Here is a 60,948-nt window from a genome sequence, read left to right on the forward strand (position 1 = left end):
TTTGAGAATCGTGATCTCTAGTGTCCTGGAGTGTAATTCTATAGCTGTCTTTGAGCAATTTCACTTCGAACTTGGATTTGCACTTGAGTTCGATAGATGGCGCCAGATGAAACCAGCTGCCCTCAATTCGAAGTTCTATGGAAAATTTTTTGCCTTGGCCGTCGGTGTCCTCGGCTCGGTCAGGAATCCCATCGGGGCGCGCAGGTCGCGGGAGGTCGGTTGGAAGCCTCGGTGGTCCAGCTTGGCTTTCCTGGGTTTCCCCGTACTCGCTTTGCGTCCTCCGACGTTCTTTCCCGTCCTCCGATCGTCCCGGCATCCGCTTGATTCCGACGCAAGCTTCGGTGGTAGGCGGGGCCTCTGTGTTGCTGCCGTTATGCGATTGGCCGCTCTTGTGCGATGCTGTGTGGGGTGCATTGCTTTGACGAGATGTGGCTTCGTCTCCGGCTTTTTCCCGTTTTTTAAGCGGCTTCCTGCCTGTTTGATTCGCCTGGAGTTCCAGGAAATCTTGAAGTTCCAGAGCGTCAGTATGACCTATCTGGGCTTTCACAGTAGCAAGTCCGCATCTGTGCACGTCAAGAAGTTCACTAAAAGTGGCCCAGTGGATTTCATCTGGATTTATCGTTCCATTTCCCATGGGTTTCATCCTGCTGTATTCCAGGACCTTGCGAAGGACCGCATCACCTTTACAAGTTTGTTGGAGATTTGCATGCCTTTTCATTCTCTGGAAAGCTGAGAATTTCCTCTCAGTGAACCTGAGGAGTTCTTTGGCAGCTTTGGCTCGAGCTTTGACCTCGACTTCTGGATCCTCGGATAGTTGGATCACGTCAGACCATCTCCAGTTTTGCGAGTCCATCACAATGTCGTGAAAGAAACAGCGAATTTTAATCTTGCTAGACATTTTAGTTGTTATTATGTTAAGACAGTTTAAATTAATTTAGGTTTGAGTATTAAGAAAGTATTAAGGCTCCGACTGAGTACGGGCCGTAGATGATAATTTAAGCTATCATTTCAGGAGCAGAAAGTTATGCGTCCGTCCCCAGCGGTGTCCGGGGTCGTTGTGCGGAATGCGGAATGCAAGAATTTTGTGCCGAGTCCTGCCCTCAGGGCTTGTGTTGTGAAAGTTCAAAGTTCAAAGTTAAAAAGATTTCTGGCGGGGCCTATCTGTTTTCAGACATCTGCCGCCTTCAAAACAGGCCCGCGGGGGGCCATTGTGAAGGGAAAGGCAAGAGAGCAAATGTATGTGGATTGTGAAGTGCGTGTGGTATGTCAGAATTAGGGAGCGAGTCTAAGTCAATTAATTAAAATTAATTGACCAGGAAAAACATGTCTGGACGAGCGTGTTAGTGATATTACTTATTAATATTTTCGGCAGGAAAAGTAAACTGCTTCTGCGGCGCCATCTTGGTTTCGCCGTGCCTCATCCTCATTGGTCGGATTGAGTTGCAAGTCAGGGATTGGCTGAAATGAAAGAATACACAAAAATACATTTTATTAATTCAAAATTAGTTAGAAGGTGAAGAAAACAGAGGAATAGAGTTAGTATTATTAAAAAGTAGCGAAATGGATAGATGAAGAAGATATTTTTTACATTTTTGCGAAATCCAATATTTCTATTGAAAATCAATTTTTAAGTTTTTCTGGGATTTTTTAGGAAATATTCTCGAAAAGATGGGGAAAGGAAATGGAGAGAAAGATAGAGTTGCAAACTCTTAAGTTTGCTAAAATAAGTTGGAGCTGATCACTGCTCCTGGGCTTTTACGGCCTATTTTGCAATCATGTTGCCAGCTTCCTTCAAAAAGCGCTGAAGCATCTCTCTTCTTTCTTTTTTAGAGTTACGCTGGATAATGTCTTGCATGCATGTTGTTGCAAAATTTAGTAAGTCCTGAGCTGAGGAAGCACTAGCCGAGGATTCAGAGTCAGAGTCAGAAGTGGTCGATCGAGATTTCGACGACGTCGACGTGTCTTCTTCCGTCGTGTGACCGGAACTCTGGTGCTCGCTGTTCTCCTCGTCGGCAGCGGTGGTGGCATTTGCGACGCCGGTCTTGCCGACGGTAGGCTTCGGGGAGCTGCTTTGCCTTGGCCTATCGCTTCCGGGACGGGGCTGAGTCGGTTGCTTCAACCGTTGGCTTGCCAGATTGACTAGCCGCTTGGCTAGTTTGCCCGTAGGTTGGGACTTATCTTTTTTCGGCTGCCACTGCTCTGTTGCCAGGTCCGTCGGCGGCTGTGCCACGACTTCTTCTGCTGCGTTTGTAGGCGGGTTTGTTACAATTTCTTGGTTTTTTAGTCTCTGGTAGTCCCGGAACTGATTCCAGACTTTTTTCGGTATGTGCTTGGCGTATTCAAAATTTTTCCCGGATTTTTTGAAAGTTGCGGGTAATATGGTCACCTCGTCAACGCGAGTATTTTCTTTCAGATCGCGAGTTTTTCGGAGTTCCGCGAGGTGTGACTTGTACACCGAGCAGCCACGATGGACACTAGGGTGCCCTTCCCCACAGTTGCTGCATACAGGGGTGTCGATTCCGCGTTTTTTGGTGCACATTTTCACGTCGTGTAATTCCGCACAGAACCTACACTTTTGTGGTAGATCGCACGTTTTGCCGATGTGACCCCACTTGAGGCAGCGGAAGCAGATGCTCGGGGTTTTCCGGTTTGGGTTACGGCGATGTCTTTCCACCGTTATTGCAACGAAGAGCAGTTGCTTAAGCCCAAAGATGGCTCTGGACTTCTCACCGCTTGGGAGATCTACCTTCCATAGTGGGAGAATTTTCGAGCGGAGCCGCCGCCGCCGTGACCGAATGTGTGTTACCCGGATCGGTTCAAATCCTTGATCGACCAGTTCCTGGTGAATGTCCCCAGCTGGCATCGCTGGGTCGAGACCGCGTACTATTACGCTGAATATCTCGGCGTCCGGTGCAGACTGCCTCAGGATTTGAATTTTCTCTTCATTGAGAAAGTCGATTATTTTGTCCCGATCCAGGGTGTCGGTGAATGTGATTCTGTAGTCACCGCGTGTAAATTTCACTTCACACGCGTCTGGAAGTTCTTTCAATTTCTGGGCTACCGAACGCCATCTTCGGTCGCATCGGATTACCAGCGAGTATTTCCCTCGCTTGGGACCTTCTCCAGTCGGCTGACCGTGGACATCTGGCTCAACGCTTCTGGTGGGCGGAGCTAACTCGCTGCAGGCGGAGCGCGATTGGTCCATCGGTGGTGGGGAATCCGACGAATCGGACGATGACGTAGGAGGTTCGCCTTCGTCTCCGGTCTTTTTTTCCGGCTTTTCCGCAGGCCGTTCCGGGATTTTACCTGGTTTTGCGGTAAATGCGGGGACGTTCTGTCCTTGAGGCGTGTTTATGTCTTTTGCAGTTTGTTCACCACTACTGCTTTTTGGGGGGATCACCAACGCCGGTAGCAGAAACTCCGGGATTTTGTCCCGCTTCCGGACAATCTGGTAGATGGCTTCGTTGATCCTCGTGGAGTAGTTTTCTGCAACTACCTTGAGCGACGGCTGGTTGAAAAAGCAGCTGCTGTCGGCTCGGAGGAGTTGGACGAAGTTCTGCCTGATTGCAAGCTCTAGCTGGAGCGTGCTGCCATCTTTCGGCTGTTTCCGGAGTTCCAGGTATACCAGGAAGGCTTTCTCAAGTATATCATCTGCCGGGCACGAGTGCGTCTTGAAATGACCCGACGTGTTCCGAGGATGGACTCGTCTCCAAAGGGTGTAATGCTCAGCAATTCTGGCGAGGTATTTGACAGCAGCTTGGCTCTGTACCGCTGCTTGAACCTTCTGGTTGCTGAAGGTTTCTGCCATGGTGGACCATGCCTTGTTGCCCGGGGATAACGAGTGTCCATGAACGAAACATGTCGGTTGCTTTTTCAGATCGAGTGCCATTATGGGAATTTTCAGAGTCGTTTGAGGGTAGAATTACAAATAAATTTTGAAGTTATTTAAACCCTAAAGGATATTTCAGTGTGGTTAGAAGTGTCCGACTGAGTACGGAACGATGTTTGGCTCTAGCTTCATGCCGCTAGCTCGGTTAGATCGGGCTCTACTGTTCGATCATCAGAGCACTGAAAGAGACGTGCTTCTCCTCTCGTGTCTCGACGGAGAGTGAATCGCGCTTTTGTGTTGTGAAAAGTAAGAAAAATTTTGACAAAATCGGGAAAAATGGTCCAAAATTGGCCTGCAGGGCCACCAATCACACCTCAGGAATTGCGACTCCTTGGCAGGAACACCCTGATTGGCCGAACAACAGATTGCTGCTATCTGATTGGTTGATAGCTGTTGAGCTTGAACAGACATGATGCAAGCCGAAAATTCTTTCGTTCAGGATGGAAGAAGGGGAAAAAACACCAGCCCTTGCGGGCTGTAACGCAAAAAACCCCTAGTTTTCTTGAATCTCAGTCCCTCTGGATGACCGGAAGCGACTTCATAATGATAGAAGCCGATTTCTTGACGCTATCTTGAAGCTGACGAATAAGCCTATTTAGGCTTAGTTCGCTGTTTTCGCCGATGAATTTGAGAATAAACGGCTGGATTTCCACAGCTAGTTCATCAACTGGATTAACACAACTGTCGACACTTGTTCCAGGAGAATAATCTGGAGATAGAAGCTCCAACCTATCTTTTTTCCCCTCTCTGGACGGGGTTTTCGGGAGAATTTCCTTGATACTCACCTTGGGCTTGATCTTAACAGCCTGGCTCAGCTTGACTTCTTTTCTGGCCTGCTTGTATTGCTTGCTATACGGTGAGAACCTACAATTACGGTAATTTGCCGTGTGAGACTGCAAGCAATTACAACACTGAGGCGTATCCACTCCACGTACATTGGGACACAGTCGAGACGGGTGTGGAAGTATGCACTTGACGCATCTTTCACCAGCCTTGCATCCCGAGCTGTGATGGCCCCAGTTTTGACAGCGATAGCAGATAATGTTCCTCTGACCATTGATGTTCTTGAACTTTTCAACCTTGATCTTTAGGTGGTCGATGACTCTGAGGTTCAGGATCGTTGAAGACTCCGGGGCTTGCGGGAGATCGACTCTCCAGATAGGAAGCTTTCTACCATCCCGACGTCTTCTCAGCTGCTGAACCTTGGTTGCCTGGAAACCTAAGTCCTGTAAAGAGAGTAAAATATCCTCACTTGAGGAATCAATTTCCAGACCCTTGATGACATAAGAGTCGGGTTTGTCACAGTCCAAAAGATATGTGTGAAAGACAATATTATTTGCCTCACAATATCTTGATATGAGGCGGTGATCATTAGCACATTCTGGAGTTATCATGACTTTATCATTCACGATCTTAGCTTGAAATCCAGAAGGGCATAAGGCATCCAGTTCTTTGGATATCTTTCTCCAATTCCCCGAACTGGAGATATGGATGGGCGGAATTTTTCTTTTTTGGCCTCGATTCACCATCATCGAGGATAGCGGTTTGTCGATGTCCCCTTCACTCTTCTTTATGTCATGATCCGGAACCATAGTAGTCGGCTCCAATGGTTGAAGAGGAATGGTTAGATCGCTTTCGCTAGTCTCAATTATTCCTGGCGAGGGAAAAGGTACAGGAGAGAAAATCGGCGCCATCGATTTTACTGTATGCTCCATCCTCTGCTTGAACTTCTTTCTTCGGGCAATGTTGCATGAGTCATCCGGGCAGACCGTTGTAAGCGTAAGGAAGTCCTCAAACACTTGGTTGGACCTTTGCTTGCTCACAGGTGATCCCAGCTTTTCCAACAGCATCGCACTCTTGAATGTCTGTCTAAACAGCAGGTCATCCTTGCATATGCGTCTTGATTGAGGTATGTCCGCAATGACTTTTGCGTCAGTGACTAACGACTTAACAAGTCTAGTCACCAGGGCCATGATACCCGCTTTGTCATCCTCGGCCTCCTTTGTATCTGCATCACGATTTGAGAAAAGTTTATATCTCTTGGACAAAATAATCCAATCCTTCGTATGACTTGGAATTAGTGACTTATGGAGGTAGCAACAGTTTAAAATATTGCCAGTCATAATCACAGCAAAATTTTCCAGGAATTACCTTTTTTATTGCCGGTTCCGCGGCACAAATTCTATGGCCGTTCTACCGGTCTTATTAGGGGGTCACTATGGAAGTGACCTATCATGTATCGTGTATGTGCATGAGGTGTATAATGTGTGTTTTGTTGTGTAAAAGTTGGACAAAATCGGGATTCAAAGCTCATAACAACACAATTTTCGCAGGTAAAACGCCGCCGCCTTCTGAAAACAAGAAAGAGTAAGTCATGAGATTAATACGCTATGACAATGGTCAGTTCCGGTTAGTTCGTTCTGAAGCTTAGTTGTTATTTCGAGGAAAAACGATACTCGATCTTTTTGAGCATGAAAAAACCTCAAGACTTCTTTTGAGGGCCGTTAAAAATAGATTAAAGATAAGATAACAATAAATAATAATAAAATCGACCATGCCGATTTGAAGTGACATCATAGAGGTGAACTCTAATTTTTAACTGTTTTGCCTTCTCACAAGTATCAATGTCCATGAATGTTAGAGCGCCATCTATTATCAATATTTAAAGTGACTATTTCTGATATGGGGGAGCAAATCCTCTACAAGGCTTATACACATGTTTCAAATTTATAAAATACAATTAGGTAAAATACAATCAATGAAAAATTAAGGAGAAAAAATATCTACAGTGTATTTACAAATTTCCTATATACAAATTTACACTTGCCAAGTTCTATATAGAAGATTCTGCGGCCTTCCATACCTGAAAATTAGCGCTGGATCATAGTCAACTAGTTCAGCAAGCTGAGCATTCTCTGAATTTCTCAGAGTTTCATACTGGGTCTCCGCAAGTCTCTTTATATACTCAAAAAATGAATCCATATGAATGTCTCTCCGTATGTCTATGTTCCTCATGTACCAACTGGCACCCGTAAATTTTCTGAAATTTTTATTTTCAAAAATCTGAAGTGTCTGAATATTTTTCTTTGTAGCAAAAACCCATACAGGCGACGCATAAGAAATAATAGGACGAATAACTGTTCTATATAGATGTAGCTTATTTCTAAGAGAAAGACCACTCTTTGGGAAAAATATTTTGTTTAGCATCCCTAGGTTCTTTGTAGCTTTCATTCTCACTTGCTCAGTGTGAGCTTTGAAGTTAATTTTTCTGTCCATTACCACTCCTAGATATTTGATATGTGGCTTCGGGGCAAGTGTGACATTTCCTAGCTCTATATGGTAATTAGGGCCCATAGGAGGATTGTGTCTTTTATGAAACCAGATAAAGCTACATTTCGAGTGATTCAACGCTATATCCGAGTCTCTGCAGTAATCGTCTATTTCGTCCACAGTTTCTTGTAAGTTATCAAATGCTTTGCGTGCATCTCTGCAGTTCGTACTGATTAAAACATCATCAGCATATTGGCTTAGCAAACCTCTTTGAGGACCAGGAAAATCATTCACATACAGTGGCGGATCATGATTTTGGGAGGCCCCAGGCACAACCTAATCTGGAGGCCCCCCTATCAGGGGCGGATTAAAGGTACGGGCTGTCACCCCCCCCCCCCCCCCCCGAGAGCAGAAAAATTAAATGGAAAAAAAATATATTTTCTACGTTTTCGACTGAATAACAAACCAAGAAAATAAATTTGCTTAAAAAAGGGGGAAAATTCAGAATTTTTTCCAAAAAAAATCAGAACCGTCCTGAAAAATTGAACACATGGTCACAACCACCGCCCCCACCCACAAATTTGCGTTTATCCACCACTGCACCCTTTTGGCCCTAATAAGAACGAGGTGGTTCACTAAAATGAACAATATTATGAAAATCATAACTTTTTTTTATTTTTGCATCACCAAAACCATAAACACAAAAATAAGATAAGGAAATATAATGATATTCTCTGGTACTAGATGAAAAATAATCACACTCCCATTAAAAAAAAAAAAATCGCAGTAAAATTCTGCATCATATTTTTAGTAATCTAAAATGTCCGTCCTGGTGCCTTCAGCCACACGGCAAAAATGGAGATCCGTCATAGTTTTAGTAATTTAATATTACTGATTAATAAAGATTTGATAATATCTCAAATATAATATATTTGATTTGATATAAAGATACTGATAATATTTAATAGAAAAACATTTCTTCAATAGAGGGAAGAAATTATATCAGAGTAAATATAAGAATTATATTTTTAATGGAAGAAATTAGGTCAGAATGAATAAAATTTAATGAAAGAAATTAGGTCAGAATGAATAAAATTTAATGAAAGAAATTATTTCAGAATGAATAAAATTTAATGAAAGAAATTATTTCAGAATGAATAAAATTTAATGAAAGAAATTATTTCAGAATGAATAAAATTTAATGAAAGAAATTATTTCAGAATGAATAAAATTTAATGAAAGAAATTATTTCATAATGAATTAAAATTATTGTCAATGAAAGAAATTATTTAAAAAAAATTTTTTAAAAATTATTATTTTTTATTTGTTTATTCTATTTTATTTTTACTATTATTATATGAATTATTATTATTATTTCTTTCAGCCACCTCGTTGGGCACTCTGCCTGTTGTGGCCTTTGCCTTTGTATTATTTGTATTCAGAGTGAATAAAAATCTTCTATATTATGCCCCCCCCCCCCGTTTCGTTTAATAACGAAAAATGCCACAGTATAACATTGTGGCCCGCGTACTTTATAAAATGTTTCAATATGGCCTGCTATGCCTCAAAGGTTGAAGACCACTGCAGTAGACTCTCGCTAATCCGGTACGTATTAGACCACGGTGTGCCAGATTTTACCGAAATTGCTGGATATACTTTGAAGAAACCCATTGAAATAATATATGAAATTTCGTGCAAAGACATAGTCAGGACTTGATCAGCAATTAAGAAATATTAGAACGTGTTAAGGGGTTAGGGCATCAGGAGAAAAGTGACACCACACCACCTAAATATCCTGGACTACTGGGCGTGCTGGATTAGAGCACGCCCGAATTCTCGAGAGACTACTGTAGTTGAATTGAAATGCTCAAATAAAAATTTATCAGATAATTTATATATTTTTAGTTTTGCTTACCGTTATTTTTGGAGATTCTGCAATCTAAATCCTAAAGGAAATCTTGAGGATCGGCATGAAATTTTTTTTCATTACAATAACACACATTACAATTACATTAACAATAAACACTTTTCGGTCTGACACAAAGATGTTGTCTACCCAAGCCTCCTTGACCAATTCAAAAATGTAGTTTTTTTTTTTAGAAAGAAGGAAAAGAAACCCCCTTGATTTTTTTCAGCCGGGGAGGGAGTGTTAAAAGAGAAACAGAAAAATCACGTGATTCAGAATGCATGTCATTCAGCATTCATTTCAAACCCCACTTTTTTTTTGTCATATGGTCTTATGGTTCCAGTCATAGATTGCAAATGTATATGTGGTTTGAACCAGCTTATAGTATTTCATTCAAACAAGTGGGAGACAAAATCACAATAAGAGCTCTACTACATTCATTTTAATTAGTACGAGTGTCTCTTCCTGTCGATGTCGCCGCTTGCCGATAGCCATCTTGCCATCCATTATACTGTATACAAAAGCTTACACCAAAGCTGTCATATTATCGGCGCCCATAAAAGCATTTAATACTGTGGAATGAGACATCTGTTTATGCCTTCACTCCAATTTGCATTTCGGACAGACATTAGGACCTGCTGTTCTCACCCCTCCTCCTGCTTGTGCCCTTAGGGAAATACTGTTTGAAAATGACCCTCCCTGAATGATCGCTTTACAATGTCTCTTCTTTCTTTGTCGGGGAAGAACTGGCCCTTGAGAGCTGCGTCTTGTAAATTGTTCTTTTCTTTCAGTTCCCGTTTTTCTTCCATAACTCTTATACGTACAGTATACATAAAAAAAAAAAATTGCGGTTAAAAAAAAAATAGGGAGAGCAGATACTGTACTTAGTTCAAGAGATTTGTTGATGCGCATGTAAATTCATATGTAGGAAGAAGCACACAACTATTTTGAGGCCCCCCCGCTCTGCCGAGGCCCCAGGCGCGCGCCTCATGCGCCTGTGCGGTAATCCGCCACTGTTCACATATAGTGAAAACAGTTGAGGGCCTAGGACACTTCCTTGAGGGACGGAAGCCCTGACTGGTCTAATGGTCGAGTGTGCGTCCCCTATTCGTACTTGGAACTGCCTCCCACTCAAGTAGTTTCGTATAAAGTAAACAAACTTTGTAGGAAAATTCATCCTTATCAGTTTATAGATAAGCGTATCATGGTTTGTTCTGTCAAAAGCCTTTGCAAAGTCCAGAGCCAAAGAACACACATACTCTTTGTGATTCACAGCATCCATTATAAACTCAGTGGTTCTAAGGAGTTGTGTGACACACGAGTGCGCCCCCCTGAATCCATGTTGTTCCGGTCGAATTATTGCATTGTTACTACAGAATTTATTAAACCTCTTGATGTAAATTCTTTCAAACAATTTCCCTACATTAGACAATAAACTGATGGGGCGATAATTTTGTGGGAAGAGCGGATCAGTGCCCGGTTTGTGAATAGCCTTAATAACGGCCATCTTCCAAATCTCAGGAAAATGATTAATCTGCAACATGTTGTTAAAAAGATTGACCAGAGACCTTATGATGTTCGTGGGCAATGCCTTAAGGGCAAGGTTCGAGATCTTATCACGCCCTGGAGCCTTTCTATTCTTGAGCTTTCTGATAAGCTCATTGACTTCCTCCATGTTAGTAAGCGGTACTTCTGCCGATTCCAAAACCGGGGGTGTGTGTGACTCAGTGTATTCTCTGATACATTCTTGTATCTGTTCCCTCGTCGTTGAGGGTTGCAAGTTATTCGGCGCAAATTGCTCTTCAAATGTGTCAGCAAAAGCTTCCGCAATATCAGGGGGGTTAAAAACAACGCCACCCCTTTACCCGTGAATTCTGCTAATAATTGTGGCTTTCGGCTTGCAAATCTTAAGGGCCCTCCAGAGAGAGCCGTCAGCAATGTTGACTTCCTGCATAAAAAAGTTAAATCTCTCATGAGTGTATGCTCTGATCTCAGCCCTAATTTCCCTCTCCATGCTATTGAGAAGCAATTTGTCACTTCTGATTCTAAACCTTTGCCACCTCTTCCGAACTTTGTTCTTTGCCCTGATTTTGTTCAATAGCTCCCTTGAGAGCCCAAACTGATGCTCACTAGTTTTAACTTTGATAGTACAACGACAGATGGCGCCATTAATCTCGTCAGTAAGGGAAGCAACACTGTCATCTATTGCTTGCTCCGTGGGATTTTGAAGACTAATTACTGGAACAGCCAAGAGTTCATTAGTGAATTTTTCCCAGTCAGTCTTAAGAATGTAAGGAATCTTCCTTGAGATTAGAAAATCAAGTTGCAGTACAATCGGATTGTGATTTGAATCAACAAGCTCTGGGGATGTGATCGAAATTGCCGATTCAATGTTTTTCGCTAGCGCAAAATCAATGACCGAAGCACGTTGCAGAGAGCATGATGGGAAGTGTGTGGGGTCCTTGGTCGCAATAATATCAATAACATTGTTTTGACAATAATGAAATAATTTAGTGCCTGCCCTTTGATCGTAGTCACAGTTCCAGGCAGTATGATGTAGATTCCAGTCTCCTGCTATAATAGTGGGGGTGTCTTTGTTAAACAAATGTGTAAGCAAGTTATAATCCAGGTTATTGTTGGGGGGTTTATACAGGGAAACAATATTAATGTTGGTGTTGTTAACACAAATGGTTACTCCCACCGCCTCAGTAGTATTAGAGTTCGGTAATTCAAGTACATCATAGGGAATGTTGTTACGAATGTAAGCAGCGACTCCTCCCCCCCTATTATGAAGTCGATCGCGTCTGACGCACTGGTATCTAGGAATTTTAACAGTGACGCTTGGTATGAGCCATGTCTCCTGACAGAGAAAAACATCCACATTATATTCTACAAGTGCCTCTGTTAATTCTTTAATGCTGGGTTTGAGACTCGTGGCATTCCACGAGAAAATCGTAAGTGGCCTCGGAGGGCCACAGGTAGGCATTGTTGTTGTTGTACTAATTTTTGGTGCCTTTTGATAGGAAGTTAAGAACTTCAGTGAGACTACGAAGGATTTCAGAGAGAGTCCTTTCGACCTCTTTGGGCGGTTTACAACAATTTGTTATTTTCTGCATGGATAACATAATAGATTTAATTTCATAATTAACATTAGTCTCTGAGGGAGAGAATTCCATAGAATTAATAGGTTCCTCCTCTCCCCTTTCTAATAAAGTGGGCGTGTCTTGTTTGTTTACATCAAATGTGTTTACCACTACAGCGGGTCTCTCCACTACCTCCTTGACCATTTCTGTCACAATTTCTTGCACGTCGCTAGCCATCTTTCTATCCAATGCCTTCTCAAGTTCAATGGCATAATCATGTTGCTTCAAGGAGAAGCCCTTGTAGAGAGGGTGTGCCCCCTTTTTGTTATAGTAGTGAGAAATTTTAGTGAAAGCCAAGGAGTTGGGTTTCTCAGTGAGAGGCGTAAACGAATTTCGTCTTACAAGTGGAACGTGTGATGATATCTCCATGGGAGCATCTCCCTCTTCTTCTTCTGCTAGTACGCAGTCCCCAATGGGCGTTCCCCTGATCACTTCAGCAAAAGAGCGGGTTTTATTACTCCGATTTATAAGTGGGTCATCTCTAATAATTGCTGGGAGGGAGGGAATAACTAGCCTACCTGATCCCTGCTGCTGTCTTTGCAGTTTCACAGGGCATCCCCCATAAGTAGAACAGTGCTTACCATTACACAAGAAACACTTCTTTAAATTGATGTTGCCTTTATTAGGGCAGTCCCGCCCACTATGCAGTTGCGCACAAAAGGCGCAACGTGATCTTTCTTTACAAGACACCGATGTGTGCCCTAGGATAAGACAATTTCTACATTGCAGGGTATTCCTGTTTCCTTTATACCTTTCAATTTGTACAGGTATCCCAGCAATCTCTGTAATATTAAATATCTCTTTATCCTTGATTGAGAATTCAACAAGGTATAGTGGGTAGTCATAACCCGTCCTGTAGTTTTTCATTTTTGCTACTTTAATAACCTCATGCCCTTGTGACATGATATCCTCCGCTATATCATCAGGGGGCACATTCACAGGGAGTCCTCTAATCACTATTTTGAGGTTCCTCTCACTTTCCATTTGGAAAGTATGAAATTTGAAATTTTTCTCATTACAGTATCTAGTAACTTTCCTATAGTCATTTTCACAAAATACTTTGATGGACACCGTTGTCGGAGTTGACTTAGACTCCGGCGGGAAATCACACATTCTCCTAATCTCCGCATAATTTTTTAACCATTTGGGGCCCCATTCAGAAAGAACTATTGGTGGGATATTGCTTTTTCTCTTCTTATAACTAACTTGGGTGAAACCATCATTATCATCTGTGTCGAATACCTCTGAGGGCATGTCTCCACTATTTATGTTTATATTCTCTTCCGGGAGAGTCTGGGAGCAACTCCTTCGCTGTGATTGATCAACACTATTTATGCCACTGGATATTATGGGAGGAGTTGGTGCCTCCTCATTAGTCTCTTCACTAAGTCTCTTGGGATTGTTAATTTCAGAATCCAGTACCTCACTAGACATCTTTCGAGGGGACGGGATAATTGGAGAAGTACCCACTCTAGGAATTATGGGAGGGCTATCCTCCTGCGATATTATGTGATTGTCCTCCTGCGAACCTTTTTCACCACCCATATTAGCGGTCCCCACGCTAGAATTAGGGCTAGCAGTAATATCTCCTTCATAGCATATAATAGAATCTTGCGTATCATCAGAATCTATAGCAAAAGCTAAAGTCTTCTTTTCTGGGGAAGGGCTGATTACATGCAGCCTTTTCCTCTTACGAGAGGTATCCAATTTTCGAGCAATGCTTTCTGGGGACTTGTCTATTTTGGGTCTCTTGCGAAATTCAAGAGCAAGAATATGACAACATGGTTTGAGGGCAATAAATTCAAAGAACTCGCAAAGGCCTGTCACTAGAGCCGCAGAGGGGTCCTGCTGGAAACTTTCATCACTGTTTAGATAATCAGAGAACAGAGACAAAATGTTATCAAACTTCTCGACGGTTTCACAATCAGCATCCTCAATTGGATATAGATTAAGTTGAGCATCATGAAAAAATCCCAACCAGGGTTCAATAATACTAATCAATTCCTCTAGATTTTCATTAAACAACCGGGCAAAATTATCTCTAATATAACAAAACTTATCATCTATATTGCCGCCATCAACGGGACGGATTGCCGGACAAAATCTGACCATCATGAAAAATAGCGCATAATCCCAATTGACTTACCCGGGATGACAAACGCTGGGGATTCGTGGCTTCTCCGCAGATCCTCGATAGAACGTTATGAAACTGACGTCGTCGAAGAGCTCCAAATAGTGCGACTGTCCCTTACGTGTGTTGATGTCCTTTTTTTGTGCGGGATACCATGCGTGAGGTTAATCGTCCCATAGGCCCAGTTCGATTACATCGCAGGGATGAGCAGAGATTGGCAGAAACAGCGCCAAATGGTCGTCGACATAACATCAGAGTTGGCCAGGCTGTATCGTCGCAGATACGTGTAGTGCCAGCTCTTCGTAAAAGGCGATTATTGGTGAATAGGTTTGATGTGGAGACTTCAGTATCGAACGTACGCGGGCTATTCCAGAATACTCAATTCGGGTTTGAGTGCGTGAAGTTGAACACGAAGAACGTTATGCATTACGCTTCTTTTGTCTTGACTAGTGCTGAAGAGAACTATAATATCTTAAGTGATCCATCTCATTGGCCAGTTGGAATTCATATAAGAGATTTTTTTGGAATTCCGAGATTTATTCTAGAGGATTCGTCTGGACAACAAGCTACAAATGAAGACTCTTCTACTAGAGAGGTCTCTAACGGCCCAGAGTGACTAGGAAGATCACTGGGATATCCAGATCCACCTAAAGGACCATGTGATGTGTTTGGAATCTTTTTGAATCCCCGCAGTCTCTGCAATAAACTGTATACTTTGCATTCATTTTTCGAAACTTATGATCCCTCTCTTGTATGCGTATCCGAATCATGGCTGTCCCCAAGTCTACCCGATTCCCTGCTATGCCCGCGGGGATACGACGTGTTTAGATCTGATAGATTGTTCGCTCCTGGAGGTGGTGTCTGCATATTCGCAAAAAAATAATTTGAACCCGTCTGCTGTTATGGCGAGAACTGATACAAATAATGCTGAAATCGAAATAATAGCTGTGGACATTAAAGTCGGTATTCAGTGTGTGCGCGTGATCTGTGCTTATATTCCTCCGGACAAATCTTCCGATGCCGGACATTTACATTGTTTTTTCGATGCTCTCAGACTATATTGTACAGTTAGATATCCCATCGCATTGGCCGGCGACCTGAATATGAGAAACATAAAATGGGATTCATACCACCTCATATCTACACATGCAACTGACAGATTCTTTCTTGCCTCTATTGCAGACTTGGGATTCAATCAACTTGTTGACTTTCCCACTAAGGGAGAGAATTTCTTGGATCTTCTTTTGTGCACTGTTCCCGAATTTATAATCGACATACGATCATTGCCACCCTTCTGCAATAGTGACAACCCACCGCATATACCATTTCTCTTTCGACTGCCTAATTTAATAGGCAATAATTATTCAGGCTTGGCTAAACATGACTTTAGGAGTGCGGATTATGACGCTCTTTCTCTATTACTACATGATCTCTTTGGTTCTATCAAGGAAAAGCGCATGTCTCCCCTCGATGCATTTCAAACTTTCTTTTTGAATTGTTGGAGGTATATTCCTCGTATGTCATTAAAACTTAGCAACGTGGCAAATAAAAGACTGCGACTAATCGGTAAGAGGAAACTGATTGCTTGGCGCAATTTGAGGAGGTATCCGAGTGTTCTAAACAAACGAATATATTGTGCCATGGCTCAGGAATACAATGCGTACGTTGCATCAAGCGAGAGTGCACACCTCCGTTCGATTTGTTTCAATAATAATCGTACTGCCTTCTACAAAGACGCTCGACGGAAACTACGTTCGGCTGCATCTATATCATCCCTTGTTGTAGATGGAGCTATAATTACTGACAGTCAATCTAAGGCTGATATATTTGCGGACATATTTTCAGACGCTTACTTGTTACCGTTCGCGACAGAAGTTCATTTTGATGGCGGCCTTATGCAAGACCATTCCCAATTAATCGATATGTTTGATGCTAGAGGTATCGCTTCTTTAATAGATGCACTGCCTTCTCGCTCTTCTACTGGGCCTGATGGTATCCCCGGTAGCTTCTACAGGGCCTTACGAGACGAGGCATCTTATTTCTTGAGTGCAGTGTTCCAGTATTTTTATGACTTTGGTATGATACCCAATTCCTGGAGGAATGCCATAGTTCGTCCTATTTTCAAAAATAAAGGCAAATGTTCTGATCCTCAAAACTATTGCCCGGTATCATTGACTGATATTTCTTCTAAAATATTCGAAAGATGTCTGGTCCAAAAACTTCTTACATTTGCTATCAATTCAGGGTTTATACCATCTAATCAATTTGGTTTTGTTCCTGGTCGATCACTATTAATCCAACAACTAATTTGCCACGACTATTGGACAAATACCGTTGAAGAAAAAAACCGAAATTGATGTATTGTTTATTGATTTTCACAAAGCATTCGATAAAATAGACCGCTTTCTTCTAATCACAAAGCTATTGAACTTGGGTGTGCCAGAAAAGATGTGCCGAATACTGCAGTCATATCTGGGCTCTAGAACTTTTCAGGTTCGTGTTGAAGATTGCCTCTCTGGGAAAAAATGCGTATCTAGCGGTGTAGTTCAGGGCTCTGTGTTGGGTCCACTGTTGTTTGTACTATTCACGTATGACATTGCTTTTTACACTCATCCAATTCCACTAGTATAATTTGCTGATGATGTTAAACTGTTTTTTCCCACGTCTGAACACACAGAGCTTAATTCTGCCTGCCAACGTCTCCACAACTGGACTGTGGTCAATCGTCTTCCAATTTCCGTTAACAAAAGTGGTGTCATGCACATAGGGGGATACAGAATGAGTCCAAGCTACTCGATGGGTGGCGAAGGGCTCCAGAGGTTCACTTCCTACACTGACTTGGGGATCACCATTTGCAATACCAGAAATTTCGACTTACATTATTCGAATATAGTGTGTAAAGCGAGACGCGCTTCTTATGTCCTACGGAAGGCGTATGGAAAATGTGATACCGCTACACTCATGCACGCATTTACCGTTTTTATATGCCCAATCCTGGAGTATTGTTCGCAAATATGGTCTCCGTACAAAGTGAAAGATATAAAATTCATCGAAAAGGTCCAGAAGTCATTTACCAAACAGTTTTGCAGTCTGCGTCATCGCCCATACGAGGAAAGGCTGAGATGTCTCGGCGTCCACTCTTTAGAATGGCGTCGCCTTGAAGCCGACTTAAAGCTGTGCTTCAAACTTGTACACAACTTAGTATATACGGGTCAGTCAACTCCATTTTTTTAAATCAATCCCAGACCATCACTGAGAAGACATTCATTACAAATAAAAATTCCAACTGCCAGGAACAATGCTAAATTTTATAACTTCCGATGCCGAGTTGGAAGAGTATGGAACAAATTACCACCAGATCTCGTATGTTCATCTACATATCACAGATTCTGTCACTCTCTCAACGCTTCTGATCTTTCAACATTTTTAATGTGCTATGCATTTTAGTTCATGTCGGGTTTTATTGGTGCATATATGCTTGTTTTATTTATATAACTTTTTTTTTTCCATCAGTTCTATTGATTATTTCACTTTGGAATTACATGTGATGATTTTTTATTTACTTTTCTTTGTTTTTTTTAAATATATATATATATACATGTATTTTATTCTGATTTATATATTGAATTTTATTGTGTAAACATGTTTATTTTATTGTTGTTTTGTGTTCGGGGATTTTTTATTTTTTTATTTTTTTATTGGCGTCATCTTTTATGCATTTTTCTCTTTGTATATATTCGTGTGTATGAATGTGTACTGATGTTCCCTGCCGTCTCTTTCCAATTTTATTGATTGTTTGAATAGTGCACCTGTGGAGTTAGAGCCTACTGGCCTTGCACAGGTTTGTATATAATAAATAAATAAATAAAAAAAATAAGCTTTAAAGTCTAGGAGGCACGATGATGTCAGTTCATATATGCCCACATAGATCAAATCAGTTGGCTCCGTCTTTGATGCTGCCCCCCCCCCGCTTATGCCCCCACGTATCTCCGCTCACGCGTTGCGTAAGCACATGCAGATAAGCTGACATCATGTAGATAGTGAAACAGGTTCTCGCGTGTTTATTTACATTGTGTGGTAGTGCCAAAATGGTGTGAGAGCGTGTTTAATATTCGAAAGTTGACATTATAACACATAGGATATTTTGTTATGCAAAGAAAAAAAACATTTTGCAATGTTACATTTTGGCAAATTATCCATTTGTGTGTCAATTTCCCCATTCCATTCTGTCTCGGTGGTCAGGAAAATGCGAATTGTTATATTGACAATGATATGAAAGATACACACAGAATGAAGAAAAAAAAAATTTATAATGTCAGTGTTTATGGGATGCTGTGAATCGGTGAACTGCTAGGAATCCATTGAGTTGTAAACCGGGATTTGGGTGGGTTGCAATAGCCCGACCTCTGGTTCCCAATTCTTGTTCCACAGTCAAAGACCCTACCTTCAACTGTAGAACTAAGTGGATTATTGCTGAACAAAAACGAACATTGCCGAATTTGCCCAAACAAACTGGCGCAAACCGGATTGCTAGGGGTTTACTTCGGGTGGTTTCCGGTAACTGCAAACCCTAGTGTCTAAAGAAATTTGCGGAGTTACAGTGAGAAGAACATGGTATAAGGGAATAGAAATGAAATACCTTTTGGGTTTGATAATACGATTGAATAATCGACGTTTGTGTGTACCCAAAATTCCAAAACGAACACGGCTATACGCGTTTCGGAACTATATGAAGTTCCTTCATCAGTAGCAGAAACAAAGAAGAAAGAAAAATATTGAATCTCCTTATAGCGGGAGTTTCAATATTTTTCTTTCTTTGTTCGTTTTGGAATTTTGGGTACACGAAAACGTCGATTATTCAATCGTATCAGGGGCGTCGGAAGTATTTTCGACCAGTGGGTGCTCACACAGGCGTTCGCCGGAGGAGGGCACCCCCCCCCCCTTGAAGGATATCAAAAATTGAGAACGTATTTGTAAAAATAAATATTTAAAAAAAACAAATATATTTTTGTATAAATTCTGTATATCATGGGTGACTTGAGCCTCGGGGCAAAAGTCTCACCATGCGAGACAACATTGGTTACGCGTCACTTTGGCGTATAAGCAGCATCAGTGAAGCGATCCCGATAATTTGCAACTGTGTTCCTATAGCTAGATAAAATGCATGAAGAAATTAGTTTTCTCCGAGATATTAATGCACTATAGTTCGAGTGTTTTTACAGACACGAGAGAAACACATTCTTTCTTTCTCTAAACTTTTCTGTAATTATATTTTTCTTTACTCCTGATTTAATACTTTTCCTTATAGCAGTACTCTGTGCGGGTGGCACAGCCCAAGAGACATATATTGTAGCAGCATATAAACAGGGATATCTCTCATCATCTATTTACTCTTCTGCTCCAGTACTTAACCCTTTGCACTCGAGGCCGTTTCCGCGCGGACTAATCAGCAACTCGAAGCGTTTCGTAGCGCTTTTGGTGAATTTTTTACCTCTAACTTAAAATGATTACACACACAAATTAACACATAAAACTTTTATATTTTAATATTTAATGTATCTTTACATCCTTACGAAGATAATTTCTTAAACATTAGTCTTTGTACTTTTGCTTAGTATGATATTTCATGTAACAATTGCCGAGATGCATGCCCGGCTTTTCGGGAGGAGGCTCTGTGATGGTATGGGGCGTGTGCAGTTAGCGTAATATGGGACCTCTGATACGACTCTGACAGGTACGTAAGCATCCTGTCTGATCACCTGCACCCATTCATGTCCATTGTGCATTCCGACGGACTTGGACAATTTCAGCAGGACAATGCGACACCCCACACGTCCAGAATTGCTACAAAGTGGCTCCAGGAACACTGTTCTGACTTTAGACACTTCCGCTGGCCACCAAGATCCCCAGACATGAACATTATTGAACATATCTGGGATGCCTTGCAACGTGCCGTTCAGAAGAGATCTCCACCCCCTCTTACTCCTACGGATTTATGGACAGCCCTGCAGGATTCATGGTGTCAATTACCTCCAGCATTACTTCAGACATTAGTCGAGTCCATGCCACGTCGTGTTGCGGCACTTCTGCGGGCTCGCGGGGGGCCCTACACGATATTAGGGAGGTTCACCAATTTTTTTGGCTCTTCAGTGTAGTTATCACCGCGCATCGAATTTTCGCACCAAACAAAGTGGTGAGCGAGAGTCACCTCTCGAGTTGCGGCATTAAATCATGTGGTGAGCGAGTGCAAAGGGTTAATAAATTATTTTATTTTTTTTATTTCCCGTGATATACTTTAATAATAATTTCTAATAATTCATTATTGGATTCTTATATAAACAAGTCATGGTTTTTTCTTTATAATTATTTTTGCTACGAGCCTAATCTATGAAAATATTTTATTACGTAAATCTTTGAATTTATACAAAATATTTTCAATGCATGCTTACTTATGGCCCCCACATCCTGAAGCAGGGCCCCTAGACTGGGATCTTTTACGGGGCCTCTTTATGATGAATTTATAGCGTGAAAAAACAAAAAAAATTGATTAAAATCACACGTTAGGGTAAGGTAATTTAGGTAGATAGATACTTTCGGAATAACATACAATAATTAAAACCTGAACGTGTTGACTGTGAAGAGGTCAACTAAAAATAGGGTCTTTAAGTAGACTGTCGAGCCATCGAGAGTAAATTAAATTTCAAATAATTTGGCAAGTACCAACCAAATTTATTGTGACACTAATCATAACCAATTGAATTAGTATTTAGTCATGCCAGAGCACTGGTTATAAATTTTTTCTACAATCCTATGAGGGAGGGGGGAAACAACAATTACCGCTTATTTTTCGAATAATAGGATTAATAATGAAAATTAGAATACACAAACTCACCCTGATGTATTTTCATCGAAGAAAAACTTTTCTTACACACTCGAGCACGACAGTTTCAATTGTAAATCTATCGATTCAAGTCCGGTAATTAAGAGAAATAACACTCTGCCGTTAAGTTTCGAAACAAAATCCTATGAGAAACAATTTCTGTACGAAAAATCTACAAAGATATCGCTGATAAGTTTCGTTTAACAACGAATTATATGAAGTGTGCGTCGCGGCTACTAGGGGCACCGCGCTGAGCCGTCGATATTGATGTGTGGCAATCATTGTTGCCAGCAGTAAACATAGGTGGTATTGTACTTTTACTCGCTATCTGACATGCAAAAAAAGAAGACGACGACTAAGGCAATTAGTGCAATGCCGTTGCTGTAGGCACAACCATGCTAATAACATCCTAATAACATAAAGAATTGGCCATTGGCAAAATCGGACAACCAAAAAAATCTCACAAGCTTCTACAGCTGGTTGTCGGCAAACTTCACTGATCGTTTAATAGCATTTTTAGCGTTGGGGAAAATAAAAGAACTTCGGAAAAAAAAGAAAGAGGAATATATCAATGGTTTCAAAATCTTCTTTCCTTCCTTGGAGTTACATCCACCTCACACAAATATATCCGCTGCTCCTTCTGCTTTCTGGCACCCAAGGGGATGTCGGCCAAACTGAAAGACCCCGTCTTTGCATATAGTCTTTGGAATTCCTTCACTAATTGTAATAGGGACGAGCACTTTTTCATGTTATCAGGGTTTGAAACTAGAAGCTGTTTCTTCCCAAACGAAATGTAAGTTTCAGAAAGGAAAAAAAAAAATCATGTTTCCCATTTCAGAAGAAAAGGATTTCTTTTACGAAAATTGCGGCCCCCCCCCCCTTCCCTAACCAGGTGCGACCGAACCTTTCGCAACTGCCTAGGTCCTGGTCTGCTTCAACAAAATGGAAAGTGAAAAAACAGCGAGATTTCTATCGGTTTGAGAAAGGGGTCTTCCTTTTGTCACACGGAACCCATGTGATAGTCACAGATGCATACCCCTTCAAAGAATAATATTCGGTATATAATAAAAGAATAAAAAGTGAATCGTTTCCTCATCCAAGATCACTGACCCCCCTGAAATCCTTCGGAAGAACCGAAGTAAAAAATGTTCGAGCCCACGTGATCATGCGCAGGGCTACCTTTAAACATAGATCTAAAAATCATACCCCCAACTGATGGGGGGCTAACCGGGCTCCTACCAAGAATGAAAATTTGTTTTGGCACATCCCCCCAAATTTCCCACCACGAGCCGCCAATTCTACTTTGGAAATACTGTACACAGCGGCACCCTGTCTTGACCGATCTCGTGGCACACCTCTTTGAGGTAAGAACCGTGGCTGTACTCGGCACTGTTTGATTTCCAAACAAAAATATTGCTCCAAATGGAACCATTGCTCCAGAAGTGTGCGCAGGAAGGAACGAAGACTGGGCCTCCATGTGATCAGAAATAGATAACTGAAAAAAATTGAAAATATTTAAGGAAATTTAATTAAAATATCATATTGGTATATAGAGAAAATACCCATATATGATATTTTAATTAAATTCTTTCATCTTAAAATGCTAATTTTCAAGGTTAGTACCGCAAGATTTTTCGGAAGATATTCTCTGTATCCTTCCTCCCTATCGACTCCCGCAGCAGAGCCTCAGACTAAACTTTTCATGTGCCCTTCTATAGTTAATTTGCAATGTGCAAAACAAAAAATGATAAGAGAATTGTCCCGGGCCCCCGGACTGAAACCCTGTTAGCGAGCTGCTCCTGCCCAATATAGACTCTTTTGCTATACATTAATGTAACGAATTTTTTTTTATATAAACAAATTTAGATATCAGTGGTTCTAAAAAGTGTACGTTGCGGTTCCTAGTGGGTTCACTGTGACTTTGCAACATTGATGCGTGCCTGTTTCGTGCTCTAAATTGATTTCTTTCATCACTTCTAAAAGGCGGAGGAGAAACGATGGCTAGGACCAGGGCCCCCACAAGGGTGAGGCTGATAGGACTCCAGCCCTGGACCCGGGACGATTCTCGTCATTTTTTGTTTTTCCCGCTATAAATTCATTATAAAGGGGCCCGTGAATGTCAGGTTGCGGCCCCCAGCAAAAGATGACAGAGCTCCGTAGATTCGTCTCTTTTATTTATTTATCAAATTTGCTGATTTATTTTATTTTCTTCGAGTGACTGCGGAGCCCTTTCCGAAGTGTACATGGAGTCCCAAGGACTCCGCGGAGCACCAATTGAGAACCGCTGGTCTAAGGAAATAAATGCACGCACAATTGCACCACTGTCAAGACTTGTAAGCAAATTATCCCATAGCTGCCGGCATAGGTGTACGCTGAATTTTCTCGAGGTGGGGGGGGGGGGGGGGGTTCAGATTTTTTTCCCTTCGGGGGGGGGGTTAGAACCCCAAACCTACCCCCCCTCCGCCGTTACGTACGCCAATGTCTGCCGGTATGTCATAAACAAGGAAACAAATTTTGCTTAAAAAATCTTTGCATGCATTCATTTTTTCGAGTGAAACGCGTGTCTGCATCACCCCATCAATGCAGAATTTCATTTATTGTAAAATAAATTACCCTGAGGTAAAGGAAGGACGCTTGCGTCCAGGGTCGCAACTAGAAGCCGGAATTTTGGCGCCCCTTGCATGAGGAGGAGGCAGTTAAAGAATGAATTCGGCGCCCTTCCTGGTTCAGCATTCAGGGCACTAGACCCGCCTGCTTCCCCCTGGTTGCGCTCCTGCCTGCGTGGACAGAATCGTAAAAAAAAGCGGGTGTGGGCTCCAAAAATATCCATCGTAGGTGCCTGAAGCTGTAGGAATAACCACTGGGGATAAGTAGAGCAACAGACTGAACAAGAGGTATAGGATGAAGAAAAAAGTATTTTTCATTTTTTGTTAAACTTTTGTTTACTGCAAAACACTGTGGGTGCTCAAGCAGCAGCAGCCCCCCCCCCACCCGGTTCTGACGCCACACCAAAACATGGTCTGGATACCCTCCATCCCTTAGGCAAAACAGGGAATACGGACACAAGCAGAAATGTGAGAAAGCGGGGTGGGGGGAAACTCTACAGTAAAATGTTTGCTGTATCGGCGCCTAAAGGCCCTATCAATTGTGATGGCAGCGGGGACTCCAGCAAGATTCAAGACTCATGTTCGATATTTACGGAAAAAAAAAAATCAGAAATCTATATAGGAGGTTTTTATTCCTGAATCAATTCTGTGGGTGCTCTGCCCCATTCTACAAGAGAGTGTGGGTGCTCGAGCACCCCCAGCTCCGACGCCACTGAATCGTATTATAGTATAAGGGATTCCTGTTCACCAAAATCACAACATCAGCTTACAACATAACAAAGCAAATCTTTAAGAGTTGTAACAAACATTTCAAAGAGGCTTGTAACAAAATTTCAATGATTTTCATTGTCATACGACATTTCATTGTCTAGACATATCGTTTCATGATATACAAATGATCAATGAATGTTAAAGTTTCATGAAAGTTTGCCTGGACTTCAGCTTGGCCTTCCAAGTAGCGATGATCTCCTTGTCTGTCGTGATGACGTAGGCGGCTCCCGTCCATAGGCGGAGATTGACTTGGAAGTCTGGGGGAGGGGGGCACGATGATGATGTCAATTCATCTATACATATATACATTAGATGAGTCGATTCCACGTTTGACTCTGGGGGGAGCCCCCCCCCCCCCGTATCTCCGCCCATGCTCCCGTCTCCTCCTTTTATCTAGACCCGTCCGTGTAGTAAATTCTGCTTTGAGTTATGTGAGCGAGTTGTTCCCCTGCTGATTTGAGCTTGCGTGAAGCAAAAGCAAGACTGGATGACGAATACCTTTTTCATCATCCTGCATCAGGACTGCACCCACTGCTTCTAATGAGGCGTCTGTGTAAAGGAACCATGGTTTGTTATGGTCTGGGAGTTTGAGACATGGTGACGAAATTATTTACTTTTTCAATGTGTCAAAAGAATTTTGAGCTTTTTCAGTCCAAATGAATTGAGTGTCGCGTTTCGTTAGCTCAATAAGTGGCATTGCAACATTTGTGTAATTAGGAATGAAACGACGGTAAAAAGAGGTTAAACCCAGAAAGGCTCTGACCTTCTTTTTGTTTACATAGGCCTGGCCAAACTACTCACCAGTGGTAAAACTTTTTTAGGATCGGGTGTGACATATCCACCCTTAACAACAAAACCAAGGTAAGTGATCGAATCCTGGAGGAACTGACATGTCTTAGGTTTAAGTTGTGGTCTCTGAGTCTCGAGAAAATTAGCCGTAGCCTATCCAAGTTTCCCTCTACCGTTTTACTTGCGACAATGATATCAACATATGTTGCTATGTTAAGTGGTTTTAAGCCAGACAGAACTATCTCCATGAGACGTTGAAAACTGTTTGGGGAATTTCTCAACCCAAAAGAAACACGCTTCCATTCATACAAGCCTTGGTCTGTGATGAAAGCCGACTTATGCATGCCATCAGGGTGTATTTACATTTGGTAAAACCCTGAGCATAGGTCCAAAGAAGAAAGGACAAGTGACCCTGCGAGCATGTCAAGCAATTCTGTCATGTTTGGAAGAGGATATGAGTCTGGAATCGTTTTTGTGTTTAGCTTCCTCATATCACAACACAATCTATAAGATCCATCTGATTTTCGAACCAAAACTACAGGAGCTGCGTATGGTGAAGCACTAGGCTGAATTATGTCAGCTTCGAGTAGTTCATTTATTTGAGACTGAAGCTCATTTTTAAACTTGTATGGGACCTTATATGGACATTGTCTGACTAGAATGTCATCTTCAAGAAAGATGCGGTGTAGCAGTGTGTCACAAGAGCCTAGCTCTGATACTGAACTAGCAAAAACGTCCTTGTATTCAACAACCAAATTTTCAAGTTTTGTTTTGTTTACATGTGACAAGTGGGACAAGTCAATGTCAGAAAAAGAAGAGAAAGTGTTACAAAAATTTTCTTCAACAGAGGAGCATATGTCAAGGCGCTTATACACTAGCGCGCGGATCGTGCAATGCAAGCGTTCGTAATCGGTTGTTCAGTAATTTGTACGGTGTTGCGAACGATTAACGAATCATTCTTGATCTGTTTGAACCGATTCAATAGGAGTCGGTTTTTTCGACGAACACAAAGGAATTCTTCCTTCTATAGTCCGTTTCAGGTTAACTTTGCAGTGAAGAGGAAGCTACGAGGGAACCGCATCACTCGTTGCTATGACAACGAAAGCCTCTTAACCTATGTATCGATGCGCGGCCTCGGTAAGGTATGGCTGATTCTCGCCAATCACGCAGAAAAAAATATTTTTTACGTGTAACGTAATGCTTGTAGAAAAAATTGCAGTCAGTTAGTAACAAAAAATTAGCTAATGGAAAAAAAAATCATTGTCGATACTTTCAGAAATTAAAGTGCGGTTTTTGAAATCATTTTTTTTTATTGAAAAGTATCTTAGTAACTCCTATTAACCCGATTTTCACGTTTGAATTTGGTAATAGCCCCAATAATAATAAAAATGATACGGAAAAATTTAGAATTCTTTTACTCACTTTTCTTGCCGAAATTTCCGTCGCTCACCCACCCAAACGCACGGTATACGTCGATGCCACTTATTATCACTACAGTTTTGGTCATTTTTCACGGATTCCCATTCTATGGAATCCTCACTTGACGTTGTAGAACTATCTGATTCTCTATTACTTATTAATTGTTGTTGCTCCATCAAGCCACCTGCAATCCAAAATTCCTCTTCTTTTTCAATAACGTGCTTTATGCATTATTGCCAAAAAGAACGGAGAACGTTCTAGCGTGTCTATCTCTGGTGAAAAGAAAGATACACTGCAAGCCTAAACCATTGTGGGTCTCTCTCTCTCTTGCTTATTTATATTTATCTGGAGATACACTGAAAGGGCATCTGGAGGAACAGCCTCTGCTGTGGGGGAGGAAGTTGGTGTGGGTGAAAAAAGAGACATTACTTATGTCAACACCCTCCGCTATCGGCTATTGGAATTCAGAAACCACCCCTATCCTACGAACACGGCAAGAAATAGATATAGAAAAAAGGGGGGGGGGTCTGGAACCGTAACCTACCCCCATAAAGAGAGCCTCTCACAACGGTATCGGCGCTGTCGTGAAAGAGGGACACTTCCTGTAATCTATGAGTGAATATCTGAATTCGTTGGAGGTTATTTTCGCTAGAAAAAAAAACCTGATTGAATATTCGTCTGGGTGTGTAGGCCTATAACTACATGCAAAACTGAATGAAAAATTGTATCGGAAAAAATTCAACAAAATGACGATATAATATATATATAACTGTACAATCAAAAAAAAAGCACGATAGTAATATTGGCGGAGAAAATTTCTTGGAAATCGCGCCAAAATGTTCTTGAGCTTGCCATGGATTTTTGATAATGGTAACCAATATTTTTCTAATTCAAAAATTTTAAACGAATATACATTGCTTCAAAACGGTATTTTTTCAGTATCTTTTTCAAAATCATAAAAAAATTTGAAATATTCTGTATAAATGATCATCAGAAACCTCCGATGTATGGGAACTATATTTTGCGGCGAAGGAATACACTCTCTACCTTTCTCTCCACTGCAAAGTTAACCTGAAACAAACTACTAGTTTGGACGGCGTCGTTATCGGTTTGCGTGTTTGTACGTGCTTCTGAGCCTATCTAGAACCTTCATTTTCTTCCCTCGTCTTATTTCGCGAAAGTCATTTAATTTAATAGTCATAATAATTGAAATTCGTCATTTTTGAGTCATTTAAATTCGTTTATCATATTATGTTCCTCAATAGTTGTTACTGCCACTCAAAACCTACAGATGGCGTTGAAACAGCTTTCGGATGGAGCCATTGTTGATGATGGTGATTCGTTTCGGAAATCGTACCCACTGAATGCATTGCGAACGCTTGGGAATGCTTGCATTGCACGATCTGCGCGCTAGTGTATACGCGCCTTCATGTGTGACTGAGTGTGCAAGTGAAAGTGGTTCCACTTTGGGAATTTTTGTGCCTCGTTCAACCAAAGCTCAATATTTCAAAAATCGTAAATTCAGTTCAAATTTGAAAATTATTGATGCGATGGAAAACCCCACTAAATTTCCGCATTTCTATGCTGAAATCGGCAATTTTAACATTGATCTCCATGGGGATCATCCAGTGTATGTCCCTCAGGAGTGCTGCTAATGATGATTATGACGTCCATTTGAAAAAAGCCTCATTCAACAACCACTACGAAGTTCATCTTTTGTTTATCTCGTGAGTTCAGTGCAGTCAAAGTCGACATTATGCACTGTTTTCTCCTTCGCTGTTGTAAATGCATTAAATAGTTTCACACCTGCGTGAGTTTAACATGTATATAGAATGTATGAACGTGTATATTTATATGATAGTAAGTATCTCATATATATTTCAAATATCTTCCAATTAAGTGGTGATTTTTATCTTTTCTGATGCATCGAAGTCGTTCTTACTCCAAAAAAACTAACAATCTTAATATACTAACTTCGTGTTTTTTTTCTTTCTTTTCGTCCTCCAGCGCTAAGTTGGCACAAAAAGACGTGAAACAAGTCAAGTCGTAGATGCTCTCGTCGATCTTGAAAAGTCAAATCATTATTTAAATGAGGGTGACCAATTAGGATTCCATCTTGCAAGCATTCGCACCAATTGCGATGGATTCCTCGGACCTAATTCATTCATTGTCAACTCTTCAACTGCAGGTCAGTAGATGTATGTGGATTCTGAGACCCCCCCCCCCCACAATATTTTTTAGTATCTTAAGCTAATTAAGTCATTAAATTAGATGGTAGTAACGATAATTCTTTTTTTTTTTTGGGGGGGGGTGTTTCATTTGGCTCAAAACTTAAGGTCTTTTTGGCCAACCATGGTTGACTATATTTATCATTATCTCGTTGATGTTGATCGGCTTTTTAAATGCTGCTTGTTAAATAGTTTCACGCACTTGTGTGTTTAATATACAGGGTGTTTTGTTAATGAACAGCTGTCGTATGGTCCGTCACTTGGCGATTTTTGTGCCAAACATGTCTGATGGCCCGACGAAGAGTCGCCAAGGCCGTCAGACACTACGGACACCAAAAAAAAAAAAAAAAAAATACTCAGCGTGCAAAACATAATAGAAACCACCAAGCATAAAAATAGAAAAAAATTACACCTGGACCATTTTTTTAAATAATAAACAGCTCGGGGCATATTGAATAAATAAATAATCTATGCATTAAAACTAAAACCCGGACCTTTTTTTTAATAAACGATTCGGGCGTGAAAAATTCTGTTGGTTCATTTCAAATAAACTAATATAAGACAGAAGGCATGGCAATGGATGAATAAGTAATAAATACAACTTAATAATAAAATGGTATGATACAACCAGACCAGATAACAATCCAAATGACGCGAGCTACAGAAGGGAGGAATAATAATCCAAGGAAATGGAACAACGGCAGTTTTGAATTTTCGAAAAAACGCGGTGAACAAAAGAAAAATCCTGTTTGGCATAGCCAGCGCCACCTGGTACTACCCAGCGAAAACTGGAAAGATGTTAAAAAATACAGCAACCCAGAGCCCCATTATGACGGTCTTGGCGACTTATCGTGATGAAAAAGTAGCCAAAGTCGTGGTGGCAGACCATACTGCATCTGTTCCGTAGATGTATGTGGATTCGGAGACCTTCCCCTCCCCCCACAATATTTTTTAGTATCTCTTAAGCTAATTAAGTCATTAAATTAGATGGGTATTAACAATAATTCTTTTTTTTTTGGGGTGGGGGAGGGGGGGTTTCATTTGGCTCAAAGCTTAAGGTCTTTTTGGCCAACCACAGTTGACTATATTTATCATTTTAAATGTTTCTTGTTAAATAGTTTCACACACTTGTGTGTTTAATATATGGGGTAAAATTTTGTTAATGGACTGACACACTCTCATAGGGTTGCTAGTCAAAACAAAAATTTCAATGGAACATGGTGTTGCAAACTATGTTGAGAGGGTGAAAAAAAACGCATGCAAGTTTCGATGTCACGCTGGGATGGCAAATAGGCCACTACAACTACAATAATTGCAAAGAGATTTATTTAATTAATTATTATTACAAGAGTTATTGGAAGTGACATCATTGCACAGTCCACAATGCCGTAAAAATGATTCCCGGACGTGCTAGAAGATACCGGGTATGTTTTTGATGTCTGCCATAGTGACGACAATCCCACACTATGGTGTGTCCATAGGCGTCACATAAACGAGTGATTTAAGGTGCCCCCATAGGAAAAGGTCACACGGATTGAGATCTTGTGAACGTGGAGGCCAAGCAACAGGTCCCACGCTATACTCATTGAAACAGACAACTAACTGCTACACATGCGTACTACCGCAATAGCGCTAATTTATGTCGTCCACAGCACATCATCCTACCCTATTGCGTGCGTTTCGTGACTGGGTGGGATGCAGTTTAGACCCCTTCAGAAAGTCGCCAACTGTGGCACCTCAGAAACGTTTACCTTCTGCTTCAACTGGATTATACTGCCTTCTCGGTCTGTTAGGGCTTTAATCCTGCTTAGTGAAATAATATTGCCATGTTTCCGGTTGTGGTGAAAACAGAGTTGATCATTTCAGTCCTGGGGCAGGGGCCTCCTTTAACGGCTGGAGGAGCGAAGCGTCATCCGAGGCCAAACCAAGTTTGGCCTACAGGTGTAACCACTGATTTGCATATTCGGATGCACCTATGTTAGCGATTGGACGAAACGTTTTTTGCGCTAATGCATTGTTGAACTACGTGTCATTTCACTTCCATCGTGTGTTTTTTCAAGATATTCTGCTCACAGTTGCATTTCAGCACTGTTTTTTTTTTTTAATTCTTGACGGTGTTAAATAGGTTCTGTTGTGCCGAGGCCTAGTAAGTTCAAATACTTCGGAATGTATTTTTTCTCGTGATTTTAATTTCATATTGTTGTGACTTATTTTTTAAAATTCGGTAGTATGAGTTTACCGCCCGTTCAATTCCGTTGGATTTCAATTTATTACACACATTTTGGATTATTTGTGCCTTAAGGATTATGTGCCCCAAGGATTATTTCTAATGGATTATTGCTGTGCCGTTCAGGATGGGAAAAAAAACAGCTTAACTGTGGAAAAAAGTTTTTTTATTTCACTTTCACGGGGTTACATTACACTCAGCATTGCTTGGCGCCAAAGCAGTGTGCTTTTTACATGTGCTTATACTAGTTCTATACTAATGTGTGCATCCATATATATATATAGGGTGTCCATAATTAAAAGACGTTATTTTAAAGTAGCCTATAGGTGAAACCAGTTATCAGAAAATTTTGAAATTTTGTAGAGGAATTCTTGAAATGATGGGAATTTGCTTCGGGGGGAAAATTAGTTTCACATGTTGCCACCAGAGGGCATTTCATTAAGAAATGACACACATTTAGGCAAATGTTTACAATTTAAATAATTTTGAAACTCTTTTACAATTTAAATAATTTTTAAACACTTTTACAATTGTTACTACAACAAAACATGTTCTATGTGATGACCATCATTTTCAGATACCTTGGAGATATGCTATTGACACGCTATAACGCGACAAATACCCGGAATTTCGGGAAAGGACGCATAAAAATGTTGTTCATGCGCCCTCTGGGATGCATTCTTTTCTAGTTTTAAGAAGAAGAAAAAAAAGAGAAACCTCCCTAACTTCCCCCCCCCCTTCTTTTTACCATGTTTTATGATTGTGCGACCTTGAAAAAGTGGTTTTACTGCTTTGTACACTTTACTGTGTTGATATGCATGCGGGTTGTTGAAGAATAAAATAGGGATATTTCTAGTTGCTTCCCTGAATGAGGGGCCATGTAATTGTCAAATTTCGGAGTTTTTATTCCTCTACGAATTTTCTTCCTTCTGTTTACATATTGGAAATTATGGTACTTTCACGGCTATCTGCCAGCATCCAAAGACAGCATCTATACTCCATAAATTTGCCTTGTTCCTACAATATTGCAAAAGTGCATTTTTTTTTAAAATCATAAAGGATTGGAATGCCTTTCAAGTTGTAAAACTTTCCCAAGATAGTGGAAAAAAAACCGAACCTGTAAAAACTCCTCTACCTTGAATATCCACAGTTTTGTCATCTAGCTGCTATGTGGTAGTCACCATTTGTGGTAATCGACTAAAAATGTGATTTTCTAATGTTTTTAAATTTTGAGTTGTCTATTCCTTTGAAAAAAAAAACCTTCTGGTTGCCACTGTGATCACAGACCTACAACACATATATGTAGGCTACACATTAAATTTCAAATGCACGCATTACCAGTTTGGACGATAGATGCAGGGCCGTAACTGGGAGGGGGGAGGGACAGGCGGGTCTTGTGTCCCAGGCTCTGGACTTGAGGGGGCATCAAATTCACCCTTTATAACTGCTTCTTTTACATTAATTGGGTATACTAAAATGTGTGTTTGCCCCATTTGAGAAAGTATCTAGTTGCGGTGCTAGATAGATGGCACCACCTACTGAACACAAAACACGCCAAATGTTGGGCGCACACACATATGTACACTGTTAAGTTTCTCCAACACAAATCTGACATAGCTCCCATATTCAGGTGTTAAAATATGTGGCAGTTAAATGGCAACAGATCAGAATGGTGGACCTTCATTGAGGGAAAATAAAATCATTTTCCCAGGAAAACCAAAGGGAATCAGAAAATAAGTGTCTGAGAGAGGAGAGAGAAAGAGAGAGAATCTAATTTGCGTTAAATTTGATCAGAAGATATTGAAAGTGCTACGATTTTTTTAACGAAATGTAAAATCAATCAGAAGGGAATTTATACATTGATTATTAGTAAATATATAAATGTGTGCCTCCAACTGTTAATTAAAGTTGATCCTGCTTATAACATTTTTGAAAAAACCATCATAAAAACATTTTAAACAGGAAATCGTAACGAGAATTACTTATTTTTAGGACCAAGAAAATAAGTTGTACCAAGTGAGAAAACATTCTAAATGGGAGGAACTTTATAAGCGGTATCAACTGTATATTTGCTTTAGATTTATTACATGTGCAGAATTCCATACGTTAAATTCTTAGTGCTAATGAGCTTCTTTGCAAGCTTTTTCTACTAGTAGACGATGAAAGTAAATGAACCTTTGGATAGAACATGTTTTTAAAAATGAATTATACTTCATTCGCAGATAGCCTACCTTCTTTTACCCAGAACATGACTCACCGCTCAGTCTCAACAAAGAAATATAAGCAGTTGATCAAAGACCTGGGGCATGCTGTAAGAAAATTAATAGAGATACGAGTGAATTATGGGGGGGACATAATTTTTTTTTTGAGAGAGACCCACTTTCACTGAAAAAAGACCCAGATTTTTGGAATAGAACCCAGGTAAATCAGAGTACAGCAGCATCTCTGCCATGTGAAATTGCAAGATGGCATGTTCCGCAACTGACCAAAGTGTGTGCAGGGAAATGTTCAGCACATGTCATGAAATGCTGCCTTTAAGGTCAGGTAAAGTTCTTGGATTGTCACAACTTACCAGGTCTGGGGATCAAGGAGGCCATAGATTAGGGGAGTGCATGATTTTGATGACATGTTTTTCTGTAAAATGTGTTTTAAGAACATTCTTAACACATGCTGAAATATGTGGAGGAGCTCCGTTTTGCATAAAGATTGTGGCTGCAAGGCAGTGACATGTTTTCATTCTGTAACAGCTATGCATATCACTTCCCAGTGATCGAACATGTCACTGGACCTGTAAAACGTAACTCTGTGTAAAAGTAGGGACTGAGAATAAATGATGCAGTAAATGCACACCATACCATCACTTTTGGTGAATGCAACAGAACCTCTGAGATGGTGTGCGTATTTTCTGGTTCCCAAATTTGGCAGTTGTGAGTATTGACTGCACCCTCCAAGTGAAAATGCACTTTGTCTGTCCAGAGGATATTCTGAGGCCATTCTGAATCGACCTCAAAGTGAGCTAGAAACTGCTGTGAGAACCAGAATCGAGCATCATAATCATGTGAAACCAACTGCTGCACAAGTGAAAGTTTGTACAGATAATATCAGAGGATATTCCGCATGATCTTATGAATAGTTGAATGTGGCCTATCCAATGCCTGTGCTACACGCCTGACACTAGTGTACATACCACACACATACCACGAGAATTTGAAGCTCTGCGTCTATAGAGAAACAGGTTTTCTTCCTCTTCCAGGATGAACAGCCAATGATCCTGTGGTTTCAAATTTCATTATCATGCTCCGAAGGTTTTTAACATTTATTGGACCTTTTCAAATCCTTGTCCAAGTCTGATATTTCCATAGAACTGTGGAATTGCAGTTTTGGTAAAACAAAGCGCAATCTCATAAACTTATCACCATTGTGAGCAGCAAAAACATTGAGAATCAAGATGTCCGCAAATGTTTCTGGGTTTTAAAACAGCTGCTGCGTGACATCACATAAATTTACATGCATGTTTATTACAGGTATTCAAAGTGAAATGCCCTCTGGTGGTGACATGTGCAACTAATTTTTCTTCCCTTTCCCCCCCCCCCCCGAAACAAATTCCCATCACTTCATGAAATCCTCCAAAATTTCACACTTTTCTGATGACTGATTTCACCTGTAGATTACTTTAAAATAGGTTCTTTTAATTATGGACACCCTGTATATATATATATATATGATGGTGAATATCTCGTATATATTTCAAATGTTTTCGAATTCTATGGTGATTTTATCTTTTCTGATGCATCATATTCTTTCTCACTCTAAAAAACTAACAATCTAAATACATTTTCTTTGTTTCTCTCTCGTCCTAAAGCCCTAGGTTGGTACAAAAAGACGTATAACATGTCAAGTCATAAATGCTCTCGTGGATCTTGAAAAGTCAAATCACCACATCAAAATGTTGGTCACCAAATCTTCACATGGATTCCTCAGACCTGATTCATTCTTCGCCAACTCTTCAACTGCAGGTCGGTAGATTCGCACGGATTCAAGGTACACCCGTTAACTTTGCTCTGTCACTTATGGAGGTCATTCAAAAAAAAAGTTCTTGTGTTTGTCACAGGGTCGCATTTCAACTTTTTCCAGGGGAGGGGGGGGGGGCAAACAACATGTACTCAATGTATGCATATATGTATTTGTATATATATATATATATATACCATTTTTAGTGTATTTTCAAAAGCCAAAGGGGCAATGCCCCCCCCCCCGACCCCCCCAAATGACGGGCCTGGTTTGTCATTTATTATTGAAATGATGGTATGTAATTACAGTCAAATCCCGTTGTAACAAATACCCTTGTAGCGACAATTTTAACAAAGACTTTTCTGATCCCTCAGGTAAATTTTCATAGGAACAATGAAAAAAAAATCTAATTCCTTTATAACAAAACTTCATTATAAAGAAATGATTTTTATTTTCTCTTGGAGTTTGTTATAATGGGATTCGACTGTATTATCCTTTGCACAGTTCATCTTCTAGGAAATGGATAGCAGGGGTGAAATTTCTTAACTATCGCATCCTGGTACTGAAAGTATCCCAAGTCTTTTTTCTGCCATTTGACAATCCTAATGGGACCTTTGGGGGATCCTTATGTCAGGAGTTTAAACTGACTCATTTATATTAGTTTCATAGCTAATTTTTTTGTGTAGAAAATGAAATTAAAAGCTGTAGTATCATATTGTTTTGGCAATGTATTGACAATTTTTTTTCTCTGGTGAGGAAAAACATTCGAAAGCATGACAAAAAGTTGCCAGAGTGAAACACAGTTATGCTTTCTGATGTCTTTCTTGCCAAAGAAAAAAAAATCACCAATGCATTGACAGAAAGAAATAGATAATACTATGTTAAAAAAAATGAAAAATGATGATAAAAACGAAGGACAAAGCAATAAGAAAATAGCATTCTTAGACTAAGTAAGGGATAGAGATTATAAATAACATCACCATAGCCATGTAATAAATAATAGACCATCCTTCCTGATGCTCAAATAAATATTCTCTGGAATATAAAATATTCAAAATAATAATTAATTAAATAATGTATAATACATTTTTTTTATATATAAAACACTCTCTTTTAAATAATAGAACAATCAGGGCAAGAAAAGCTCTCTTGGTTTGATCAAAAACAATCTCTGGGTTCAATAGAAACATGATTGTGGGGTGTAACTGCCAGTCAGAGGAGGTCCTAGACATTTTTCAAATGTAAGCGAATAATATTTTGGCAACTCCACCCCCTTCCACCTCAATGATAATAAAAGTGCAGGTAATTGTTGTTGGACGAATATTTTGCAAAGGATCATAAAAATTCCAATTTCCTACGGTATTCATAGATTTTCCAAGAATATTAACAGCCAATGACAAAACAACAAAGTTCTAATGTTAATAATTATGAGCAATTTTTATTAAATACAAACCACTAACAAGGAAGGCTTCCTTCTTGTTCCTGTTGTTAGTCCAACATTCATGTTATAAAGAGACTTTTCTGGCATTTTTAAGTTTTGCAAAATTCCTTACTATTGCAACTGTATATATTTCGTTGAGAATGTCATTTTTAATGGATATCAGAGCTTGTGCATTTTCAATCGTTCGTGACTTATAGTTGATCTTAAATAAATCATTACTAATTTTAACTTTGAAAAAATACAGAGGTTAACACATTTGGAAATATTTGGAGTTCACAGAATCATTTCCATCAATGCAGCGTTCCTCTTCATCACTCAACACAATTTCGAAATTCGAACATGCTTTCTTCAAATCCTCTTCATCCTCTGTTCGCAGATTGTCTATTTGATGTAGAACTTTGAAGCTTTTGCTGTGATTTTCCATAAGCTGGAATCTTTCTTTCAGTGATATGATTGCTTTGTGAAGCACAACATAAAAGTTCACTTTGAGAGATCTTTTCCAACCCAGATTATGTTCGTCCTCAGTTTAATAAGAGAATTGTTTTTTATGTTCCTTGGGGTCCCTTGATGTATTCTTCCTGTGGAAGAGAAGCATCTAGCGGTCGTATCAGTCCCAAACAGCAGATCACCTGGCAGCCGAAAATCTCATCTTATGAGCATCTACACTGGTGGTTCTCTCATTGACCGTCATTCGGTAGGCTAGCAGGAAAAGCGGTAACTTTGAGTCCCAATCTTGTTGGTTTTATGACACAAAGAGCAAAAGAGGATTCTCTCTCTCATCTCTCATTGCCAGGGAGTCCCATAGTACCCAGTATCTTTTGGTCATTGGACTGGAAGAGGCAATGTCTTGCCATGTTGATTATTCATGGTTGATTCCATCAAGTCCATTATTGGTCGTTTGTCAGGATCTTCTTGTTGGACCCTTCCTATTGATGCATTATTTCCTCTCGGGCTTGGACAAGCTATTGCTGAAACAGGCAATGACATGTTCTTTGCCATCCTCTTCTTGCAACAGAACAATTCCGATTCCGTTATTACTTGGGTCTGTGTTGAGGATTAATTCTTTCTCTGTTCATAGAAATGCCAATATTGGAGCTGATGTTAGTGCTTGTTTTAGTGATACAAAAGCCCTTTTGCACTCATCAGTCCACACTTTTTTTTTTTGTGGAAGGGTCTTGCTATTTTGAAGAAGCCGTTGACAAATTTCCAGAGAGATCTCGTATTTTCTCAGAAAGTCCAATCTGATAATGCATGAATCTTGAATGGTTGCCATGAAGACGGTGTGGTAGTAGGGGACTGTTGTGAATTTCACAGAAGATTCTATCTTCCCATGTACAGTCATCTTGTCCCATTCTGCCACGAAGCTGGGCTGAAGAGATCTCGGCAACGGGATAAGTCCAGTGGCAAAGTTCTGGCATTCATTCAGTCATCTTGTCCCTGGTAATGGTCTGTAGCGCCAGTGACTGTGTCACGTACAAGAGTCGGTGTCAGAATTTTTAAGTCAAATCGGTCCGGATGATGCTCACATTGGCTCCAGTGTCAACTCAATGACCATTTAATAAGGAAAGCCATCAATTTTACCTGCCACGTACATTCCATGGTCTCAGCTGTGACCTATGGTAGACACTTGATGGGAAATTTCTTTTACATAACCTCCGCCCCTGGGGTAACCACGATTCAGTTTAATAGCTCCAAGCCTCGAGGAGTGTCCCCCTCTCTTGGGAATTGTCATCAAGCAGGACCTTCCTCATGGCACCTCCAGCAGACAAGACAGGGGCTTGTCTTTTCAATTTTCACGGTCGTTCCTGGCACTTTTCAGGATTTCTTTTTGCTTGCTGCTGATGTCCGCCATAGCATCCTGCACAACAGCACCACGGACCACTAGTCGTTCTCTCCTCGAATCTTGATGGACTGCTTCAAACATCATGGTGTAGACCAGGGCACTCTTCATGTCCCTGTACTCCCCCAGATGCAATGCCTGCTCAATGTCTGGATCCTTGACAGGATTGACGAAACACTGTAGAGCCAATTCGTCCCAGATGTCCACATGCAGTCCGGGTAAACCACATGTGAGAGCCTTTAGATATCCATAGCCAGTTCTTGCAATGCTTTCCCTGTCTTCTACTGCCTGGTCTTGAGTTGCAGCCTGTGGAAGTCCTAGAGCCCGGAAGTTCAGGCACTAAATATGGACAAAATAGGCACTAAATATAGACAAAATAGGCAATAAATATGGAAAAAATATTCATTATATAAAAACACTTGTAATTTGTGGAAGGAAGAGAAAAATAACTAGAAGCTGAGGTATTAAAAGTTGAAAACTAGCTGAAAAATTGGTTGCACTTAATCTGTCCACTGTTATCAATTAAAAATTAAAATAACAGCATTATTATCCAAGTTAAATTGATTTCAAGCTTAAAAAAAAATGTTCTAGTAGACCCGCCAAATTAGGTCAATTCCAAGGTCACCATTACCAGACATGGAGCTTGTAGAGAAAATGATCTGTGGGGTTTCTTCGAGTTGGAAATAATTCTTATTTGTCATATTATTTTGGAATAATCATTATTATTTATATAATTGAAACATAGCTACCTTTTTCTATTTTTGTAAAAAAAAATTCCCTTTTTAATATCACCATACATGCTGGAATACTTTAAACATGGGGTCCTGTGTGGCTGCATTGAGGGCACACCCCTGGAGCGACTTTGACCAATTTAATTGGATACCAAATATATGTATATAAAATAAATAAAGCCATGGTTGTTTCAGTGCATTTATGATGTAAAAACAACATGGGATCCCAGAGCCCTATTTGCTACTATCCTGCCTTGTGTGACCCATGACGTCAAATGATGGCGTCTAGGGACAGTCATCAGTCAGTCTTACATATACAATGCAGTCCAATGCCTGAGCGAGATATATAATGTAAAGTGGAGAAACAAATTTCTAATTTCCCTCTGTTTTTCTAGCATGGGCTGTGCTCATGTGAAACATAATCATTCTCGTCTAACACCATCCAGTCAAAGCAAAGTTAACCATGGCAACACTGAGTTCCTTATCTCTCAGATCACTAATTCACATTTAAATGGGGCTGGAAGGTGGGACTTTCTGATGATAATTGATACTGAAAGTTGGAAAATTTTAAAAAGTTTAATTCTTTTGTTCTCAATGTTCACAATATCCAAGTTTTACAGATTATGGTCTCTGAAGTTCACTAATTAACTTAAAAGTATGTTAAAATAAGCATTTATTTCAGGAAAAGTTCAAAAAAGACATTTTTACAAAAAGTTAGAAAATATGCAAAAAAAAAGTCATTTATGGCATTTTTTGCCTGAACTCACAGGCTCTAATCATTGTTGAAGTAATGATTTCAATATCTTGCTTACTGTATAGGTTCACTTACGAAAATATTATAATTTTTTTTTCCAGGTACTTGAAGATATTTATTGAGATCTGAAGCAGAATACTTCTAATTCTTTACAAGTGGAAACACAAGAACAATATTTAATACAATATTCAATCGGACAAGGAACTTGGTAAATGACAGAGAATTTGTTCTCAACTTAAATACATGTTCGAAATTCTTCTTGCTCTTCTGAAATGGGTGAAACATCTATGAAATCATATAATGGACATGATGTAGATGAAGAGAATTCTAGTTGTATTCAAATCTCAGCAACATCGAATGAGACGCATTCTGAACCAATTTCTCATGATCACCATAGTACTAAATATTATCTACATAAGTGTGAGCGCTGCGGGAAAAGTTTTTCAAAAATCTCTGAGTTGAAAGTTCACAAAAGATTTCACACTGGAGAAAAACAATATAAGTGTGATGATGTCTGTAGTAAAATGTTTTCACAAATCTGCCATTTAAGCACACATAAAAGAGTTCACACTGGTGAGAAGTCATATGAGTGTGATGTTTGTGGTAAAACACTTTCTCGAATCAGTGATTTAAATGTACACAAAAGATTTCACACTGAAGAAAAACAACATAAGTGTGATGTTTGTAATAAAGCATTTTCACAAATCTGGCATTTAATCACACATAAAAGAGTTCACAATGGTGAGAAGCCATATGAGTGTGTTGTTGGTGGTAATACACTTTCTCAAATCAGTGTATTAGATGTACACAGAAGAATTCACGTTGGAGAAAGAAAACTATATAAATGTACTGTCTGTAATAAAACGTTTTCACAAATCTGGCATTTAAGCACACATAAAAGAGTTCACACTGGTGAGAAGCCATATGAGTGTGATGTTTATGGTAAAAGACTTTTTCAAATCTGTGATTTAAATGTACAAAAAAGAGTTCACACAGGAGAAAAATTATATAAATGTGATGTTTGTGGTAAGACGTTTGCAAAATTCAGCAGTTTAAATGTACACAAAAGAGTTCACACAGGCACAAAACTATATAAATGTGATGTTTGTAGTAAGATGTTTGCAAAATCCGGCAGTTTAAATGTACACAAAAGAGTTCACACAGGAGCAAAACCATATAAATGTGCTGTCTGTAATAAAACCTTTTCACAAATTGGGCATTTAAGCACACATAAAATAATTCACACTGGTGAGAAGCCATATGAGTGTGATGTTTGTGGTAAAAGACTTTCTCGAATCTCTGATTTAAATGTACACAAAAGAGTTCACACAGGAGAAAAACCATATAAATGTGATGTTTGTAATAAAATGTTTTCAACAATCTGCAATTTAAGTTCACACAAAAGAGTTCACACTAGTGCAAAGCCATATCAGTGTGATGTTTGTAGCAAGAGTTTTGCAGAAATCAGCAGTTTAAATGTACACAAAAGAGTTCACACAGTAGCAAAACCATATGAGTGTGATGTTTGTGGTAAGACGTTTGCCAAATCTGGCAGTTTAAATGTACATGAAAGAGCTCACACAGGAGCAAAGCCATATAAATGTGATGTCTGTAATAAACCGTTTTCACAAATCGGGCATTTAAACACACATAAAAAAGCCCACACTGGTGAGAAGCCATATGAATGTGTTTGTGGTAAAACATTTTGTCGAATTCGTGATTTAAATGTACACAAAAGAATTCACACAGGAGAAAAACCACATAAATGTGATGTCTGTAATAAAACGTTTGTTCATTTTGGCAGTTTATACAAACACAAAAGAATTCACACTGGTGAAAAGCCATATGAGTGTGATGTTTGTGGTAAGTTGTTTACCTTATTCGGGGGTTTAAATGTACACAAAAGAGTTCACACAGGAGAAAAACCATATAAATGTGATGTGTGTAATAAAACATTTTCACAAATATGCAATTTAAATAGTCACAAAAGAGTTCACACTGGTGAGAGGCCATATGAGTGTGATTATTGTGCTAAATCATTTTCTTGGATCGGTCATTTAACCACTCACAAAAAGGTTCACATAGGAGAGAAGGCACATGAGTGCGATTGAGGTAAAATGTTTTCTATAATCTGCAGGTGATTATTATGGTGAAAATTTTTTCTTGGTAGGCATTTAATCATCACAAAAGAGTAAGAAGCCATATGAGTAGGCTGATCATATTTCCTCGAGAAAAAACTGGAAATTTGGTTCACAAATATACGGGAGATTGCTAAACAGCCGCCAAATTAAGTCACTTTTTCAAAACATTCTTTTTAAATTTTCCAAACACTTTTTTGACACAAACTTTCGAAAACACCCAAAATATAGCAGCTTTGGAACCTCTTCCTTCAAGTTTGAAAAATGGATCTTGTTTGTTTGTGGTGATTTGAGTGGTGTGAATATTTTGTTTCTCAAAAATTAATTCAACTTTTTTTTTATTTTTTCACCATTTTCGGATGCTTGAAAAATTTCTGGAACACAATCTCAATCTTAAGAAACTACTAGAGTTATTGGCAATTAAAGGCTCTTTCCCTACAGCGTTTCTCAAAGTGTTTGCCATGTCTACTAGGGACATTATCAACCTTTATCATGGAAGTCATGGTGAGCTGGAGATGTTCATTTATGTGCCTGTTTAGGCTTTGAAGTGTTTTTATACGTGAAAATACCCACTGAACTATTATGGGGAGCTGCAGAAGAACCATGAACTAGGCAAGGGAGCTGCGGGTGACAAAAGTTTGAGAACCACTATCCTACAATATTTAGATAAAAGTAAACTTAGTAGAGACCTAAAAAGGAGGCCTCTCTCATTCCAGCAGAAAAGGCAGAACTAAAACTTGATTCCTGAAACTTGCACTGTTGTGCTAGTAAGACATAGGAAGTGTTATGCATAATGTAAAATATTCAAAGAAAATACAAATATGTATCACTAAAAACAATGCCCACTCGAACTCATACTTAATGAGTTATGAAAATTACCTGTATCAACGTTTCTGATAGAAATAATGGATTCAAGTGAACTCCATTTAAAAAAACAGGAAAAGCCTGTATATTTTTGCATAAAAGTCGAGACGGCCAGAAAAACAAAAATGTATGGTCACCCTACGTATGAGTATGCTTTTTGATAAGGTTTTCGCAGCCATTATTGGATGAAAATTGTTTGTTGGGGTTCGAAGACCATCGTCCATTTGAGTTAGTTCTCAACGTTTCCCCACCACTAGTGGTCGGCATCATCAGAAAAATTGATGAAACTGAATCAAAAGTCAAGTTTTCTGGAGTCTTAGATTTTATTTACACACATGAGTGGATGTACTTCAAACCGGAATAAACAATTTTCATCAGTATGATTTTTGTTTTGAAATTTTTTCTCGAATCTGCAATTGAAATACTCACAAGAATCCACAGTGAAGCTGAGCAGCATACCGAAGTTTTCTGTAGTAAAAAATTTTCTGTCATCAGTGGTTTAATGAGTCGCAAAAGACTTTATGTTGGAGAGGTGTCATAGTTGTGCGATTAGTCGTGTGGATCAAACAAAACCCTCGATAATGCATCCGAACAAGAAAATGTTTACTTTTTTGTTTGTGAATAAAATCTTTCCTTCTTTCACATGTTTGTTTTGAATATTAGTTGAGCAGTGAATATTTCATGTGTCAGGCTAATCAATGGTCGCAATGACTATGGGGGTTGTCTTGTTTGATTTTCAATTTTAAACATATTTTTAATGGGAATGAATGCTGTTGCTTTTTTTTTTTTATTTTACAAGTTTGAGAACCACTGTCCTACGATATTTAGATAAAAGTAAACTGAGTAGAGACCTAAAAAGGAGGCCTCTCTCATTCCAGCAGAAAAGGCAGAACTAAAACTTGATTCCTGAAACTTGCACTGTTGTGTTAGTAAGACATTGGAAGTGTTATGCAAAATGTATAATATTCAAAGAAAATACAAATATGTATCGCTATAAATAATGCCCACTCATTGAACTCATAGGGAATTGAGAAATATACAGCTGAGAGAGTTTAAGTAATATACACATTCATTACTTCAAGTAATATACATTCGTTCATTAAAAATATTCATTCATTTATTCAAACTCAGCACAACTCCGGTTTTCAGCCAATTTACTACCGATTGAGATGCGTCGAAAGTGTGAATGTGCCCCCCCCCCCCAAAATCCCCTAGGTTTCCCGGATTTCATGGAACCCGAAACCCGTGGGCGGGGTAGCGGAAACGATTATATACAAAATATACAAGTAAAAATATATACAGGGTGTATAGGTATCAGGGCGTATGGTATTTTACTGAAGAATTGTTGATCCTAAAGAGGCATGCTTCCAATTAGAAAAGTATCCAAATAACGTGTAGAACTTGGGTACGTCAAGGGTTGTATAGTTATTAAATTTTAATATGGACAACTCTCCTCAAAAACTCAATTACAAAGTTGTTGCCGTGTCTCTCTTGATGCGAACGAAAAAAAAATCCACGTTTCCAAGTGCAGTTTTCGCTGAGGTATTTGAATTTTAAAAAAACGGAGGGAAGTTAGGTAAAAAATCGTTAAAAATGCGAATAAAAGTTTGCCCGTATTAAACTCTTCTTTTTTTTCCCCCAACTTTCCATCGTTTTTCGAATTCAAATATCACAGCGAATATTGCACTTAGGAACGTGTTTTTTTTTTGGCATCAAGAGAGACAGGGCAACAACTTTGTAATTGGGTTTTTGAGGGCAGGTGTCCGAATAAAAAGTAAACAATATAACCCCTTGCAACCTGCATGACATATCTGAGTACAACACGTTATTTGGGTAATTTTCTAATTAGAAGCATGCCTCTAGGATCAACTGTTCGCCAGTAAAATACCATACGCCCTGTCACCTATACACCTTGCATACTGAGGCTAATTTTAGCATCACCACCTAGAGATAGAAGGCCTCTGCAGTGTTTGCCATAAACGTCATTCAGACTACCTAGCAAGTTTGCCACATTTTGAAACACAGCATCCTATTTCGTTTCTTCTTATTTTGGCGTAAAATATACATGATTGACTCACAAATACCGCATAGTGATTGGATGTGGGGCATAGAAATCGCCAATTCTGAGCCCGATCATTTCTTTTCCTCGCAACGATGATACTAGCACGAGCAGGGAATTTTTTTTTTTCAATGAATATTCTGAGGGACAATGGACTACTTACTTGACGTTACAAGCAGAGTGCGAAGGCCTTCTATCTCTAGGTGGTGATGATTTTAGTCGGTTGACGTCTCGGGAGCAAGAGAAAACATTTTGCCTGCTTAAATTGAAAAAAAAGTGTAAAGTTTGGATTTTTTTTTTTGGGCCCTTCAGAAGTCGGGGCGCCCGGTGCACCCGCCGTTTAATCCGCCTCTGCCTGTATATATAGGTATATATTTATTTACTTATGCAGGGCTGGACAAATCCCAAGTCGCCATGGTGACTACAAAATCGGTATTGGCGCCTAAAATTTTGTACATGTGATTGCTTAGAGTCAAGGGATGGCTCAGAAAGGTCGAAAAAACATTATTTAAGCCATTTTCTTGCGAAAAAAAAAAAAAAAAACATGCTTGGCTTCTACGAAATTTGGCTGGCTCCTAAGTTTTTTTTCTGATTTGTGAAGCCCTGCATTTATTTATATTTTATGATACAGTGTATATTTTCCTCAAAATTAATTTACATTTCACATTTATTTTACTCTCGTATATGAGGCTTTTCGAATAGACGTCATAATCAGCATCACTTCTGAGGGACATACAATGGATGATCAATATGTTAATAATGGATGATACAATGTTAAAATTGCCGATTTTCGCATAGAAATGCGGAAATTTAGTGGGGTTTTCCGCCACATCAATAATTTTAAAAATTCGATTGAATCTTTGGTTTTCGAAATATTGAGCTCGCTTAGAGATACGAAGCCTAGAAAATTAAATATAAAATAATGAGCGAGACCCACTTTTTTGAGGTGGATATTCATGCAATAACACATTGATTTCAAATTTTTATTTATATCTTCTCAAGCGGGAAATTGAGAATTTTTGTCTTATAATATCCAATTTCATCAATCCATATAGTTTAGGATGTTTTTAAATTAATTATGGGCCCATATAAATTACATCGAAGAACCGCAGCTTTAATGAAGCATTTTTTGAAGGAAAAAACCGGCATATCGTTAACTTGAAGTTAAAAAAAAATTCAAAATTTCTAGATTCCATTAAAAAGAAGAAAAAACGATTCATTTCTGTTTTTTTAATTTAGATTTGTTTCTTTCTTGAATTCGCACAGGAAGTCACCATATTGGTTATCTTGTATCTTAGAGGAGAAATATTATACATTTATTCCTTATATTTCTTCTCAATGTCTTGTATGTCCCTCAAAATATCACGTGATCCAAAAAGCCTCATTGAGTCGTATATCAGGTTTTTTAAATTAGAAAAAAATATAATTTCTTAGTTGCAAGGTGTGTGTGTTGAAATGCAATAATTTTTTAGTGTCCACAGTTGTCCTGTGGTCGACACAAGACTTTTTTTTACATGTTAACTAGTGTGAATTTTGCCCCACTGGCCTTTCTATTTGCCCCACCAGTGAAGATAAAAAATGGTGTGGCAAAGCCCTTTTCTTGTTTTTCTGAGGCAACTTCAACTTTAAACCCTACCAATATGAAGGGAGTCAAAGAAAAAACTCACACAAAGGACTTCGTCATTTACGAGACCGATTTTTTATGTCACTAGGGTCGTCTTTTTTTTCAAGAAGGGGAATGAAATTTCAACTGAAAAGATTAAGTTTTCCAGGGACTGACTTCTCTGAAATAGGTCTTTTGCTCTCATAAAAAGTCCGACAAAGAACAGATGGAGGATGGCCAAAGCGAAGGATATGGCCATTTTGATTGATTATTTTTTCTTTGATACTCATTAAAGTGAAAACGATTTAGTTATATAAGGGATCATTCAAGTATTACGTCAGCATCGGGGGGGGGGGTTCGGATTTGCTGACTTTTTATGACAAGGGGGGAGGGGAGTTTGAAGGTTGCTTACGTCATCAACCACCCCTTTTTGAAGATATGAAATATCCTAAGCTGCTGACGAAATTTTACCGGGGGGGGGGGGGTCAGTGTTTTGCTCACTTTTGCTGACAAGGGGGGGGGGGAGTCAAAAATGGCTGAAAATTTTCTTACGTAATACTTGAATGGCCCCTAACCCTGGGAGTAGAAAAGATCTAAAGTTACCGGGTTGTCATCAGATGCTGGGGTGGGGTTTAGTTTAGAACCGAGCACGCCCATGCTCTGTCGCTTTTGTGATATAAGATTGATCGTGAGATCATTAGTGTGCCGGAGAAAACTCAAGCCGGCCGGGAAAGCACATCCGGGTCAGACCAACACCCCCGCCAAGCCAACCCCCAAGCAGCACGACCACACCTAAACCCCTAATCCCCGGGTACATCACCGCTCGATGTCAGGGCGGCACCGCGAGTGCAACTCCCTTTATATCCCGACACCCGTTACAAGGCCTCGCCCCAAGACCCCCACACGCTCTACAAAGGGACACCCCCCCCGAACACCCTAACCATCTCCACCCCCAAGAACCTCTATTGTGGATATGAGAGAACAATATGTTACTAGACGGGAACAAGATGCCGGGGTTAAAACATTCTATTTTAGAGCAATATAGATAGATAAACGTCAGAGTTGGTAGCACAAAACCATTCAAATTTGAACATTGGGTGGTCTCCAGGTCCGAACAGAAGGGAACGAAGAAAAAAAGAAATACAGTGGAGAGAGAGAACCCCGTTTGTACGACTTTCGACGGACGGAATCACAACATAGTTTTCATTTGCCGAAATTCTCCTAAAATTTTTATATAACTTTCACATTATTCTTAAAAGTTATCTGAATATGTAGAAAACAAAGGAAGGTCATGAGATTATGAAGTTTTTTGATAAATTCAATCCAATGATGGCTTTGCCCCTTTATTTTAATCTCTCTCTTCAGGATTCTTACGATTATTTTACAAATAACAAAAAAAGAAGAAAATTACTACAACTGGAAAAGACATATACAATGATCTTATGCACTTCGTGATGTCCTGTACGGTATTACTGTACTGTAGTTTTTTTGGTTTTTTTTTTTTATTGCCAGTCTCCTATTTTCAAAATAAAATAAACAGAATATATATAAATAACAGTCAATAATCCTATACCGTATACCAGGGATTCTTAACCTTTTCCAGCCGCGACCAAAAATCAGCAACAAGATCAGCTTCGCGACCCATGTGACTTTGTTTTTCGAAATTATACTGGAAAATTTGACGCAATAAGTGCATTTATAACAGGACTGTACGTGGATTCGTACGACTCATCACGAAAGCCCCCTGCGACTCACATTTAGGTCGTCCCCCATGGCCTATGGCGATCAAGAGTTACCATAAGAGTTTGTAAGCGTATGTGACTGACCATGGCATGAGCGTGGGACAAGGTCGATTAGCGATCGTAAGAGTGATTCAGAACATGTGGAAAGCATGTGAGTAATCAAAGCAGTGAGGAGTCACATAATCGGCAATAAGAATGATGTACAGAGCAATGGACCAAGTCAATGAATGACCAAAGAGCAAACCCAGAGATGACACGAGAATGAGAGAAACCTAGAGAGTGTGCAAGCATAGGAGTGACCCAAAAAGTGTGCAAGCATAGGAGTGACCCAAAAAGTGTGCAAGAATAGGAGTGACCCAAAGAGTGACGTAGAGAGTGTGTAAGTATAGGAGAGATCCAAAGAGTGACCCAGAGAGCAGAAACTAGGTACGCGAACGACCAAAAGAATGACAAAAAAAAAGTGATCGGGGGAATGTGCCAGCATGGCCTGAGAGCCCCAGTAACCTTGAGATTGTGTAAGCATATATAGGAGCGGCCTAGAGAGCGTGGGACCAGGTCAGTGAACGACCAAAATATTGACCAAAAGAATGTGACTAAGGAAGTGTGCAACCACGGCGAGTGATGAAAAGAGTGACTTTAGAGACAGAGGTGTATTTTCGAGTGGAGGGAAGACATAAAGGGATTATGTGTCAGGGAGTGAGTGACCTAACGATATACAATCTGTGTAAATCAGAGTGGTTAATTTGAGGGATAAGTGATCAAGAAAACTAATTAAGCAAATACAACAGATAACATATTTTTACTGGCTAAACCAACAAACACCTCTGACATCATTCGCAGGGACCCCAATTTCTGCTTTGCTCATGGCCCCCCGCCCCAGATCAAAGTCAGGCTTTGCTAGCAGTGTCTTGTCTTAAATGATACGTGCAGGGAGGCGACGAGCACCGCCTAATCAGATTATCATATATAGACACAAAATATTTGTGTAAAAGATATTTGCATGAGTCCAGAGGGGGGGAGGGAAGAGGGTTCCCAAAAAGTATATTCTCCTTCCCGAACTAAACGACGCTGCACAGGGACGGGACGTGAAACTTTTATATTGATTAATTAAAAAAAAAAAATTGCGAACACAGTATTTTGAAAACACTAACTGGTGAATCGGAGCAGGGGGGGCCCCAAAAAATTTCTTCAGGAGCACCACAAAAATAAATTGGGAAAATAAAAATTTTGCGTAATTCAATAATTTTAGGCGCAGCTGTTTGGTATGGCTAGGCTGACCATGTTTGCTCGAGAAAAATACGGGAAATTGGGCTCCGAAATATGGAAAAATACGAGCCATTGCCAATTACCGCCAAAAACGATGCCGGTAGTAAGCAAAGTTGCCACCTCATAAGCGCAGAAAAGTCGTCAAATGCGGAAAATGAAGACCCACTTCAAATTGCCAGTGAATTAAAATTCTTTTTTTTTTTTTAAATTCACTGTGCAAACCATTTTTTTTTTAAATTCACTATAATGTCTGAGTTGGAAAAGTAATTTCAATCGTTGATTTGAAGAATAAAAGGTCGAGTTGTCTCCGTTAGAAATACGTGAAAAACCGAGACATTTTTGCAAAAAAGTCAGGACATTAAAAAAGCTGAAGATTCTGTTAGGGAAATACGGGACGTACAGTACGTCACTGCAAGCATTAGTGAAAAAGGTCGTGGTCTGTTTACTTATATCTGTGACAGATAACAAACTGTTTGCATAGGACTCACACCATCATAAACTGAAAGAAGGGTATTGGGCTTTTATTACTTTTTAATGAGGTGACAGTCCCTGTTTCTTCTGTTTTTCTGGCTGTCCCGACCTTTTTGCAAAAATGTCCCGGTTTTTCACGTAATTTCAACGAAGCCAACTTGATTTTTATTCTTCACATCAACGATTGAAATTATCTTCCAAACTCCGAAATGACATTGCGATAATTACACACAACTGCGAATAAAAGAATATTTATTTCACACTAGGAGGGGGGCCTTCTTGACGGCTTCGGCGTCCAACCCCCCCCCCCCCAAACTCCTCCAATGGACCAAACTACTCGTGACAATTTCTTTATCAAGCAAAATATTCCTTAGACACTGCGAATGCCTGCGAAATAGTCATCTAATCACCAGTTTCCCACTCTGATTTCATCATCCGCAATAAAGCATAGTACTACCACTATATGCAGTGCACCGCAATGAGAAATTCAGCGCAAAACGCAATGCACCACCATCGGCAATACAGCAAAATAAGTAATGCACTGCCATAGAATACAGCATAATACTCGATGCACCGCAATACATACGTTATACACAACGATAGGCACACAATAAGGCACGATAATACACAATAATTTTTTTTTTTAATTTTCAAATACACAATAAGCAATGCTCCACTATATGCGGTGAATCTCAACATGCAAAGCACCATCATCAGCAATAAAGCACAATACTACCACTATATGCAGTGCACGACAATGAGAAATACAGCACAAAACGCAATGCACCACCATCGGCAAAACAGCAAAATAAGTAGTGCACCATGATAGGGAATGCACCACAATACGCGATGCATCGCAATAGGCAAAGTACCATAATATGCAATGCACCACAGTACATAATAATAAGCACTGCACCACAGTACATAATAATAAGCACTGCACCACAGTACATAATAAGCACTGCACCACAGTACATAATAATAAGCACTGCACCACAGTACATAATAATAAGCACTGCACCACAGTACATAATAATAAGCACTGCACCACAGTACATAATAATAAGCACTGCATTACGATAAACAAAACAGCACAATATGCAATGCACCAGAGTACGCAATGTATCGCATTAAGCAAAGCACAGTAATACGCAATGCACCACAATACGCAATAAGCGCTGCATTACAATAAACAATACAGCACGTATGCACTACAACACGTAATGCATAACAGTACGCAACCAGAAAAATCAGCAATGCACTGTAATCAGAGAAGCATCGCAATAAGCAATTCCCCACAATACGCAATACAGCAAAATACGCAGTACGGACTGCGTTATAATAAGCAAACAACGCAGAATGCGATGCACTAAAACCATCATTGTACCAATATTTGCAGTGCAGTGCAATAAGCAATACAGCACAATAGCAATAACCACTGCATTATATTAAGCAAGCAATACAGCACGCAATGATGTGCGATGAATACAATACGTGATGCATAACAATAGCCATGCACCACAATCAGCAATTCATCATATTGCAGTGCACCACAATAAGCAATACAGCATAATAAGCAGTAGGTACGACATTAATACGGCGCATGGCGTACTAAAATACGTAATGCATAACAATACGCAATGCACCACAATCAGCGATGACCATAATACGCAATACAGCACAAAACGTAATATACCACAATGCGCAATACACCCCAAAACACAATACACCACAATACGCAATTCGTACTGCATTATAATAAGCAATAAAGCACGCGATGCACTACAACACGTAATGCATAACTACGCAAAACACACCAAAATAAGCAATACAGCTCAATATGCAATACAGCACTATACACCTTTATCACTGAAATACGATAAGAAAGCGATGCACTATAATCAGCGATGCAGAACTATTTGCAGTGCACCAGAATAAGCAATACAGCGCAATGCATCACATTACGCAATACGCACTGCATTGCAATGAGAAATATAGCACGCGATGCACTATAATGCATAACAATGCGCAACGCACCACAATCAGCAATGCACCACAATAAACGATACAGCACGATACGCAATACGCGCTGCATTATAATAAGCAATACACCACGCGATGCACCACACAATAAGTAATGCACCATAATAAGGAATGCATTAGAATAAGCAATGCAGCCCGCGATGCACTACAATACGCAATGCACCAAAAAATAGCAGTGCATCACTATTTACAGTGCACCGCAATACAGCATAAAATGTAATTCACCGCAATACGTGATGTATCGCAATAAGCGAAGCACCATAATATACGCAAAAAGCAAAAGTACTGCATTACAATAAGCGATGCACCATTATTTGCAAAGCACTACAATAAGAAATACGGCGTATAAAACAGGCAATGCACCAACCATTATAGGCAATACAGCACAATAAGTAGAGCACCCTATCTATTCAGAGCACCAAAAAAAGCTATGCACCATTATATTCAATGCACAGCAATAAGCAATGCACCACTATATTCAGTGCATCATATTGTATACACACCTTATATTTCTTCTTAATGGCTGAGTGGTGTGTATTTTGCTTTTATTATGTTTAGGGATGTGTTTACTTATATTTGTTACAGACAACTAACTGTCTACAGTGACATCTAACGAGTCTTTATATGCCAAGACATTAACATAAACTGAGAGAAGTGTAGTGGGCTCTTACTAGGCTGACCATATTTCCTCGAGAGAAATACGGGACATTGAGATTCCAAATACGGGACATCGCCAATTATCGCCAAAAATGACGCCAAAACCGAGAAAAATTGCCAAATATTGTTAAAATTACGGTAAAATAACAATGGCGGGGAATGAAACGTTACTGCAAATTGCAGTGGATTAAAATGAATTTCACGAAAAAAACGTTCACCAAGACAAATGTGGGAGATAAATATTCTCATTTATAGTTGTAATTATCATAATATAGTTTATTAGTTGAAAAATAATTTCAATCTTTGACTTCAATAAAGAATAAAAATTCAAGTAAGCGTCGTGTAAAATACGGGAAAAACCGGGACACTTTTGCGAAAAAGTCGGGACGACCAAAAATACAGAAAATACCGGGACTGTCCCGGGAAATACGGGACGTATGGTCACCCTAGCTCTTACTAAGTTTTAGGCTTTGGTAGAAAGTTGATTTGTTTACTTATATTTGTTACAGACTACAAGTTATGTGCAGTGACATCTATTGAGTTTTTATGACCCGTAGTGTCATCATTGGTAGACTGACCATATTTGCTCCAGAAAATACTGTAAATTAAGCTTAGAAATACGGAACATCGCAAATTATCACTAAAATTGTTGCTAGAAGAAAGCATATTTGCCAACTCGTGCTAAAATCATAGAAAAGTCGCCAATCTCTAGAATTGAAGCCAGCTTCAAATTGTAGGGAATTAAAATAAAAAGATATGAAAAAAATGTGAGATGATTTTTCTTGTTTGTTGTCTTGATATAATTTCTTGATTTTTTCATTGATGAATAAAATTAAGAATTAAAGTAAAGTTGCTTCGCTGAAAATACGTGATAAACCGGGAAATTTTTGCAAAATATTCGAACAGCCAAAAAAACAGAAAAGACCGGGACTGTGCACGGAAGTACGGGATGTATGGTCACCTAACGTATGGCTCTTATTGTGTCACACCTTGCTATAATGACACAGAGTGTCAACCAACTACACATTAGAAATATATATTTAGTGTGGTGTTGAATCAACCTCCCCGCACATTCTAAATATATGCACGAATATGACACATTTCCCCCCACGATTTTTTTAATTCGATAATGTTTCGAGATTAATTTACACGTGCTGGGTTTTATATTCTATAATATAAAATCACAAATTCGAAAAAGGCCTGATTCTATGCAACAGAAATCGGTTACGTTTTTTGGTAAGTTTTCATTCAACTCTTGACTATATCGGGAACCGTTTGACTGATCGGGACCAAATTATGTGTATGTACCAAGAGACTTGCACACCCACCATCCTGCAGCAGGATCCCTGGGCTGGGATAGTTGGTGGACCCCCAAACCAGCTTTTTCACGGGGGCAATTCTGTGGTTAATTTATAGTGTGAAAAATCAAGTTGTAAGAATCGTTCCGGACTCTGTCAGCCCGAATTTTAAAATTCGTCTGTAAGTTGGGGCTTTGCCATGTCGCTTTTCATAGCAATCTGATAAGGTGAGATGGAATAAACAAGATATGTTGTGGAGAGAAGGGGGGGGGGGGGGTGGCCGCCACTGGCGGAAGAGCCCCTCAGTAATTACAAGAAATCAAATTGCTGCTATCTTATGACGAAAATTAAAACCCGGGTTCAATGGCTGTGAAGTTCGATTTAATATCAGATATTTATGAGACCTTGGGCCGTAACTAGTCTGGGACAACCGGGGCACTGCTCCGAGCCGAATGGTTTATGGAAAATTCACCAACATTAATTCACTGCTAGGAAAATTCACCGACCAGCAATTCATCGACGGAAAATTCACTGACAACAGTTCGTCACGAAGCTACCAAGTCCGTGAGCGAGTGAGCGAACTACCAACTAGTCCGCGAGTGAGGGGGCGAACGAGTGAGCGAGTGACTTGGTGAATGAGTGGGCGAGTGAACGGGCAAGTTTGTGGGTGAATGAGTGGGTGAGTGGGTAAATGAGCGAGTGAGTGAGTTAAAGGATGAGTGGGTGGGCCAATGAGTCGGCAAGCGATCTACTGGGTCCATGAGCAGGTGAGTGTGTGGACGAGTGAAAGAGTGAACAAGCGAGTGAGTAGACTAGTGGGTGAGTGAGGGAGTGACCGAGCGAGCTGCTGAGTTAGTGAGCGAGTGAAATAGTGAGTGGGTGAGCAGACGAATGAGCGAGTGAGTGGGTGAGCAGACGAGTGAGCGAGTGAGTGGGAGAGCAAGCTACTGAGTCTGTGAGTGGGTGAGTGACCGAGCGAGTGGTTGGTTGGGTGAGTGAGCTACTGAGTCCTTGAGCGGGTGAGTGAGGGAGTGAGTGAATGAGTGAGAGGGTGAGTGAATGAGTGAGAGGATGAGTGAGGGAGTGAGTGAATGAGCGAGAGGGTGAATGCGGGATTCATCGAGCGAACTAAAGAGTCCGTGAGCGGGTGAGTGAGGAGCGAGTGAATGAGCGAGAGGGTGAGAGAGCGGGATTCATCGAGCGAGCTACTGAGTCCGTGAGCAAGTGAGTGGGTGGGCAAGCAAGCTATAGAGTCCGTGATTGGGAGAGCGAGTCAATGAGCGAGAGGGTGAGTGCGGGATTCATCGAGTGAGCTACTGAGTCGGTGAGCGAGTGAGTGGGTGGGCAAACGAGCTACAGATTCCGTGAGCGGTTGAGTGAGGGAGCGAGTGAATGAGCGAGAGGGTGAGTGCGGGATTCATCGAGCAAGCTACTGAGTCTGTGAGCGGGTGAGTGAGGGAGCGAGTGAATAAGTGAGAGGGTGAGTGCGGGATTCATCGAGCGAGCTACTGAGTCCGTGAGCGGGTGAGTGAGGGAGCGAGTGAATAAGCGACAGGGTGAGTGCGGGATTCATCGAGTGAGCTACTGAGTCCGTGAGAGAGTGAGCAGGTGGGCGAGCAAGGTACAGAGTCCGTGAAAGAGCGAGTGAATGAGCGAGAGTGTGAGTGCGGGATTCATCGAGTGAGCTACTGAGTCCGTGAGCGGGTGAGTGAGGGAGCGAGTGAATAAGCGAGAGGGTGAGTGCGAGATTCTTCGAACGAGCTACTGAGTCCGTGAGTGAGTGAATGGGTGAACGGGTGGGCGAATGAGTGGGCGAACGAACTACAGAGTCCGTGAGCGGTGAGTGCGGGATTCATCGAGCGAGCTACTGAGTCCGTGAGCGAGTGAGTGGGTGAACGGGTGGGCGAATGAGTGGGCGAACGAACTACAGAGTCCGTGAGCGTGGGATTCATCAAGCGAGCTACTGAGTCCGTTAGCGAGTGAGCGGGTGGGCGATCGAGCTAGAGAGTCCATGAGTGTGCGAGCGAGTGAAATAGTAAGGGAATGAGTGAGCGAGAAACGCTTTAATTATAAATATGTAAGGAATGGAAATTATGTGGAATATTGTTAATTAAATACTGTATGTTTTGGATGGATATCACCAATTAAACATATAATTTAAAATTTGTCGAAAATTATACGGTATCTCCTCTTTTTTTTTACATTTCTCATAATATGGTGAATGCATAATATACATTCTCACAATATCATTTTTTTTCGAAGAGTTTTCAGTTTTTATCATTTCTGAACCAGCTTCTGTTATGTCGTTGGTTTTGAAACTTTCCGTTGTATTCTTTTATGTAATATCGCATATACCTCTTTTAATAGTTGTGTGTATCGTATTTGTTTCACCGCATATATTTTTTCCTATTATTCTAATTGCTTGTTTATTTTATTCCTTTGTATGTTTATTTTATTCCTTTGTATGTTTATTTTATTCCTTTGTATGTTTATTTTATTCCTTCGTATGTTTATTTTATTCCTTTGTATGTTTATTTTATTCCTTCGTATGTTTATTTTATTCCTTTGTATGTTTATTTTATTCCTTTGTATGTTTATTTTATTCCTTCGTATGTTTATTTTATTCCTTTGTATGTTTATTTTATTCCTTTGTATGTTTATTTTATTCCTTCGTATGTTTATTTTATTACTTTGTATGTTTATTTGTTTCTTTTTCCCCCCAGTGATGTGAACGCCATCCTGCCATTCACAATAAATAAATAAATAAAAAGTGCTATTTTTTATTTCGGTTTTTGAAGCTCTAGTTTCATAAGCCAGTTTTCGTAAAAAAATTTTTGTCACCCTAGAGTTTTATGTGCGAAAATTCGATGTTTAAAACGAGATAACTTCACGCAGCTTTGGAACTCAAACACGGCTTTTAACAATAAGAAGCTGAGGCTCTCTGTTACCAGGTTGCTGATGGAGAAAATTAAACTTATCTTTATATTCACTTTACTCCATTAATTGTTTTTTCTAGCATCAGTAGTAGGAGATGGGTCTGAGCCATATTCCCGTCAGGCCAAAATCCCAACAGGGTTGAAATTCCGAAAGGGTCGAATCTGAGATCTAGTCGAAAACTTCGACATTCAAAATGTAAACATGTTAGCAGGTGTTTCCAATCAAGTGGGGGCCCAAAAAAAAAAGCATAAAACCCTTTCGCCCAGTGTAGGCGCGGAAATGGAGAATTAGGGAAACTATAGGGAAAAATTTAGGAGGCAACAGTGTTCTAGGTGAGAACAAAGAACACCGTTATAAAATTACCGACAGAAACCGCGAAGCGTGGCTTATACGTTGAAATAAAAATTTCAAAATGTATTTGATCGCAATTTATTATCCTTATCGGAGCCCCAACGATGGGAGGAATGAAAATCCAGACAGAAAGTCGGCTTATACCGTGAAATTAAAATTTAAAAATTTTAGTTGATCGCAATTTATCATCTGGATTGGCGCCCCAGAATGCCCCTCGCCGTGAGAAATGCATATGCCGACAAAAAAACGGTGCGGTGTATAAGGTAAAACTAAAATTTTCAATGCGGGATTTTAACCCTGCTGGGATTTTGACCTGTCGACTATGACCTAGACCAGTGGTTCTCAACCGGGGGCCCTAGGATATTCCAGGGGGTCCACGGATGAAAATCTTACAAAAGGGGAGCTACGGCTACTGATACGGGGGCCGCGAAGAAATTTGTGACATTAAATTTTTTTAGTCACTCTGACTAAAAAAATGTAATTTCAAACAAAATACATAGAATATCTTTTTCGTAATTTTTCCCCATTCAAGTAACATTAACATGAGGAAGGAAATATAAAAAGTGGTTCATGTAATCTCGGTGGTTTTACGACTTGGGGGTGACAGTAGGCCCTGACACAAACTGTAGAAGAGGTTTAAGCAAAATGGAATAACTGTAAAGACAGAAAATTGTGTGTGTTCAGAATTTTCATTCAAAGAGGGCTGCCATAAAGAAAACAGACAAAGACACGCAAGGGTAAAAGGCTTATATCCCTGGAGGGACAGAGCCTGGGTCGTGACTGGTTTGTCGGTAGTAAATGTAATCCAAGAAGTAGATGGGTGAAAAATGAAAGCTTGTAAAAAAGCCACCGTTTTCATGCAATTACAGACGGATAGCCATCTAGTTTAGCACAAAGCTATCTTCAGCCAGTACTGAGTGGTCTGATGGGGAATATGTTTATAAAAATCGAATAGAGAATGATTGTTCTGGGGTATTTTTTATGAATTTTGAAAGGGGGTGCCAATCCATTGCCTCTGCTGAAAAGAAATAAAGAAATTCAGTTATAACGAACTCCAAGAGACCAAATACCGCGAAATTTAAAATTTTTTAAAACTACATTGCTGTGATAATGTATTGGGACAGGGGCGGCTTAAGCGAGTTTGCAAGGGGTGCGGCGCACCCCGGCGGCGGCATAGACTTTACTTAAGACAACAAAATTTAACACAGTAAAAATTCACGACATCAGCTTTTGAGTCATACCATACCTGGACAACGGAAACGTTGAGAAAATAGACAAGGCCTCTGATCGTAATACCAGAAACAAGAATGTAAGCTATCTGGGCGGCTCGAGACAAAATCAGTACCCGTGTGGGACTTATTTTTTGCGCCTCCTACCAATTGCTCCCTCCATAGGCCCTACCTCCTGCGTCAGGGAATCTTTCGTGGGGCCCATGCCCGATTTTCCACGGCGCCCCTTCTACAGTGAATTTATAGAGTGAAAAAAGAAAAGTTATAAGGATTTAGTCCAGGGCCTCAAGCTGGAGCCCTGTCAGCCCTACCCTTAGAAGGTCATGCCCCTCCCTCACAATTTATCCAAACAATTCCTAACAAAACATTTTTTTCGGCCCTTCATTTCGGATTTTGCGCCCCTCCAGAGCCGACAGTTTCGTTTTTTTTGGCCAATGGAATTTTTTTTACCCATTCACCCCGGATTTAGCATCCATCCTCTTAAGCGGTGCCCCCATGTGGCCGCAATGGGTCGCATGGCCAAGCGCCACCTCTGAACTCTATAACAAGGGCCATATGTGCATTTTGGTTCCCTCACCCATGACCCCCCCACAAGAGCCCGGGATAATTCTCAATTTTTTGGCTTTTTCGGGCTATAAATTAACTATAGAAGGGGCCATGAGAAATCTGACTGGGAGGGGGCCTGCGAAAGATCCGAGCCTGGGGGCCCATACCCTCACTCAGAATTTGATCCACAATAGTCAAATGAAGGCAAAGGAAAATTTTGGTTTTTCACTTGAACCGGCCCCTGGAATACCAGAAACACCTTTGAAAAAATTTTCTTAATAAAAATTACCCCGTTAAATATCATCTTCACAGGATAAGTGATGATGGCTCACAAAAATAAGTGCTCTTTCAAGGATTAAGTTATCTAGCATTTATTAAGGATGGTAAAATAATTCCAGAACAAAAAACAAAGGCAAAAAGTGTTCTACTTCAAAAGCAGGACGTATGGTCACGCACATTTTGCACGGTAAAATGTGCGGCTTTCTTCTGAAAAAAATCGTTTATTTCCAGGTGCCCTTCACCGAATCCCTATGAGCCTCCTGGCAAGGTCACCAGCAGGGGCGGCACATGAGGCTTCGCACCCGGGCAGCAGGTAAGCTCGAGCCGCCCCTGTATTGGGACCTCCAAGATTGACACCACATCTTTAGAGTTTTTTAATCGGTACTGTAATGCTTCCTTTTAACTGCCCTACTAGTGGCCCGTGTCCGGAAAATTCACTGCCAGCAATTCACCGACAACAATTCACCGCCGGAAAATTCACCGACCAACAATTCACCGCTAGGAAAATTCACCGACCAACAATTCACCGCCAGGAAAATTCACCGACCAACAATTCACCGCCATGCAATTCACCGCTAGGAAAACTCACCGACCGACAATTCACCGCCATGCAATTCACCACTAGGAAAATTCACCGACTAGCAATTCACCGACAACAGTTCAATGCGAGGGAGTGAGCGATTGAGTTACTGAGTGAGTGAGTGACCCAGTGAGTGACTGAGTGAGTCAGTGATTGAGTGACCGAGTCAGTGATTGAGTGATTGATCCAGTGACCGAGTCAGTGATTGAGTGACCGAGTGACTGAGTAAGTAAGTGATTGAGTGACCCAGTGAGTGACTGAGTGAGTAAGTGATTGAGCGGGTGAGTGAGTGATCCAGTAGTGACTGAGTGACCAAGTGAGTAAGTGATTGATCGAGTCAGTGATTGAGCGGGTGAGTGAGTGACCCAGTAGTGACTGAGTGAGTAAGTGATTGAGCGAGCGAGTAAATTGGTTAGTGATTGAGCGGGTGAGTGAGTGACCCAGTAGTGACTGAGTGAGTAAGTGATTGAGCGAGCGAGTAAATTGGTTAGTGAGTGAGGGAGTGAGTGAATTGGTAAGTGAGGGAGTGAGTGAATTGGTAAGTGAGGGAGTGAGTGAATGGTCAGTAAGTGAGTGAGGGAGTGAGTGAATGGTCAGTAAGTGAGTGAGGGAGTGAGTGAATTGGTTAGTTAGTTAGTTTTTAACCTAGTAGTGTCACAAATGATTAAAAAATCCGATTTTTCCGAAAACGTATTTATGATGAAGTGTAGATTCTAAAAAGGCGTATGACTACATTTAAAGCAATTTAAATCCGTTTATTAGAGACTCACTGCCTCTGCTGATTTCTAAAAAAAGTGCAATAAATTCTCACGTAAGTCTACACTTTGAAATGTCCATAACCCGCTCAAT

The 60,948-nt window shown here is 40.1% G+C and overlaps 2 protein-coding genes across 5 annotated transcripts; both read left to right on the top strand.

The window, feature by feature from the left end:
* Positions 1-15,241: 15,241 nt before the first annotated feature.
* On the top strand, positions 15,242-16,696 carry LOC149068476 (uncharacterized). The gene has a single exon (XM_089251563.1). It carries the CDS (start codon positions 15,242-15,244, stop codon positions 16,694-16,696), a length of 1,455 nt encoding a protein of 484 aa, XP_089107689.1.
* An 11,799-nt stretch (positions 16,697-28,495) lies between these two features.
* On the top strand, positions 28,496-43,680 carry LOC149068477 (uncharacterized). 4 transcript variants are annotated; one of them, XM_089251585.1, is made up of 4 exons: positions 28,496-28,664; positions 28,812-29,002; positions 35,122-35,275; positions 40,138-43,680. In XM_089251585.1, exon 4 carries the CDS (start codon positions 40,309-40,311, stop codon positions 42,145-42,147), a length of 1,839 nt encoding a protein of 612 aa, XP_089107711.1. In that variant the 5' UTR covers positions 28,496-28,664; positions 28,812-29,002; positions 35,122-35,275; positions 40,138-40,308; the 3' UTR covers positions 42,148-43,680. The 4 variants fall into 4 exon arrangements, with proteins under 4 accessions (XP_089107711.1, XP_089107710.1, XP_089107712.1 ...); XM_089251584.1 differs by having other exon boundaries at positions 28,812-28,992; positions 35,122-35,300; XM_089251582.1 differs by having other exon boundaries at positions 28,497-28,664; positions 28,812-28,992.
* The last annotated feature ends 17,268 nt before the right edge of the window (positions 43,681-60,948 follow it).

The sequence above is a fragment of the Pholcus phalangioides genome, unplaced genomic scaffold (assembly GCF_987345545.1).
Source record: "Pholcus phalangioides strain wild (caught in Gottingen) unplaced genomic scaffold, Ppha-v1.0 ptg000027l_1, whole genome shotgun sequence".
Lineage (NCBI taxonomy): Eukaryota > Metazoa > Arthropoda > Arachnida > Araneae > Pholcidae > Pholcus > Pholcus phalangioides.

What these genes read in the sequence shown, in the direction of transcription:
- LOC149068476 (XM_089251563.1), top strand. Translation starts at nt 15,242, where the DNA reads ATGGCGAGAACTGATACAAATAATGCTGAAATCGAAATAATAGCTGTG.
- LOC149068477 (XM_089251585.1), top strand. Translation starts at nt 40,309, where the DNA reads ATGGGTGAAACATCTATGAAATCATATAATGGACATGATGTAGATGAA.